Raw genomic sequence first — 72089 nt, 5'->3', positions numbered from 1 at the left:
GTGCGCCATCGCAATACCCACTTTAAGAACCATTATTAATAATAGAACACCAGTAACAACTGATCATAATAGAGCAGCAAATCAGCAGGATTAGGATGATTTCTGAAAGATCATGAGACACTGAAGACTAGAACAATAATTGATGAGAGTTCTGCTTTTAGTCACTGAAATAAATGACATTTTAAAATCTATTTGCAATAAAAACTTTAAATTTAACTTGAAATATTTCTATTTTCTATTGTGTCTTTAACCAAACAAATGCAGCATTAGTGAGCAGAAGAGACTTATTCCAAAAACATGAACAAATCTTAAAGGGGTGGTCCGCGATGATATCATATCTTAAACTTTAGTTTATGTGCAATGTAGCTGTATGAACATAGACAACATCTCTGAATGTAATACACTCAAAGTTCAACGCAAGGGGAGACATTGGCTTTTACAGAGTTAGCTTAGCAAAGCCTACAGCGAACGAAATTTGGGGACTACAAAAAATACATCCGGGTTAGTGAGATCACTAACCCTTTAGGTTACACTTATACACCCCGTGCAGTGAAGGGACATGGCCAGATGTGCTGTAATGTTATAATAAAGATGCTTCTAGGTGATGTGGAGCCAATCCACGAATCACAGCATATTATGTTAGCTGACCAATCAGAGCCTCTCAAGGGTGAGCTTTTGGAGGAACTAGGAAATATGAGAGTCGTTTTCATGTTAGCAGAGTAGCTGTATATATATATATAAAGTAAAATATATGAAAAAATAACATGATTTTCTACAAATGAAGCATTAGCACACAGTGCTTTGCATCTTATAAACACTACCAAGCCTTAAAAATACACTCTGGACCACCCCTTTAATGTTATCAAACTTTTGACCTGTATGTATGGATCAAAGTTTACTTTTTACTTTCTGAATATACATAAAGTGATGATCTGTTTAACATTTTATAATCATGTCTGCTTAAAGGATCAAATTGTCCTTTAATTCAAAGGGTTGATGCAGAAAGTAAACAAAGGCATAATTATGAATAAAAAAAAGGCATAAAACAAAGTGGTTAAAACATATGGATGGTCTGCATGGCATTCAGAAGAACTTGAAATGCAGATTTTTCAAGATCTCTGATCATTTCGGTCTGACCTTAACTTTAAGTGTGCAGAACTTTAAAAAAAAAACAAAAAACAAAACAAAGAAACCCCACTGTAACACTGTAAAACAGGCTTTGCAGAGAGATTTTTTTTTTTCTGAAGGATGAAGATGTGGCAAATGCACACATCAAGTAAGCGTGGCACTCTTTTCACAAAAAAGAACAAATATACATAATATATACACAGCAACAAATCGGCTCGATTACTTTAAAAAGCTCAGCGTTTTGGTCATAAAACCTAAAAAACAACTGTCGTTGGTGCAGAAACCAAAATGGCATCAAAATGACTTTAAAAATGTCATGTGCAGATTAATGTAGTTAATGGAAGGGTTGCCAAGAATTCTCATGATCAGAGTCTTACAGGACATCTCAAGTCAGTGAAAGCAGCAGTCCAGGCCTCCTGTGCTGGATGGAAATCAAAGCGCATCTTTCTTTCTGAATAACTGATGAACTATAGCAGCTGGACTGGTGTAGAGGTATGTTTTAACACGCACACACTCACGCACACGGGCCATGTTTACGTACGGACGCGAATAATAAGTCTGAGTGAAATTTAGCAGCCATGCAGAATGGATTTGGGAGGAATGCCGGTGTGTGTGTGTGTGTTTGTGAATGCTTTCACACACAGCTGTTGTCCTCCCCTCTGTGTTCTCTTCTCTGGGGTAATTACTCTGATTATAGAGAGATAGAGCTGATGAGAGCAAACCCTCTTGTGACTGCGCACACACACACACACACCAAAGCGCCACGAAACCTGAACCTTTTTTTGTCTGTGTATGTGTGTGTTTGTGGATGTGATCACTCATTACTTTCTCTTCTTATTGTTTTGTGTTCAAAATTAAAGGACAGGTCAACCAAAAATTACAATTCTGTCACTTTACTGTCATGATATTTTATGAAAAATTCTCACACATTTTTATATACACTATAAAAAATTAAGTCAGTACAACAACAAAAACACATAATCCTTATTTCCTTTGGCTTTTTCTTGTTCACTCAACTTTTGAAAACATCAGCTGCTCTGATTTAAAATTATTTGTCAGTAATACAAAAAACATTTAGTTGGGTTAACATAAGATTATTAGCTTTCTGGAGAGGTGAACTACTCTGTAACCAAACTTTTTAATTTGTGCCAACTGAACATTTTGTCTGCAGATCTGAAATTCCTGAAATTGAGGAAACAAATAACATAATTTGGTAAAACTTTATAATAACTACACACTATGAACCATTTATTAAGCATTGGCAAATATTCATTATCTGTTCAGCATTAACTCTTCATTAATAAACGTTAGTAAAGTTTATAAATACAGCTGCAAAAGCCATTTATAATGTGCTTAATAATTGTACTTTCATACTTTGTGAATGTTTTTTTTTTCATTACTAAATTAGGTATGGCATTATTTACAAACCAGTTATTTAAGCATAGTTTAGATCATTCCAAAAAAGTTAGTTAATGATTAATAAACTATTCAAATGAACATTTATATATCTTATTATTCAGGCATATATTTGTATGTTAATAAATGCTTTATTAACTCAACTTCATCCAGTTTTGTGACCTAATCTAAAGTAAAGACTATTTATGCTTTATAAATCCTTTATAATTGATAATTAAAGGCTCAGTTAAATTCTAAACAGGAAAAAGAACATTAACAACATTATTGATTTCTATTCGTTTGAAGATACACAAATGAAACTGTATTAAATAAAAATAAATCTTTGTAATCTTATCTAAAATAAGATTACTGTACAGTTTAAACATTGCATCCTATTATATTGTTAAATTATTATATTTTAGTTGTTTTCTCTAATTTTATGTCGTATTTTGACACTCCTGTTATTCAGCAATGTTTAAACTTTACAGTAATTTTACTTTTTAGATAAGATTGAAAAGATTGTTTTTCATGTGATACTGAGCCTTTAATTGTCATTTATAAGGGATTTATAAAGCATAAATAGTCTTCACTTTAGATTAGGGCACAAAACTGCATGAAGTTAAGTTAATAAAGCATTTATTAACATGCATAGTAACCTTTACTATATGCCTGAATAATAATATAAATAAACGTTGATTTCAATAGTTTATTAATCATTTACGAACTCATCCTGAATTATCTTAAAAAGCGAAAGGAAATAAGGTCAATAATGGTCAATAAAAATGATAACATATTTATTATAGCTCATAGCATTCATTATCTTGTTCATTTTCCCAAACAAATGATGTCATGTGTTTTGTTTTATTTGCTTTATACAGAAGGCCAATACTATGATATTGTTTTTAAAACACCGTGACATTGCTGTTAACATGTCGGACAATTAAGCTAAAAGAAGGTAAACTTGACAAAACTGAACCCCTTTCAGTGGTGTTTCTTTCGTTTTCCAATTCACTATTATGTTTTACTGGAGTGAAAAGTGAGATCCCATGACATCTATAGACGAAGTGGGTTCCCCCAAAGACCACAGTAAAGTTCGAACACTGGGGTTGGGGAACACTGGTTTAACCCTTGTGTGCTGTTGGGGGTGTTTCCATCCATTCTGGTGTGATTTTGAGCCCTAATTTGGCCACAACTTTCTCCGTGTTTCAGCAAATGAAATGATTTTTGGTGACAAACCTTATTTTAGGAAAATGCTTTGATATTTTTCAAAACACTCTGGGCAAATGTGCTAATTTTTCCTTATGTTGGTGGTTGTTTTTGCCCCATTGACTTCCATTATAATGAGATTTTTTGATGGCAAAGCCTTGACACCATATAACTAGAAGAGTAAAGTTCATAGACAAACTTTATAGTGTCTTGAGGAAGTCTAGTCTGAAAGTTTGAAGAAGCTTTAAACTTTAAATCATTGAAGCAGTTTTAAAGAAGTTTGAAACCATGATAACTACATATATGTTAACATGTTTCTAGTATGCTAGAAAGGTTCTAGTAGCTAGGTGGTTGCCAGGCGGTTGCTAGGGTTTTCTGGGTGGTTGCTAAGGCATTGCTATGTGGTTGTTAGGCGGTTGCTAAGGTGTTCTAGGTCATTGCTAAGATGTTGCTAGGTGGTTGCTATATGGCTGCTTAGATGTTTCTAGGTCATTGCTAAGGTGTTGCTAGGTGGTTGCTAAAGTGTGGCTAGGTGATTGTTAAGGTGTTGCTAGGCCGTTGCTAAGTTGTTGCTAGGTGTTTGCTAGGGTGTTCTTAGTGGTTGCTAAGGTGTTGCTAGGTGTTTGCTAAGGTGTTCTAGGTTGTTGCAAAGGTGTTGCTAGGTTGTTGCTAGGGTGTTCTGAGTGGTTGCTAAGGCGTTACTAGGCGGTTGCTAAGGTGTTTTGAGTAGTTGCTAGACTGTTGCTAACACAAATTAGCATGATGCTAGCATGTTTATAGTATAAACTAGCATGTTATTAGCATGGTTCTAGTATGAATTAGCATGTTGATAGCATGTTTATAGTATAAACTAGCATGTTGTTAGCATGAATTTTGTATGAATTAGCTTGTTGCTAGTATGATTAGTATGTTAGTATGTTTGTTAGTGTGTTTAGTGTGGAGTGGTATTTTGTTAGTATGTCCAATGTAAAGTAAATGGCAGTTTTTTATAGTGGGAGTCTATGGGACAGTTGCTAGGGTGCTGTAAGTGGTTGCTAAGGTGTGGCTAGTAAGTTGAAAGGTCATCAGTGATTGGCAGATTGGTAGTCTTCAAATGAGCCCAACATTAAGTCTGTATGACAGGCTGGCGCAAAGTATGGTCCAATGTTAAGTCAAAGACACTTTTCCTAATTTTCCGGGTCAGTTTTCAGAGAACCGTAAGTCGGGTCAGTTGGAAAAAATATAGCATCTTAATTCATTATAGTTTGGAGGTTTGGAGTTAGTTTGGTGGTTGCAATAAAAAGTCTTAAAATAGTCTAAGAAGAAGAAGAAAAAGACGGAAGAATAATAATTTTATATAGTATAACCGTATGTTGGCTTTGCCAAACCACCATAATTATGTGTTCAAGTAAATGAGGCAAAACCATCAATTTAAACAATACACAAGGATTCAATCTACTATATATATATATATATCTATATATATATATATATATATATATATATATATATATATATATATATATATATATATATATATATATATATATATATATATATATATATATATATATATATATATATATATGTGTGTGTGTGTGTGTGTATATATATATATATATATATATATATATATATATATATATATATATATATATATATATATATATTTATTTATTTATTTTTATTTTTAAAAAAATTTTATTTTTAAAAAATTTATTTTTATTTTTTTATATGGACCACACTCTGCAGCACCTTTGGCAGTGCACAATCACAGCTGCCTTCATGTTATTTATATATATATTTAATATATAGAATGATTGTGCACTGCCAAAGGTGCTGCTTTCTAAAAAAAAGTTGAGAAGCAGAGTGTGGTTCATTTACTCTTTGAATGAGCTGTCAAACAGTCCGGCACATTCAGATCACAGTCATTTGCGGTCTGAAATATTCTGAACATGTTGCATCATCATAACAAGCCCTCCGCTGCTGTGCGAAAGCTCAGATCCACAAACACGCTCTGGACAGCCGCTCTGTCCAATCGCACTGAGGAACAGAATGTACCTCCATTTTGGAAAGCGGACACCACTGTCACAATCCTGGTCAAGAACAGCAGCAGGTGTTCACTTCAATCCCCCTATCCTACATCCTTCCTGTAACTTTTAGAACCCCCCTCCCTCCCCCCTCACCCTCTTTGTCCCTCAATAGCTTGTACCTCGGAATCATATTGCTGTGATGGTAACCAGAGAGCTATTTGAAGAGCTAATTTTACTCTACCATTGTCCAGTATGAGTGCGAGTGTATCAACAAGAGAATAACTACAGGTTAAGTGCTTCATTACAGTCGTCAACATTCAAAGTGAATTAGAAATTGTCCTAGAACAAGATTGGGTGTTGTTCAATAGTTTTAGGCCAACTTTGATGAAAGTTGATGATCCATTTCAGATGTTGACTACTAAGTAAGTCCTGCCTTGTAAATAAACTACTGACCAGTAAAACCTCAGCAATAAATTACATTAAATTCTTACATTCATAATTACACAGTTGACCCATTCCTTAAACATTAATCCACCATTAAACCTACCCATGCCACCAAACTTGTCCCTTACATTACCTGTATTCCACCTCAATAGCAACATAAGTGCTGCACAATATACATGAACACAATAAAAAAAGTGCTGGGTTATTTAAGCCAGAATTTCAATTATGGGTAACATATTGACAAAACCAATGCTTGCGTTCACTTTATTTACATTTATAGGACCAAAATAAACCCAAAGTTGGGATTTCCATAATACAATTCATTTTTTGTTGAAATAACTCAGCATTTTTGAGTGTACATTGTACTTATTTTACTGATGTAAACACCTAATAGTTAGGCCCACACGAAATATGCGTGCGCAGAATTCCGCTGATTTTTAGCCCATCATTGATTCTGTTTATTTACTTGAGTAAATGTGTGTAAATGTATATTTATTCAGTTTTTAAATTAAATACAGTAATATTATTGACTAATATGAAAATATTCATCTGATTTATGTACAATGCAGTTTGTACAGTGATATTTTCTGTCTTTTAGTAGATTATTATTATATGAAAGCCTTGCTTTGTTTACCAAATAAAGTGGATCTAATTGGATTTGCATTTTAAACATTAAATAAAAGTTAAAAAGATATTATTTTTTATTTCATATATGAAGGTTATGATACTCCCAAAATAATTCTGCAGATTTTTACCAAAATTCTCAGCAGAAATAGCAAAAAACGTCCGCAGATTCCATCTGGCCCTGCTAATAGTTAAACATTAAAGTGTTAAATCTTTTTCAGTCCTAGTTTGGTAAAATGTTCCGAACTCCTGACCTCACCGAGATATGCTGCATTCATTACTGTAATTTGGAGATGACAAGAAGTGACATTTTAGTCTTTGGGTTGTTCACATGCTTGAAACTATGTCCAAGTAATGCCTGAGTCTGAAATAATCTTTTTTTGGTACTTTCTTAGAATAAATAGTTACACTGTAAAAAACAATCAGGTTCAGTATTTTGTGGTTTACAGGTGATTTCTGTTTATTTAGGTTGGGAATTGCATTATGGGAGTTTTATTTCTGTCCTGTGCATTTTTGATGTTGAAAATTCAACTGTGCAGTTTTAACAGAGTGACTTTTTTACATTTTTGTAGTTTGAGCCAAGATAATCTTTAAGAAATAATATATGGAGAATTAAGTCTGTAAAATAGCAGAAAATGTACTGGCAGCTTTTTGAACTGTCAATTACAACACCAACCCAGACAATTTATCAGTTTTTAAAAAAGTAATTAAAAGTCACTTTTATGGGGAAAGATCAAGGTTCCATAATTCAATTCAAAAGCATAATTAGGTGGAAAAAACATGAATCCAAAATACGGAAAACTGTCAATTTAGAGATATTTTTTGCATCGTACTTTGCACCACTAAAAACTACCTTCTGTATATTATGAATGTAAACAGGATGTACTACATTTATAGTATTCTATTTTTTTGTAAATTAAAAAGACAAAAACAATTGTAATATCCTTTCATTTAAGATCAAACAACTGCGGATTCTTTTTTACTTTTGGGAATCACAGCCCTGATTGGCGATGTTTCTATCTAAAGATGCAAATTAGACCTATATAACTTAAAACATTTACAAATTAAGCACTGTTTACAAAAACAACAACATCTTTACTCACTCATAAGTTTTTAAAACATTAAAAAAGTAGAGTTTGTTGTGGTGGGAAATGCTACTGTGGGCCTTTTTTCTCATATAATAAATTAATTGCACCTCTGAAGACGAAACACCACTGTTTGGAAGCGCAAGACAGTTCTGGGAGGTAATAATTCTGAACCACTTTGATGACAGACTTTGGTTGAGGGATTTTAGAAAGACCAAAACAACATTTCCTATGTTGTGCAATGTGGTCGATGGTTTGTCCATTAATGCCGTCCCATATGTGCTCATTGTTGCTATCACATGATCTGTTAAAACAAAATCAAGTGACTTTTTTTTGATGCACACCCTAGGATCATGTTTCCATTATAGACAGAAAAAAATTATTCCATTGGATTTACAAAATATTTTTTTAAGGTAAGTGTTTGCAAACTATTTATATGGGCTGAGTTTAAACAAATAAATTGTAATTAGCAATGTTCAACTTAATTTATTTGTTTAAATTCAGCCCATATAAATAATTTGCAACCACTTGCCTTAAAATTATTTGGTAAATCCAGTGCATCATTTCTTTCAGTGTAGTTTATACCCTTTTTTATCAGATAAAAAGTTTATCCTTCTCAGCTGTAAGCATGCATTTTGAAAGTTTTTCAAAATTGTCTACATGTATGCACATCTTGGCTTGTCCATTAAGTAATTTTTCTATGTGAAATTCCAAAATGAGCATAAAAATAGGTGGATGGAAACAGCTAATGATTCAAACACTTAAAATACTGAAATGCACTCAATAGGCCACTCATCATTTATGTAACCAGCAAAAAGACTCGCCAAAAGAATTTGAGTCAGCAGGATGAAAAACTACCTAGCATAAAGCCAGTAGTTAAAAAACATTCCACCTTCAATTCCCAAGGCTTTGCAATCAAAGAACTGATTTATTTTGAAGTCGACTCTCTCTCCAACTTGTGTCACTAATAAGATAGATGGAGCGTCACAACAATAACTGTGGGATTATGCAACACTAACTATATTTGCTACCGAATGGGGAGCAAGGTGGTTGTATGAAACGCAGAATATCTTTAGATCAAGTGAGATGCTTAAAAACAGGTGCAGTCACGCTAGATTATAATTATGAGATTACACATTGTAAAAAATATTCACATTCTCATAAAAATTCTTAAACAACTAATAAACAGATTTTTTTTAAAAGCCATGACTTGTACCGCTTGACATTTGAATACCACCTGACTAATTTTAGCACTATGGATGCATCAAAATATATTATTTAGATTATATTATTATTATTATTATTATTATTATTATTATTATTATTATTATTATTATTATATTGTTTATATACAGTTGAAGTCAGCATTATTATCCCCCCTGTTTTTTCTCTCTCCCAATTTCTGTTTAACGGAGAGAAGATTTTTTCTCACAGCAAGAAGGTTGCTGATTCGAGCCTCGGCTGGGTCAGTTGGCATTTCAGCTGCAACCCATCACTGGGAAACACCCATACACTCCCATTCACATACACTATGGACAATTTAGCTTATTCAATTGCCCTATAGCGCATGTCTTTGGACTTATGGGGGAAACCGGAGCACCCGGAGGAAACCCATGCAAACTCCACACAGAAATGCCAACTGACCCAGCCGAAGCTCGAACCAGCAACCTTCTGGCTGTGAGGAGACAGCGCTACTCACTGCACCACTGCATCACCATTTCCAAACATAATAGTTTTAATAACTCATTTCTAATAACTAATTTATTTTATCTTTGTCATGATGACAGTAAATAATGTTTACTTCTTTACAACTTAGAGTGACATTGAAAGGCTTAACTAGGTTAATTAGGTTAACTAGGCAGGTTAGGGTAATTAGGCAAGTCATTGTATAACGATGGTTTGTTCAGTAGACAACTGAAAAAAAAGCTTAAAGGGGCTAATCATTTTGACCCAAATTTTTTTTTTAACAAATTAAAAAGCTGCTTTTATTCTAGCCAAAATTTTAAAAAAAAAAGACTTTCTCCAGAAGAAAAAAATATTATCAGACATACTGTGAAAATGTCCTTGTTCTGTTAAACATCATTTGGGAAATATTTAAACAAGAAAAAAATTTAAAGGGGGGCAAATAATTCTGACTTCAACTGTATATCGCTATTATATATTAGGTGAAAAAAAAAGTCTGTGATAAAAGAAAATGTTTGAATTCAAGAAAAGACAAAAAGTACACTATAAGAAAAATGGTTCTTTTCAATGGTTTTTTCCTGTCCATTGAAAAGTTCTTTGTGGAACCAAAACTGGATCTTCTTTGGAAAAAAAACACCCTTTAAAAACATTAAGAGTGTACAACAGTGAATTTTGTAGATTCTTAAGGGCAAAAGTAGATGAAATAAGTACCAATAAAGTCCTTTTTTTTTAAAAAATTAAAAATCTTTTTCCACTGTAATGAAACTTTTGTGAAATGGAAAGTTTTTTGGATGTTAAAGGTTCTTCATGAAGCCATCGATGCTAAAGAACCTTTATTTTTAAAGTCCTCATGAACCAGTAGCTGCGACCGTTTTTTGTTTTTTTCATATGATGCAGTTAGATAATAGAGAAACACAATATTAAATGACTTATTTTTTCCATTGCAAGCTGATTGGTACAGTACAGTATGCATTTCATTCAGAAAGATGGGGAAAAGAGTTTTAGAAGAGCTATTACAACCTAACAGTCACCTCCTTCTCATCATTTCTGTTTGTTGTCAAAACTGACAGTTGGAGGTGCATGGTTAAATATGTTAGCTATGCCCAATAACTAAGATATAGACAATTTAACTAAAATAAAAAAACAAGAAGTGCATTTTCAGATTTCAATAGGCTATATGCACACAGACTTTTAATTTTCAGCCAGGCAGCCCAAGGGCTTCCGGTGAACTGTCTTTCCATTACAAAATTGTCACGTGTAAGATCTGATTTCTTTAAAAATCATTGATCCTCACCACCTGTTAGATATACGATATGAAGTGGGTGTCAGATCGGACAAGAAGCACTGCATTAAATTCCATTTTCCCCCTCCATGTTTTAAAATATGACAGTTTATTTTACCCCAGTATTTACAATGGAACTTCTGCAATAGCCTGTTGCTACTGACGACGCTAGTGGTTACAATGGTCTTTCATCTCATTTTACGATTGATCAACTAAATGAATGCTTAAGTCTATTTATCGGAATGTATTGTAATTACATTACAACATAGATGCTGTAAAAATAACCTTGTGAAATTGAAAATAGTCCCATTAAGCTTAAACTGGAAGGTTATCGTTGGCTATAAAACTTATAGCTAGAAGGAGAAACTATATTTTTTCTTAATGACATGCACGGATGAATTGTTCACCACAAAACTAGCAATCTGAGCTAACAAAATCACATGGTTAGTTTTGATTTCTAGTTTTGATTTCTTGGGGACTTTAAGTGTACTCTAGAATTGACTCTGAAATCCTAAAACGGAACTAGCTTGTGCTTGTTAGTTTTTAGACGGTGGAGTTTCTCACAAAATCACTGTGTAATTAAAAAAAATAATAAAATACACACACAAAAAAAACCGTATCAGTTCATGACCTCAATTTACAGTGCTCATTTTCAGTTCATTCCTACAAGATATTCTGTAAAGCCTGTATACAGCAGCAACAGTAATTAAGGGGCAGAGCTTAGTAAAGCGTCAGGTATGAAAAGAACAAATAAATGAAGAAATCTAAAAAAGAAATAAAGGCAAGCAGGCGGAGGGAGAGAAAAAAAGAAGAAAAAGACCAAAGAAGAAAAAGAAGTTCAAATATTCTCTGCACAACACATTTCTTCCACATTCTTCAGGGTAGCAAAAGATCATGGCATTCAGAGCTTTCACCGCCATCCATTTGTATTTCCAGGCACTCCTTTTAAAGTCATTTAATACTGTCCTTTATATTAGCCTGTCGAGCTACTAGGTATATTAGCAAATGATATAGATCATGTTCATATGCTGGAGCATTGCTCTAACTGACCACAAAGTATAAGCTTTGCCCACTGTGATTTCTTTTCTTTTTTTTCAGACAGTTTAGAGCGTATGAAGGCAGAAGGTGCTTGCAAAGGAAAATACTGTGTGAAGTCTGCAATATATTCTGCACCTGTGCAGAAGCAGGTGAAGAAACAACACGTGCCCAGATATCATTTTAGCCATTGTGTGGAGGCTTAGGTGATTAAGCAGGGAACGCAACTCTGTTATTTCCTAACCTATTTTTTTAAGTATGTGTAATCCTAATATAGCAAACTAAAGGACAAACTTAAGTGGTCATATTCAATATATATATACAATAAAATGAGTCATTGTTCCACTGAATGTAAACATTTAAAAATGTCTGCGGGATCAATAAAGCAAGCTCCTAATACTGTACACGTCAGCACAATGTGATATGTCATTTCCATCACTTTGGTAAGAAAGCATTTCCCAAACAAAATCAATCAAAATGTTCCTCTAATTATAATTATGAACCTAATGAATAGAATGCGAGAAGAATGAAAGATGATGGATCGCTCCAAATTAAAAACACTTAGCGTGTGTGTACTCAACCGGCTACAAAATGCATTTACACCACGGTTTAGAGGATACATCATTTAATTAAGTGTGGTTGGCATTCGTTTTCCATGACTGTGTTTCTCCGCTCTCATTCCTGTAGGTTATTACTGGAGTAGAAGCTGGAGGTTTCCGACACGGTTTTGGAGATGCTGCGAGAGGATGAGCCATTGGAGGTGAACTCTCTGGACGGGCTGCGAGCTGCTGGCTTTCCAGCAGCCCCTCTGACGCTCCCGAATGTGACCTTGTGGCCATCTTCACATGGCTGCATCACGCAGGACACACTGGTTTCCATGCGGCTGGCCCTGTACAGACTCGTCTGGGTTTGAAGGTAGCGAGTGGACTTGAGCTCTAGACCCTCGTAGGATCCTTCAGGGACGCAGGGACAGCAGCGGAAAGCTTGTTTAAATCCAGCTCGAAACCTGAGGAGACGGTCAGGAATGTTGGAGAAGAACAGATGTGATGATGATGATGGGTTTAAAGGTGGAAATTGACTAGTGTATTTAAGCTTTGTTCTCTATCAAAGGCTTTTGTGATGGATTTTCAACATCCGAATGAAACCGGGATAGATTAGAGAATAATACATCACAGCTTTGGACTGCATTCTGTGGTACAAAGATGGATCATTTTGAACAATAATGATATTATAGCAAATACCACAGCGAGTCAGGAAAGAGCTAGGTGTGTGTGCGCGTGTGTGTGCCAATTACTGTATTTTCAGGTGAAATTACCTGTCATTGAGGCAGCAGTAGATAATGGGGTTGTACATGGTGGAGCTCATTGCCAGCCACATAATAGTCAGATAGACCTGCTGAATGAAGGTGTGCTCGAACAGGTGTGGGTAGAACTGGTGGATCAGGAAATAGACATGGTAGGGAAGCCAGCAGACGGCGAATGTACACACCACCACAATCATCATCTTCACCACCTGAAGGTCGGGCAAGAAGAGAGAGATCTTCAATAACGGTTATGCTTTATGCCTATAAATACCGTCTTTTTGACATTCAAGCTGATTTCCTGGGCTTCGCATGCTGCCCACATTGTACCAAGGTTGGCAGAATGCTGACAGACATAATGTCCCTTAACAATTTTTTTTCGACAGCTTTCGGGTGGTGGTTTAAAGCCTCCACCAAAAAGCAGCTTGCAAATATTGCATTAAAAGTGACAATACAATGCAGTAATTGGAGAGCTAACAATGTGTGATGTGCATGAGCCATTTAGCAAAAAAGCCTAACTTAAACTGAAGTAAATTACATTTTCTGGGTCATTTGTTTCTCTGCTACAATGTTTTTCTTTTATTTCAGGTACCTGTAATGTGAAGAGACAGTTACTCAGGCTTATGCAGGTTGATTTCCCCCCGAAAGATATAATGATTTGTGGCAGCCTGACATATTTAGCCAGTTTCATGAGATTAGTAGGAACTTTTGAGGCTGAAAATGGATGGCAGGGTGAGTATTTGGGAACCTATATTATTCATTGATGCATAGAAATGCAAACTGTAGATTTAAAGGGACACTCAGTAATTTTGTCATTACTAAAAATGGGTTGTACATAAATAAACGAACAGAGCCATATTAGTTGCCTACTAAAAGCTGTTTTTAATTTATATAGAGCAAGATGCCTCAGTAATGTCAGCATGTTCAGTCACATGATGAGAACAATATTACTAGGTTCCAACTTTATATTAAAGGTCCCGTGAAGTGCTTTGAAATATGCATTTTTATTCGATGTTTGACGTAATCTCAACTGAAATATGACGAGAGGGTGGGATATAGTGTAGCTCCTCCCCTTTTTAAAAAAACAGCCAATAGTGTTTTGTTTTATCACAGCTCTGCTAGTGAGAGTAGTTGAGCTCAAGCGCATCAAATGAAAAACAAATGAGAAGCGTCTAGAATTGGCAGGGCATTTCAGATACTAGAGAACATTTGATTGGTTATGATTTGATGAGAAACTAGTGTGAGATGATGTGAATAAAACCGTTGGTCCATGTAGGTGGAAGTGACAAAATTCAAGTTTTACATATTTATATCAGTTTATATCTTCTAAATGCAAAAATTGTCACTGTTTTGGGGCACACTAGCTTATATATATATATATATATAATACTGATACTGACGTCTAAAAACTTCACATTTCATGGGATCTTTAAGTGGTTCTTGCATTTGAATAAACATTTGGTACAATGCACTTATTATTGAATTTAATTTAACTGAATTACAAGCATAAATGTTTTTACATTGGATATGCATTTCATTACATCTGTAACTAATTTTTGTAATTACATTTATAATTACCCAGTTGACTTATTCCTTAAACATTAACCCACCCTAAACCACCAAACTTGTCCCTAACCTTACCCATATTGCACCACAATAGCACATACAATGTGAACACAATAAAAGAAGTCCTGGGTTATTTCAGCCCAATTTTGGGTAACATACAGTATTGACAAAACCAATGCTTGGATTCACTTTATTTAAATTTATAGGACCAAAATTAACCCAAAGTTGGGTTTGTCCATATTACAATCCAATTTTTGTTTGAAATAATTTTCATATCTGGACTCTGGTATTTAAAGGCAAATTTACACTGCACTGACAAACTGCAACCAGCAGGCTATTGGGCATATTTGTTTGGACTTTGTAGGATCAGCTTGTTTCCTTTGTCAGCGTCTGTTGGCACTGAAGTTTGTTTTTGCCAATTGAAGTTTGGTCTGAGAAGTGATGTACTGTAATCTCGAGCTCATTGATCGGCGTCTGTCAGTGCAATGGGAATTGGTTTCAAAACAAAAACTGGGCTTGATTTAGTCCACAAAAACTTTTCTGGTTGGTTATGCTAATGTGCCTCTACATGCATAGGCAACAGAATCTCCGAACTGTACTGGTGGACAAGAGCATTGCAATTTCTCCCATTTATTGAGAGTGAGAACTGCGCATTTCTACAGTAACTGTAATCCATACTGTGTTTGAATATGTTAAACGTAACACCTATAAGCTCAAAGTATTTTTAAGGCACACTGCCATCCAAGGAAATGAGAATGTAAACAGACTGAAAAAGCAATGAAAAACTGTATTGATGTCAAAATTAAATGATCTCAATCAAAACGGAAGAGTCTAGTGTGGATAAAAATATTGCAAAATTAAAAATGAAATTAAAGATACACATCTATACACAAGCCTAAATAAAGTAGGGATAAAAAGAATATTGTCATAGGACAGAAGAATCTAAAGCAGAGAAAAGCCAAAGTTGGCCCATTGTAACCTTTGATTCGGCTCACCAAATGACCAGAGATTGTAATTTCTGGTTTAAAATCACATTTTTTTTGTTTGTTTGTATTATTGCTGAGCTACCAAAAAAGCCAACTGAAATTAAATGTTTCATTTAAATGTTAATTGCAAATGCGTAAATAAATACTTTGTAAAATGTAAATACTGTCACTCGACAGATAGAGGACAATGCAGAAGTCATCTGCTAGCAAATAAAGGCAACATCAGGTGCAGCTTGACTAGTGTAACTCCATTCTGTTATAAAGTAGATTGTTTTTACTGTAATAAGTTCATTATAAAACGTGAAAAAATGTTATACAGTATTAGTTAATACAAAGCAATGTTTTCAAGCTATTTTTAAATATTATTAAATTAATTAGGAAGTAGAATTGGGTAAGCTAAATAGTCCGTAGTGTATGTATGTGACTGAGTGTGTATAGATGTTTCCCAGTGATGGGTTGCAGCTGGAAGGGCATCCGCTGCGTAAAACATATGCTGGATAAGTTGGCAGTTCATTCCACTGTGGAGACTCCAGATTAATAAGGGCACTAAAGCCGAAAAGAAAACGAATGAATGAATAATTAGGAAGTACCCATGGCAGCTATATTTACCTTCGGCCCACTAGTCGCAATCTAGTTTGGTTTTTGGCCCTTAATAAGAAAAAGTTTGGGCACCCCTGATCTAAAGAATACTCTCCATGTCATGTAGGAAATCATTTTAAAGGACTTAGTGGTGGACGCTAGGATGAAGAGATACTTAGGCTCATCTTAATATCTTGAGATTTGTTTGAGTTGAAGAACAAATAGGTATAGTAAAGTAAAATGTAAAAAAAACATCATCAAATGTAAAAATAAAAATAACTTTTTAAAGCAAAATAAAAGGGGTCGCAAAATAAAAAAAAAAAATCGAAGACTGATGACTTTTTATTTGCATGTTGTTTTTTAATGTTAACATGTTAACAATGTTACTATTAACTACTATTTTGTTCTTCTGTAGGTTACGGATAACATATGGTCATTCTAATAGTTTAATAAAATGAATTTGATATTTGGAAATAGCCAAGCAACCCCTCCTATTTGTCCAGCGACCCCTACTTTGGGAATCACTGTTCTAACGTATGTCTAAAAAGAAGTATACAGTGCATCCGGAAAGTATTCATAGCTCTTCAATTTTTCCTAAATATTTTATGTTACAGCCTTATTCCAAAATGGATTAAATTCATTTATTTCCTCAAAATTCTACACACAATACCCCATAATGACAATGTGAAAAAAGATTTTGTTGTGAAAAAGAAATTGTTGCAAATTTATTAAAAAATAAAAAATCTGAAAAATCACACGTACATAAGTATTCATAGTCTTTTCTGTGAAGCTTTAAATTGAGCACAGGTATATTCTGTTTCCACTGATCATTCTTGAGATGTTTCAGCAGCTTTATTGGAGTTCACATGTGGTCAATTCAGTTGATTGGACATGATTTGAAAAGGCATACGCCTGTCTATATAAGGTCCCAGGGTTGATTTCAAAGCACAAACCAAGCAAGAAGACAAAGGAACTGTCTGAGGACCACCAAGACAAGATTGTTTTGAGGCAGAAGGCTGGGGAAGGTTACAGAAAAAATTCTGCTGCTCTAAAAATTCCAATGAGCACAGTGGCCTCCATCATCCGTAAGTGGAAGATGTTTGGAACCACCAGGACTCTTCCTAGAGATGGCCGGCCATCTAAGCTGAGTGATCGGGGGAGAAGGGCCTTAGTCAGTGGGGTGATCAATAACCCGATAGTCACTCTGTCTGAGCTCCAGCCTTCTTCTGTGGAGAGAGGAGAACCTTACAGAAGGACAACCATCTGTGCAGCAATCCACCAATCAGGCCTGTATGGAATTTGCCAAAAGATATCTGAAGGACTCTCAGAGCATAAGAAACAAAATTCTCTGGTCTGAGGAGACTAAAATTGAACACTTTGGAGTGAATGCCAGGCGTTACGTTAGGAGAAAACCAGGCACCGCTCTTCACCAGGCTAAACCATCCCTACAGTGAAGCATGGTGGTGGCAGAATCATGCTGTGGGGATGTTTTTCAGCAGACTAGTCAGGATAGAGGGAAAGATGAATGCAGCAATGTACAGAGACATCCTGGATAAAAACCAGAGAGCTCTTGACCTCAGACTTGGGCAACAGTTCATCTTCCAGTAGGACAATGACCCAAAGCACACCACCAAAATATTAATGGAGGGGCTTCAAAACAACTCGGTGAATGTCCTTGAGTGGCCCAGCCAGAGCCCAGACCTAAATCTTATTGAACATCTTTGGAGAGATCTGAAAATAGCTGTACGCTGTCGCTTCTCATCCAACCTGATAGAGCTTGAGAGATACTGCAAAGAGGAATGTGCAAAAATTCCCCAAAACAGGTGTGCCAAGCTTGTGGCATCAAATTCAAAAAGACTTGAGGCTGTAATTGCTGCCAAAGGTGCATCAACAAAGTATTGAGCAAAGGTTGTGAATACTTATGGACATGTGAGTTTTCAGGTTTTTTTATTTTTAAGAAATTTGCACCAATTTCAAAAACTATTTTTACACAATGTCATTATGGGGTATTGTGTGTAGAATTTTAAGGAAATAAATTAATTTAATCCATTTTGGAAAAAGGCTGTAACAAAAAAACGCAGAAAAAAAGTCAAGCGCTATGGATACTTTCTATATGTACTGTAATTTGGGCAACAAAAAACTAAATTACCAAGTTCTCCTTTAAATTGTAATATTATAATGTAATAAATGTAATAGATTTAAGCTTTTGCCTTGTGCCTGTTGTTCTTCCACAGATAAAGCTGCTGTCTATAAGCTGCACAACTCTATATCTGTAAAAGGTAGGTCAGCTCCATTCAACTACCTTTTGCTCTACAACACTGGAGATTCCTGATCAGCATACAGCTTGAAGTGGGCCTGAAATTAGCATGAAAAGCACCATATGACACACTCCACCAGAAGCAAGAGCATGTAGTAGCGAATCACTCAGTCACCAGCAGACTGTCAGAGCTTTCTTTGATGTTTATGAATCTCAAAAAGAAAACGAGGCCACATACAGACGCTCAGAGGTAGTACTGATGTCACATTGTGTCATCATAAGTACCAGCGGAGTGTGCTGAGAAAACATTTTGGGTGAAGATTGTGATGCCTCACTTTTGTCACTAATTGTTTTGTTTTGGTGCATCAGTCTTTTATAGTACTTAATATATGAAACCACCATCTGCAATCAACCACATAACCTTCTTTCAAGGTTTTATTTTACATTAATAACCAGTAAAACAAAACAGAAAAATTTCATGGCCTTATTCAGTGTGTTTGATTGATTTCAAAACACCTTTTTTCATTGATTAATTATATTGACATCATCCTTCATTAGCCAGTGTAGAATCTCAGAAAATGCCCATATTCCAATTATAACTCATTTTTACATGGCTCACTTTAATACTTCTGATTGATCAGACGTGACATTTAAAGCTGTTATTCACCGATAACAACCTGAAAATGTATTAAAATCTATAAAAACTAATAACACATCCTGCTACTGAGAATCATCTTAATCATTAGTGAGTATATATGTGTGTCACTTAACTTTTGATTGGTTGGTGACCTTTTGCGACTGAAAAATAATAATAATTAGGCTGGTTTAAGCTGGATGTGCATTTCCTCTTATGTAAAGTCATTAAGAAATGTCTAATTTTTCATTTATTCCATTTGGAATTTGATAAAGAGTAAACATTATACTTGTCCAATAATATATTTTTTTAATGACATCATGTATTACTTGTTCAACTTGTAACCTGTTGAATATATTAAATTGTTTAAAAAATATTCTCAGTGGACAGAATGAATCAATGATCACCAATCAAGTATTAGATGACAAGACATAATCTCCCAGGAAACTATACTTTTTAATGAGCCTGGATAGGACATCAAGCAAATAGGTATAAGCCAAACGGTATAGAGGAGATAATATAAATAAATGATTATTCAAACAAGAAGCATTTTGGATTTGTAAACATAATTCCCTCTCTCAAGCTGGCCAGATGAATGAGAAACTACACTGTAAAACAATTAAGATGTGCCCCTCAAAAAACTCAAGAATTATGTTTCAGCAGTTGTTTCAATTTGAACAAGTAGCTAGTGTACATTTTTCTGCTTTCCTTAGATGAGCTAGAATTGGTCAAATCTAGTCTTTGTAATCACATCAAGTCTTAATATTGTGTAGAGTGTTAACCTTATTCTCCATGTTGGCTCGAGACTTCTGGTCTCGTTCACTTCCGTAGATTTTTAGAGGATAAAACAGCTTGTTTTGCTGCTTGATATATATTTGATATTTTCTTATTATATTATTCTACTTTTCATATATAGTTATGAACACATGTGTTTGTAGAGCAAGCCGTTTGACTGTTTTCTGTCGTTTATTATGCCTAGTCATTTCTCCCATTGATGACTGAATCGGAAGTTCTAAAACAATCGCAAAAACAAGCGCACTTCCGCATTGCAGAATAAGGTCAATATCCTGATGATTTAGAATATAAAGATCAATGATTATTTATATCAATGGTGTTTTTAATAAATGCACTTTCCATTATTTCTACATTTTAATTAGGAAAGCAAATCTGAACTATTTTTTTCTAAACTGTTAATTTTTAAATTTGAGATAAATATAAGATCATCTGCAAAACATGTTATAACAATGGTTCTATATTGTGCAATGCATTGAGTTGTGCTCCTGATAAATGTAAATTGCCTAGCATTTCAATAAAATGCATGTTTTCTGGGACATTGGCTAATTAATTAAAGATATCATTCCCCCAAAAATGAAAACGTTATCATCCTCTACTCACCTTTTATTTATTAACATTTTTGATTTTCTTTCTTTTACTGAACAAAAATAAATATATATAAATATATATATATAGAAAAATGCTAGTTGCTGGGCCCCATTGAAATCCATAATATGTTTTTTTTTCCTTCTATGGAAGTTGATGGGTCCCAGAAACCAGCAATCTTCAAAATATTTTGTGTTCAACAGAAGAAAGAAAATCCTAAAGGTTTAAAACCACATGAGAAAGAATAAACGATGAGGTAATTTTCATTTTTTTGACTATCCCTTTAAAATCTGTGTATAATTAATGACCTGGTAAAGATAGTGAAATACAGTATAATAATGGCCATGATATTTAAAGCAGATGGAGAGGAAACCGTATGTTTGGACTTCACATTCTTCAAGTGTGGTGAATGAGACACGCACATACTGTCCACACACTGAATACAGATGAAAGCCAGCAGCGGGAGAGCTTGATAGTGATTTTTTTTCATGCGGCCCTGTCTGACCCACTGCGTAAACTCTGCCTGCTCTGTTAACCTGCTCTGTGTGTGTAAGCAAGTGTCAGTGGCTTGAAGAATGATGAAAAGAGGAGGATGATTTGATGAGACCTTGCGTTTGGCTGTCAGCTGCTCTTGGTAACGGTCCGATGAGTCTCCTGGGATCTCGCTGGCCCACAGAGTCAATCCCACCACCAGGTAAGCACAGCCCATCACCAGGAGAGGGAGGAAGTAAATCAGCACCGCTACACATACAAAGTACCTTCAAAAAGGACAGACAGATAGATAGGAAGAGACATGTCATTTAAATGTATCCATGAAGGCCTGGTTTCACAGACAGGGTTCAGATTAAGCCAGCAAAGTAAATTTTATAAATGTGCCTGAGAAAAAATCCGGTAACATTTTAGTTAGTCACACTTTGCGGTATTAACAAACCATTTACAAACAATAAGCTACTAATTAACCGTTTATTAATAGTAAGATTGAAGTTGGGTTTAGGTTTAGGTTAGGAGAATAAGATCATACTTTATAAGTACTAATGAACAGTTAATATTTTAATAATAGAAAGGTAATAATCCAGTAGTTAATAGCATGAATTGTGACCTGAAGTAAAGTGCTACCAAAAATCCTTACTGATGTACAACCTGAGACAAAGGAACACTCGCATGAAAAATAAGGAATATCAAATTTTTAGTACTGGGCTTTTGAACAATGTACTGGAATTATCAGTTGTGGGGATTCTGTATTTGCTGTGGCGACACAACAACTACAGTATTATAAACATATTAACAAATACAGCCGATTTCTACAACTATAGGGCATATAACTATAGGTATATTTACTGAAGTAGAAACTATTTATTTACTTATTTATCAACTGTATTTATTACAGTAAATATTAAAGTATGCTGTAGCATTCATTAACAAAGTCTTGTAACTAATATATACAGCATATAGCTCTTTACTTTGTTATGGTTCATAAACACTATTACATTTACTACTGTATAAAGGGTTATAGCGTTTTTTTCATGTGGGCAGACAGTGCAAGTTTGTTTCAGTTGAAACAGCTCACACTTAAGCAGGTCGCACACCAAAAGCACCGCGACACAGCGCGCACATATGACAGTTAAAAGTATCACACACCAGACGCGCACATTCACATGATATTTAACATGAAACTAATCAGATGGCGCTCTGTGGCGTGGCAGGAATATGAACAGTGTCCTGAGTCATGGCTGGGTGCCGCGGACAGCCGCCGACTTGCGGCGCCGGTGTGTGTACCCTGATAGAAAACCTATGCTTAGAATTCTGAAATGCATGGTGCTGTGTGGCGCTACGCAGCGCGTCGACGAGCGGCGCTTCTGGTGTGTGACCCCCTTTACACTCACTGGCTACTTTATTAGGTACACCTGTCCAACAGCTCATTAACACAAATTTCTAATCAGCCAATCACCTGACAGCAACTCAATGCATTAAGGCATATAGACATAGTCAAGACGATCTGCTGCAGTTCAAACTGAGTATCAGAATGGGTAAGAAAGGTGATTTAAGTGACTTTGAATGTGGCATGGTTGTTGGTGCCAGACGGTCTGAGAATTTCAGAAACTGCTGATCTACTGGGATTTTCACGCACAACCATCTCTTTGGTTTACAGAGAATGGTCCGAAAAAGGGAAAATATCCAGTGAGTGGCAATTCTATGGGTGCAAATGCCTTGTTGATGCCAGAGGTCAGAGGAGAATGGCCAGACTGGTTCGAGCTGATAGAAAGTCAACAATAACTCACATAACCACTCGTTACAACAGAGGTCAGCAGAAGAGCATCTCTGAACGCACAACACGTCAAACCTTGAGGCGGATGGGCTACAGCAGCAGAAGACCACACTAGGTGCCACTCCTGTCAGCTAAGAACAGGGAACTGAGGCTACGATTCGCACAGGTTCAGAAAAATTGGACAATAGAAGTTTGAAAAAATGTTGCCTGGTCTGATGAGTCTCGATTTCTGCTGTGACATTCAGGTAGTAGAGTCAGAATTTGGCATCAACAACATAAAAGCATGGATCCATCCTGCCTTGTATCAACAGTTCAGGCTGGTGGCGGTGGTGTGATGGTTTGGGGGATATATTCTTGACACACTTTGGGCTCATTAAAGCATCATGTCTGCACCACAGCCTATCTGAGTATTGTTGCCGACCATGTCCATCTCTTTATGACCACAGTGTACCCATCTTCTGATGGCTACTTCCAGCAGGATAATGCACCATGTCATAAAGCGCGAATCATCTCAGACTGATTTATTGAACATGACAATAAGTTCACTGTTCTCTAATGGCCTCCACAGTCACCAGATCTCAATCCAACAGAGCACCTTTAAAGTGTGGTGGAATGGGAGATTCGCATAATGGATGTGCAGCCGACAAATCTGCAGCAACTATGTGATGCTATCATGCCAAAATTTCTGAGGAATATTTGCAGTACCTTGTTGAATCTATACCATGAAGGATTAAGGCAGTTCTGAAGGCAAAACCCGGTATTAGTAAGGTGTACCTAACAAAAGGGGTTTGTCAACAAACTTTTCTAGACAGCATAATCATACAAGATAAAAATACCTGCAATCCAACTTACATGGATAGTTCAGCCAGAAATGAAAACTTGCTCACTATTTACTCGCACTCAAGTTGTTTCAAACCTTTAGAGGTTCTTTCTTTTTTTGATCACTAAATAATATATTTTGAAACAAGCTGACAATCTGTAACCATTGACTTCCGTATAGGAAAAGCAAATATTATGGAAGTCAATGGCTACAGGTATTCAGCGTTTTAAAAAAAAGAATCTTATTTTTTGTTCAACTAAGGAAATAAACTCAAAATCAAGTAAAGATAAATGATGACAAGTGAGTAAATGATGACAGAATTTTCATTTTTAGGGCAACTATCTTTTTAATCGGCTACTGTATATGTTGCATTAGCACATTTTGAGTTTGTTCATTCATTCATTATAATTTATTCATTTTCATAATAAGCAGATTTATAGTTCTACTTACATTATTGAAGATTTTATTCTAATGATTTTATTGCAACAGGCAAACTCAACAGGAATGTCACACTCAACCAGGGTTATTAACTTAAATTAAAACTAATTCTTTTTGTTGCTTGAAATGAAATAAACCTTAACTGAAAACAAATGTGAATTGAGGGACAAAAAACAACTTTATATAACAATGTAAACCTCACTAACAAAACAGATAAAACCTACCAGACATTTGTTTAAAGAAAAACAACAGAAATTTGACAAAAAAAGTAATAGAAAAATCAAAACTAATAAAAATTATTTATAAAAACAACAATACTTCATGCTAAAATAACTAACGTTATGTGAAATAATCCCACACTCAACAAAGATATGTACATTTCAGCGGTTTAATTGTTTTTATTGAATATTTTAACATACAAAAATGTTGGTTTTAAATATTATATTAGAAAATGAAGGGCTCTGACACAGTATACAGTGAAAAAAAATATTTGTGGCCTTGAATTAAAAACGTGTTTCACAATTTAATTAAATAAAATAAGCACAATTGGCCATGACTGAAATGAAACAAAGGAACACATTAATATGTTGATTGAATATCTTCTGGGCTTCATTTATTTATTTATTTGAAATCATAAAATCATCTGACAAATGCTTAGATTTAAACATAATCATTCTTTTTTGAATTTGGTGCTAAATGCAGGAAGCACATGCATACAAATGACAATATCGGCCAGCAAAATTAATTCTTAATCAATTCCACTTAACTCTAATGTACCATTGCGCTGGTCTGCATTGCATTGTCACACTTGAGTCACGTTACCTGTCTAAATAATCAAGCACAGTTTATTCCATGCCCCTAATGCACCATAGGTCTGCCAAAGAAATGAGCTCATTAATCAAACACAGGGACCCTGACATGTGAAGTCATATATCAAAGATTAATATATTACTCCATATTAATCTCTCAACAGCAATTACAAAGTGAACCAGACTGCTTAATTCATGAATTATTAAATAAGCCTGTAACAGGGAAACACAGCAATCAAACTGCATCAAGCTTTCCTTACTCTATTAAAATGCACCTTAGGTGTTTGAATCACATGCTGACGTGCAAAATGACGAACTCAAAAATGTTAATGTTTTCACATCAACAGCTGACAAATTACTTTATGTCTGCAATAGTACAATGCTAAACTGAATGCACTGGGATGAATGAAAACAACATTATAGTAAGGCTGGTTGTGATGTCACTATTTGGATCAGCTCACTTTGATTTTAAAGGGAGACTTATGATGAAACTCAACTTTTGTAAGCCTCAATGGCCTCAGTGTTTTAATGTTGTTTTGACATCAAGGTGCCTGCTGGGAAGAAATCTGTTCATCTACATTTAAACATTACATGCATTTTAGGGATGCAAAATCAAGTGTGAATTTGGAATCAAAGGTGGGCATCCACTGCGTACAACATATGGTGAAATAGTTGGCAGTTCATTCCACTTTAGCAATGAATGAAGGAATCAAAGCTTTTGGATGAATAAAACTTTTCTTAATTAGTGTTGCCAGATATAGCTGACTTTTTCCAGCCCAAAAGTTGTCCAAAACCCGCCCAAACGCACAAAAAACACTCAAAATATTAGATTAATACTTTATTTAATTTATTTATACCAAAATTAACCTAATTACTTTAACTGTTATATATTTTTTAAACCATACATCAACACCAGTAGTCACAGAACCTGAAACATAACCGGATTACATCTAAACACTGCCCCCCTCTCACCCATACACTGCACTTAATGTTGTGTAGATTACACTACCTATTAGAGTATGTTTTGCTTTCAAAATGGGGTATAAATTTGTCCGATTTGGTGTTTTAAATTCTTTTGACCATAACTAGGTGCTGCTTGTCAATCAGACAACGCTTCTATGTTTGTTCTTGCTGTTAATTGCGGAAAAAATAATCAATAAAAGTGTCATGAAAATCTGCTGTGAGTTTTACTGCAGCGCTGAGTGATGCTCGTGCACGCGAAAAGGAGTGCGATTTGTCCAGGGAGTCAGATTTTGATACAACTTTCCTTCACCTCCTCTTGTGGGTAGGGCCACGCGGTTTGCAATATGCACTGGTCACTACTAACTGAATGGAGTAGGAGCACACAGTTATGATTTGTTGATTAAGTTGCATATAAAATGTACATTTAAAGATCACCCAAATTTGGTCAACCCGCCTATGTTATTTTTTTTACCCACACAATCAAATTGGTCAAAACCGCCCAATTGGGCAGAAAACCACTCAATCTGACAACACTGGTTGTAATTTTGTTAGTCAAAAGAGCATCAATGTGTTGATGACAAATGGACATCAAGTTTTTGACATAAAATCAGTTAGCATTTTGATGCTACTCTTTTCTTGATAACGATTTTACCATCAAGGTGCTCACTGGGATATGAAACCAGTTTTACATTTGCCTGGTCAAGTTTTAATTAGGGCTGTCAATCAATTCAAACTATTTACCGCGTTAATTGTGAACATTCTTTTGATTAATCTAGATTAATCGCAAATTTAAAATCCTAAACATCCAGTTATTTAACAGCAGCAAGAAGTTCAGAAAAATAGACATTAACTGACAGTATTGCCTTAAAATGACAACTTCAAACACAGCCTGAATGTGGATAAACTGCTAAAAAAAATCCCTTCTAAAGTAAACAAACTGCTGGTGTTCTCCAAGAGCAGAGAGTAAACTGCATGAAATGCCCTGCGGCCCAGAATGAGAGATCCTCGTATCAGGAATGCCACCTGCCAATCCGAAGACAACGCACAAGTCTTATATTGTTGCTTTCAGGGATTCTCTCCATGCTGGAGCTTAAAAAAATGAGGCCATGATTAATTATGCTTCCATTGTTTCATACTCCTTAGTGACACCGGTGGAATGCTGTCATGAGGAGACGTGTACTTGGCTCCATTCACCCACTTTTTTCCTCCACTAATGGCCGATGTGGAGAATGTGAGCAGGAGAGATGATTGAACCAGGTACGGCACAAAGAAACACTGATGAGTAAAGCGAGATGGTCCAGTCGCCTCATGCTGACCACAGATTATACCTCGCTCAACATTTCACTAGTAGCTGAGTGCAATCAGGAAAACAGGAAAAAAAGAGAACAAGAGAGAGAGAGAGAGTTTAGAAAGAAAATGAGAGACTGAGATAAAGCTGTGTAGATGCATTGAAGCTAAATCTGATCATTTAATCCTATTCTATACACAAATTTATGAATGACAACTGAATTAAAAGTATAGTTCAGCCAAAAAGGGAAATTCTGCCATCATTTACTCATCCTCCACTTGTTCCAAATGTGTACGTGTTTCTTTCTACTGTTGAACACATTAATTATCTCTTTAACTCTTATGATGACATAAATATTACATAGTGTGTACCCAGCAAACAATTTTGTTTTTAGTAGACGTCTAATAGACATCTAAACGTAGACAGCTTGGCTAAAACAAGGCTAAACTTGGGCTGTGAGTGAAAATCTAATAGACATCTAAGAATAGCCCAAAACTAGACAAGTCATCAAATGAACAGATTAGACTGACTTTATATGTGTAGTCATTCATTTCTGTTTATTTGATGACTAGTCTAGTTTTGGCCTGTTGTTAGACATCTATTATAGGCAAGGCAAGGCAAGTTTATTTATATAGCACATTTCATTCACAGTGGCAATTCAAAGTGCTTTACATAAACAGGAATAAAAGAAACAATTATAAGAGAAATAAAAACAAACATAAAAATGGTAAGAATAAAAATAAAATAAAATAAAAGCTGATAAAATGTGTTATAAAAGAATTAAAAAGAAGAGAAAAACATAGTAGTTCGATCTGTCGGACGTAGCACAGTGCTCATTCAGTAAAGGCACAGCTAAACAGATGTGTTTTCAGTCTTGATTTGAATGTGCCTAATGTTGGAGCACATCTGATCATTTCTGGAAGCTGATTCCAGCAACGAGGGGCGTAGTAGCTGAAAGCCGATTCACCCTGCTTTGACTGAACTCTTGGGATTTCTAATCTATTTGATCCTAAAGATCTGAGTGATCTGTTAGGTTTGTATTCGTTTCTATTATATTTTAAATATAAACCTATATTGTATTAGGTTTCTATTATATTTTCACTGACAGCCCAATCAAAGCCTTGTTTTAGCCAAGACGACTTTGTTTAGATGTCTATTAGACATCTGTTAGACATCTTTTAAAAACAAAATATTCTTGCTTGGTGTGGAACCAAATGACTACTGTAGCTATTAAAAGGGTCATGACATGAGATATCGAACTTGAAAAATCATAAAAACATAAAAAAATTCCCTGCAATTTTCATATCTTAAAATACCTTCTTTATAAACAAAGTACTGTATTTGTTTGCTAAAGATGGATTAACAGGTAGTTTGGATGCAAAGGGGCATGTGATGTCAAAATCCACATGCACACAAACACTCAGAATGAAATGATGTTATCAGATTGCTGTCAGATAGGGAAACTAAAGCACTTTTAATCCAGGTGGAGGAAGAAATGGTCACAGCTTTGATTTTTTTTTCCTCTAATTGACTTTTATTTTATTTATTTTTAACTGAGGATTCACATCAGAGTTAAGTAGTATGTTGGTACTGATTTGTTTCTTTACCAGTGAAGTATTTTTTTATATTTAATTAAATTACTTAAGTAACTTTATAGTCAATTACTATGATTACAAGTTGCTATTAAAGAAATAGTTCACCCCAAAATTCAAATAACCACATAATTTATTCACCCTCATGACATCCTCTGTGAATATGACCCTTATTTCTGTCGAACAAACAAAGTTTGATTAGTTATAAGTTTTATCCAGGCTGTATAATGGTGTTTAATAATGGCTTTTATTTTGAACCTTCCAAAAGCACATAAATCCTTGAAATTACTTAAAAGCCCATGTGAGACCAAGAGAATTCTTGCAAATTTTGTGCCAACTGGTGTAAAACAGGGTAATACTTTATTTTGATGGTCCAATTGAGTATTAGTAGACTGTTTGCTTAATATCTGCTGATACTGCTCCTTCAACAGACATTTAATTGACTGTAAGAAACTTTGCAAGTACATGTCAACTTACACTAACCCTAACCCAACAGTCTACTTATAATCTAATGAGAATTAGTTGGCATGTAGATATAATGTAGCTTAAATTCAACAAATGGACCATCAGAATAAAGAATGACCTAAAACAGTAGTTCAGTACTGCAGAAATGTAGTTCCCAGCATGCATTGCAACTTAAATTACGAGTACATCACTAATACTGACAGAAAAGCCAAACTATGTTTGCCCTATACTTGTACTCAATGTTTTGGTCAAGCTATACAAGCATACTAGAATGTGCTGTTTACTGTCTTCTAAACAAATCTGCCTTGAGGTGGAATAGCTTAAAAACAAGCATGCAACTGGATCTGAGCTTCTAATGTAGTAGACTTCACATTTATGTTTTAAAGTGCACTTAATTGTATATTTCAGCTATAAATGCCTATGCTCATATAAAAAATATACGAACAATTAGTCATGACAGCATGTTTTTAGTTCATTGTAATTTATTAAACTAAGCTACTCATGTTACTTAATTTGTATAAGTTATGCAAGGAGTTGTAAGTCAGTTTAACATAATATAAGTTCAATTGTCTCATAAGGTTAATTTGATTCAGCTCAAGGCAACCAGGATTTTTTGTGCATGTGTAATAATATATACATATCATAAACTACACAGTATGATGTTAAGTTTAGAGCAAACTATGCTGCTGCATACTTAAAAGTATACTTTCCGAAATTAAAAAAGTGCTACACATATTGAACTAGTAAACATACACAATCTTATTTATGTATTATTCTGTATAACTGGTGTTATAATGAAAAAATTATTGTAAACTAGTTGTGTAAGTTTGGTACTATTACATCTAAAGTATAAATAAATGTATACTTGCAAAAACAAAAATGTATTTACGCAAACTTTGTCCCAGTCATTTTTTAATAATAAAGTTAGTTTTTTGTTTATTATACTTCCTGCATTAGGTAGATTTAAAATGTTCTTAAACTTTACTTAATTATGCTTTGAATCCACTTATTTTAGGGGAAATAGGACAACTTTATGAGAATAATTGAGAGAAACTAAAAATCTGAAAGCATCAAGTTGCATTAAAGTTTGCTCAGTAATTCTTTTATTTGCTGTGAATGTAAAACTTCCGCAAGATGGACGAAAGACCACCTTTAAATTTGGTGAGGAAATTAAAAAGCACTCAGTGTTGATTGGAAAGAGTAAGAGTTGATTGAAATCAAATCACTCATTTCACTTATGGACAAATAATATTCTGTTAGCGTGCCATTGTAATAACAGCTTTTCTTATTACAACATGATGTTAAAGTGTTTGCATTTTAGTTCTGGATGTTTTAGAATTAAAAACCGTCAGCATTTATTTACTGTCATCTTGTTCCAACCTAGTATGATTTACTTGCTTTTTGAAAAATGACTACAGTGTAAGTCAGTGGAGTTTGAAATTGTTACAGACCCCAATCACTTACTTAGTTTGGACAGTTTACAAAAGATTTATGTGTGTGCTACAGGAGATAAATAGCTGTAGAGGTAAATGATGAAAGGATTCTCATTTTTAAATGACCTATCACTTTAACTATACAGGCACACAGTAATTTTAATCAATTCATTCGTATTAAATCTAGCAAAGAATATACAAGCAAACGTAAAACTTGCTTTATAACAGACCGTCTCCGATGTCATACAACACCAGCATCTGCAGAGAACATCAGTGATCCGTACAAAGGTTTGGCACATGTTTATTATCATTTACGTAATGCGGATGGTTTAAGATTACCTAAGAAAAGTAAACTATAATATTTCTAAGCTCTGATTGTGCCAAAAAGTAACACCACAATCTGTCTATTTTGTCCCATCCTGCTATTAAACTCATTCTGATGCCACGTACACATGCGCTCCAAACCATTCAGACCAGCAAGGTAAAAATTCCAAAGACAAACTGCTTTTTCATCTGCGGATGTGGAAAGTTCATCAACATCGCTGAGCAGTTCCTACAAGAAATATTATAGTGGTTAAGTGGCAACTTGCGCTATTAGGTTTTTGAGTAAATTAGAACGCCATATGTTGAAACAACCGGTCAATTCACAGTCGCGGGTAATGAAGAGATGCAGCAATATGCCAAACAGACTGATTCCTTTCCGTGCCAAAGCCGAGAAATTCTGCTTGCGCCATGACAAAGTGTCTGACAACTGTGCTGAAGACAAAAAAAAAAAACACTTCCAGTCAGTATCACACTTCCTGCACTTCACTTTTCAGATTCGGAGTGTCTGTTTTTTCATGCATCACTAGCTCACTAATGACATTTAAAATATGAGCTACTGTATTCTTCCAGCAGCACATCGCAATACTTCTGTGCTAATCAACCTCAGAAGGAGAAAATGAGAGAAATTAATGAAACTTGGCAAACAGAACATTTGCTTTTTGAACATCTTAGGACTAATGAAGTAATGTTCAAGGTAGCACACTTTTAGGTATAAATAATGTACTATTTATGTATGTTTTGCCATCTAAGAAACAGCCTCTGTTATTAGTTGAGGAGGGGAGAATAACTGACACTTTCATTTAGCTTGAATGGAGTCCAAGAATAGGTAAAAGTATGCAATGAGACTAGAGAGAGATATAATTATAAAACAAATAGAGGCTGTGTTTTCTCATTCTCACCTCTGCGTGTCCTCTAGCTTCTCCTCTAAATCTCCCCTGGATCCCTGAGGAACATTTGCGAAAACAATCTTTGAATTCATGCTTTCAGGATTTGGGCACGTCAGTCACTTCGGAAAAACAGGAAGCGAAAGAGACTGGAACATCTGATATGGTTTACATGTGTTGGACGGGGTGATTATACCTTATTTAGCGTTATACTTTACATCATTTCGCTACCAGCAAAAAGGTTTACCTATTATGGAATTGCCCTAATTACATTGGGAATTAAAAAAAGATGTGGCCGCTGATGTAGTTAGATGTGGAATGCTTTTTTTATTGTTTGGCGGTTGTCTTTAAATGTATTTTATGAAGAAGTTAATAAATGTAATAAATAATAATAGTATTTAAAGTTATGAAATGGAAATGAATACATTAATTGTTCTTCTGCTTCATAAACACTGCCACTGCACTAAAAAGTATGTGTACAGTATAAATTGTCTAGGAAAAGTATATCAAATTGTTACAATTATTTTGTGTGTTAATTTGTTTTTAACTGACACGCTGCTCAAAAACAAGAAATATACAGGTATTAACTATTTTCATTCATTCATTTACTTTTTGGCTTAGTCCCTTTATTAATCAGAGGTCGTCACAGCGGAATGAACCGCCAACTAATCCAGCATATGTTTTACGCAGTGGATGCCCTTCCAGCCGCAACCCAACACTGGAAAACTACGGCCAATTTAGCTTATTCAATTCACCTATGTCTTTGTACTGTGGGGCAAACCGGAGCACCCGGGGAAACCCATGCAAACATGGGGAGAACATGCAAACTCAACACAGAAATGCCAACTGACACAGCCGGGGGGCTCGATCCAGTGACCTTCTTGCTGTGAGGCGCTTTTGCTTTCCTCAGACACATTATCTGCTATTTAAGTCATGATGTATCGGTGACGTATGGAATACTTTTTCAAGTATGTTATGGGTCCAAGCCACTACTCATTTGAATTGAAAAAATATTTGTTTATGGCCACTTTTTAGTCATATCAACAATTAAAGTAAATTTGATATAAAAATCATGGTGTAAGTATCTGGGCTTGCTGCATCACAAATAGCTACATTTTAACAATTTTTAAAAATGTATTACTTTCTGGACATCCGATATTGGGCATGGATATTGCGATTGTGATTTTCGAAAGTATTACATCGCTTTGTAAACATTTATTATCACCATTTGATGAGTCTCCCCATACAGTTTGATAGAGCGCTTGGACCCGGAAGCCGCTTTCGTGATGTCACACTTAACAAGCGGATTAAAACAATTAACAATTAATTCTAGTTTAAAACCATTAATTGTAGTTTATATCACTGAAGCATTTTGCATCCGTAATGCCTGAAAAAAATAAAAAATAAAAATATATATATAGTTGAAGTCAGAATTATTAGCCCCCCTTTTTTTAAATATTTCCCAAATGATGTTTAACAGAGCAAGGAAATTTTCACAGTATGTCTGATAATAATTTTTCTTCTGGAGAAAGTCTTATTTGTTTTATTTCGACTAGAATACAATTTTATGCTAATTTTTTATTCAATAGTCTACAGAACAAACCATCGTTATACAATAACTTGCCTAATTACCCTAACCTGCCTAATTAACCTAATTAACCCAGTTAAGCCTTTAAATGTCACTTTAAGCTGTATAGAAGTGTCTTGAAAAATATCTAGTAAAATATTATGGACTGTCATCATGGTAAAGATAAAATAAATCAGTTATTAGAAATGAGTTATTAAAACTATTATGTTGAGAAATGTGTTGAAGAAAATCTTCTCTCCGTTAAACAGAAATTGGGAAAAAAATGAACGGGGGGTGAATAATTCAGGGGGGCTAATAATTCTGACTTCAACTGTATACACACACACACACACACACACACACACAGGCATATATATGCTGTTTATATACTATATATATATATATATATATATATATATATATATATATATATATATATATATATATATATATATATATATATATATATATATATATATATATATATAGTGTGCTGCACTGTGAGTTCTCTGGTTGAGTTTCATGGCAATTTGCAGAAATCAGCACTCTGCGGAGCGCACCCTGTCAGAATCCAGATTGAAGAGAGCTCAATTTCCCCCTTTTTTCGCAAGAGCTGAGAAGGAAAGAGCGAAACGGAGGGAGGGGGAAATGGAGCCTGTGGCAAGCCTGTGGGTTGTCCTAAAAGACGTCTAAGTTCGAGACCTGATAAACTGAAAGCCACTGGCCACATGCTGTTCAGGAGCTGTCAGTCTTGAGGTGGCGATGAGGAAAATGTGTTATCTGTGAAGCGCATATCTAACAGAGCCAGAGGACACCATGAAAGGGCTAGAACAGTGGCGGGTGCTGAGATAAAAATCATACATCTCTATATTTCTTGTAGTCACACTGAATATAATTATTCAAAGCTTTTTTTTGGTGGGCTAGATAACATGACATCTGTAGCTTTCTTAATCTGGACTGCCTGATGCAGCATGTGAATATGTAGATTTGTAAGTCAGTGTGTGTACGAATGCCCCTACTTTTGCAGTATTAAAGTCTGCGTGAACTGGCAGTTGCTGAGGTTTTTATTTCAGAATGTTGATGTACTTCCAACTGAAACTGAATATTGAGTAGGGGGTGCGGCTTTCTTTTTCTCTAACAGTAAAAGGGGCGTGGTTAAGAATAAGTTTCAAACTGAGAAGGACCATCACTCCAAATATAGAAACAAATAGTCCAATTTTGATTGAAGATTATCAAAACATGTTTTTTCACCTACAAATTCACACAGATTTCAAGCATGGCTGCTTATCTAGTGGATGAGTTGGGGGTTAAATGTAAGATGTTGATGTTTAATGTTGAAATGCATGAATTTTCGACAATCATTATTACTGTATAGCCAACATTTTGGGCTTAGTGACCTAAACTTATATTTCTAACACGTATGGATTTCTAACTTATGCACTAGCTTAAGTTTTGATTTTTGGGTTAACTGTTAATTTAAGATCTCAACCATATTTGCAAAGTTAACACATCTAATGTCAAGATTTATAACAGCTTATTCAACACATCCACCATCAAGTAAAAGCTGCAAATTGCACTATATTTTATATTATGTTGTATACTGTTTTGTCAATATTGTAAATATTGGTTACGATGAACAGATTGAGGAATATTAAAAAGATTGATGTGTAACTGTAAAAAATGAATGGGGGAGGGTAATGAAAAATGTCCTGGGTCACAAAATACCCCAGGTATATTTTTAATGGTTAATACAATTTGATCACTTTAAAATATTAGTAAATCTTAGTAAAACCTTTAAATCGCAGCCTTTTTCATTTGATAATTAAACCAATCCATATGAAAAAGAGATGTTGAAGTATATTTTTAAGGATAATTTGTTAAAAGTATACTAACATATGTACTAGTACTGTAGTATATTTTAAGTATACTTTATGTTGAAAGTATACTAACATATGTACTAGTACTGTAGTATATTTTAAGTATACTTTATGTTGAAAGTATACTAACATATGTACTAGTACTGTAGTATATTTTAAGTATACTTTATGTTGAAAGTATACTAACATATGTACTAGTACTGTAGTATATTTTAAGTATACTTTATGTTGAAAGTATACTAACATATGTACTAGTACTGTAGTATATTTTAAGTATACTTTATGTTGAAAGTATACTAACATATGTACTAGTACTGTAGTATATTTTAAGTATACTTTATGTTGAAAGTATACTAACATATGTACTAGTACTGTAGTATATTTTAAGTATACTTTATGTTGAAAGTATACTAACATATGTACTAGTACTGTAGTATATTTTAAGTATACTTTATGTTGAAAGTATACTAACATGTGTACTAGTACTGTAGTATATTTTAAGTAAACTTTATGTAGAAAGTATACTAACATGTGTACTAGTACTGTAGTATATTTTAAGTATACTTTATGTTGAAAGTATACTAACATATGTACTAGTACTGTATTATATTTTAAGTATACTTTATGTTGAAAGTATACTAACATATGTACTAGTACTGTAGTATATTTTAAGTATACTTTATGTTGAAAGTATACTAACATGTTTACTAGTACTGCTGTATAATTTTAAGTGTACTTCTTGAAAACCACTTGGGATTAAATTGACCCACGTTTAGTCTATAAAAGTATACTTTTAAGTGAACTATAAGTGTAATAGTTCACAATTACTTTTTGTCTTTTGTACAAGTTAACTTATGAGTAGTAGTTTACTTTTGTCATAATTGTAGTAAATAGTTAATTTGTAAAAGTACATTCCCTAGTCTAGTGCTACAAATTTTAGGAGTCTTACACCATTAATGTGACAGGACAGTAGAGAACTGACAGGAAGGCATGGGGAAAAGGATTGGCAAAGGACCTCAAGTCTGTAGAGTTAAATGTCAGTGCACTAATTGCAAGACTATTGGCACTGATACTGCAAGCATTATTAATTAGCTAACTAGTAGTTAATAGTTTTGTACTGCAAGTTTACTTGAAAATGTTCAGTTAGTCTACTTTTACTTATCTTTGTTTTATGCTGCAAGTTTATTTCACGTTTTTTTTTTCACTAGGGATTTTTTGTTATTGAAGACAAAGTATGTAATATTGTGAAAAAACGTTATTATTTTATACTTAAAATATGCATTAATACTTTGAATTATACATCATTGAACAAGCATAGGGCATTTTTCCATCAGTATAAGTCAAGCATACGAAATGCTGAGTTTCATACAATTCATTCATGTTGTCCAGACACAAATTGATTAAGTTAACATCACAAAGTTGATTGAACCAAAAAAAAAGAGTTTTCCCATAAGATCTCCGAAATTGTGTTGATTAAGCTCATTTTAAATAAATAGTTTGAACTAGCAGCAAATGTATTTAAGTGTACTTAAGTGCAAAATTTTTCTGAGAAGTACAATAAAAGTCAATTGAATGCATACTTATGTTTAAGTTTAAAAGAAGTATACTAATAATCACATACTAAAATAAACTTTTGCATAAGGGAAGCCATCTGTTCTGTCATACAGGTTTGGAGTGAATATGAGCAGAATATGAGTGTTTAATTAGCTTATTTGGCAAAGTATAACTTTAAACAAAGCACTATAAACAAAACCCTTTAAGGGTTAGTTCACCCAAAAATGAACATTTACTAACTATCAACACTGTAAAAAATATATGCTAATTAACAGTTTCTGTATTTTGTGTTTTATTTATAGTTGTGAGTTGCATTATGGGATGTTGATCTCTACTCTATCGACTTTTAATGTTGAAAATTCAACTCTACAAGTTAACAAAGTGACTTTTATTGACATTTTGGTAGTTTAAGACAAGATATCGTTTAAGAAATAATACATAGAGAAGTTTGTAAAATAACAGAAAATGTACTGGCAGCTTATTATCAGGTTTTTGCAGCATAATAAACAACACCAATCCACACAATATATCACTTAAAACTATTAAAAAATTCTTAAAAGTCACTTTTCCAAACTTTTCAAGGTTAAAAGTTGTTGGAGGAAAGACCAAAGGCCCATAATGCAATTTAAAAGCCTAAATAGGTGGGAAAAAACATCACAAAGTACAGACAAACTAATAATTTACAGTTATTTTTACTGTATACTCACCCTCAAGTCCAAACCTTTATGAGTTTATTTCTTCTATTGAACACAAAATTTAACAGATATTTTGAAGAAGGCTGAAACCTGTAACCTTTGACTTCCATAGTTTGAAAAACAAATTCTATGGAAGTCAATGGTTATAGCTTTCCAGCTTTCTGCAAAAAATCTTCTTTAGTGCTTACCCAAAGAATTAACTCAAAGGTTTGAAACAAGTAAAGGGTGGTTAAAGGATGACAGAATTTTTATATTTGGGTTAACTATCTCTTTAAGTCTTCCTCTGTGGGAAAAAAAAAATTCTCTGGGTGGTCTGGAGTGTAAGCGAGCGCAAAAGCATATGTAAACGTATGTGAATGTTATCTGAGTAACATACAGATCATTTGTCAGCTCTTGAACATAAGTATGTGAGCTCATGTCAGGTATGTCGCATGTGAGCTTTCATAACACACCAGACTATTTATACTCTGGCATGTGTCTGCAGTCTATTATAACACCCAGCACAGCAAAGCCACAAATAAGAGCAGACAGTGTGCTGTGCAACACTTCAAACCCAGTTCACAGGCTGTGAAACAGACCTGGTGTCATCTCTAATCAGACTCATCTATTATGCTAACGCTAGACAGGTCTCATCTCAGGTTGGCACACTTAACCTCATCTGTACAAGTCTTTATAGCTTCATTATAAAAATAATAAGTGCAACATCCATTCAGACATAGCTGGAGTGATTATTAAGCATGCCATCTGGGACAGTAGCACTCAATAAGTGGATTTTTTTAGTATATCAGCACTCAAAACAGTACATTTCTTGAGTTATTTTTGAACACAACTTAATTGTTTTATGTTCAATCCACTTAAATTTGTAAAAACTAATAGGCTAACTTAATTCCTTCATGTTGTCCCAGCACAAATCGATTATGTGGAACCTAGCATTGTTTACAGTGAGGGGATTATTTTTCATTACGTGAGTTTGCTATGTTTAATCTGTGCATATGACTAAGTCTAAGAGTATTAGACTGTTCATAGGATGGTTTTAGTTCTATGTATCTGAGGAAGATTTATATGTGAGCTAAATTAAAGCACTTTATTTTAGACAAACTACATGACTGCAGCACTGTGTGTAATGCTATTGTTGTTGAACAGCCCACTGCTTTCAGCGCTGAAGACAGTTTGGTCTCCTGCTGAGTGACTGCATCCAACACCATGTGGCTCTGAAGATGCTTGCGCTCAGTACTTTCTGTTTGGTTGTCAGAATTTTGAAGCTATTAGAAGTTAGTGGAGGAACTGGATTTTCATTTTAAAAATATCTAAACAAAATGGCATAAAAGTACTTGAGAGGCAAATGTTTCACTTTGAAACTTTTCTCCATTATTTCTTTGTTTCTAATTCCTTTAAGGATGCCTTGTCACACAGAGTTGATGCCAGAGATCTTGCGGCAACAAAAGCTGACTGTGACACTGTCTTTCTTTGCCCTAAAGCTGTTTTTGAACACACTGCAAAGGCTACAGTAGTTGGCCAACTAATATTTTTCCCTGCATGTTGGGAATTAAATGTTTACATTTATTTATTAATTGTCTATATCTATATTAAGTGTTGGGGAAAGTTACTTTTGAAAGTAGTGCTTTACAATATTAAGGTACTCCCCCCATAAAGTAACTACTTAGTTACTTTTTATGGAAAGTAATGTTACTTTTGAGTTACTTTTCCTGACCTGGCTGAGGTTTGATCTCTTTCAGAATTTGCAGGTGTTTTTTTTCACCTTTTTTTATCAAAACGCTCTGCATTTAACAACCACCTATAAACTACACCTCAGTTTTTCTTTAAAAAAGTAAGATAAAATTATATTTTGAGACCTTTCTGAGCCCAAAGCTATACAAGCTGTATACACAGATTAACGACAGCATGTAAAGTCATGCGTTTGCTACTTTTGTATGTTTTGTGACATTAGGCTAAGAGGTTAAGTAAATTCACTGTTCATTGAGATAAAGATTGCAAGGAAGCCTAAAAGTCCTTAGATGAAAAGGATTTATTTTAAGGCAAAAACAGATTTTAAACCTTTAAAATGTTTACTAACAAAATGAACAGTAAGACGATAAAAAAACATCTCCAATTCAGAATAAATCTTTGAGCTTTATACATTGAACAGATCGCTTCATGTGACCTTAACAAATGTGTAAATCGTTTTCCAAAAGAGAAAACATCTTTCTATATTACAGAACATAGTCACTTCTACAGTAGACAGAGGCTGAATCTCCTCAACAATAAAAGCAATAACCATTTTTTTTGTTTAGTCATTTTACCTGGAGAACCTAAAATGATGTCAATCATTTGTTGTATATAGCTGGAGGTGCGGTGCTGGTGTAGTGCTTCGCATCCAGTTTTATTTTTTATTTTTTGATGTCATGTTTATTGCAGTTTTACTTACACATAATCAACTCTTAATGAAAATCCACTTCTTTTCTTGTGTTAAATGTTTTTTTTTTTTTAAGTAATTCACATAATGTTACTTATTTTTGAAATTAATGCATTATATTACTTGTTACTTTGGAAATGTAATATTATTACGTAACGCGTGGTACTTACAACACGTTACCCTCAACACTGTCTATATTAAATAAAATCTCTTCTCTCCTCCACCTCACCACACGACAACCCTCAAAACATGATTAATTGTGAGTGGGCTTGACAAACCTCCTGTAGAAAACTCACTCTTTCATCTGTCTGACACTTTAATCGACACTAAAGGACTTTGCACACTGAAGTCCGAAATTTTTGTATGCGTTTTTTTCGTAGTTATATGCCAACAATTTGTCCTGTAAACAAACCCTGCACACTGAGTTCGATGTGTATAAATGAATCTATTACAAAAAAACACAAAACAACTCAGAGTCAGTTCAAGCAATGATACTTTGTTCTCCTCTCTTCTCTAAAGTAGAATAAGAAAGAGGAATAGGCTCATATTGTGTTCATCCAATACTAGCCTACATAGAGAGGAAGGAGAGTTCAGCTCTTATCAAAGATCTGCTCTGGATTATCCCGAAATGCAAAGTTTATTTCAGGAAATCAGTGGAATTTTGATACATTGCTTGTGATAATTCACACATTCACGTACAGAAACAAATAATTGAAGCAACTAACTGAAAGCGAAGCAACGGACTGAAACCCTGCTATCTATTATAATGTCAATGGGCAGTATGTCACATGTATGGACACACACACCAAACAGCAGCAGCAGGGAAGATGTGCGCCTGTCATTGAATCCAGTCAGGGGTTCTCTATTGTCCACCACATTCTGTCTCTATTTTATGCACTGTGTTTATCATAAAGTTATCTGTGGCTCAAATGACGGCATTCTGTATTTAGGTATTCGCTTGTACGGTGGCTCTGAACTGTCAAAACTCCTCTCAAATCACTTTTTCGGATGCGAAAAGTGGAAAAAAATCGAACCCAGTACGAATTTTTTTTATGACGGACAAAAGTTTCCGAGGCAGTTACTTATACAGAGTGTATAAGTAAAGTGTGAAAATTATTGACGGAAATTTCGGATGCAGTGTGCAATAACCTGCATTAGCCCAATAAATTCTTTCATATTTGCACCAGACACAACTTTACAATCCCTTATACAATAGTTCATTTACTAGCAGCAAATCAGAATTATCAAACACGCTCAATTTGATAAAAAGCCCCTGAAAGGGTCTGACTAGTGCCGAAAGTGCAGAACACATTGCACAAAACAACATTCAACTGTTTTGACTAGCTGTTGGCTTGATGTGTCGGAGCCTTTAAGGCCAGTTCACACTGTAGCAGCTTTTGGAATGTCTGAAAAGATTTCTTCTAGTAGCTTTGTTTGATTTTTTTTCTTCATTGACAAAGTTAAACCTCATGCAGTCTTGTTGGATTTGTGTGTTAAAAAAGCCTTTTGCAAATGGGGTACAGATAAAGAAAACCAAAGGTTGACACTAGAGATGAGTTTTGTCAATGGCTGAGAAGTGATGCACTGTATGTTGTCAATGTCTATTCAGTCGGCGTCTTTTCAACAAGGTCGGTTGTTGAGAGAAATCACACACCAATGCTGACACAGTAACACCGTTCTGATAAAAAACAGCTGCTACAACAAACCACATCTTGGTGGAGTGTGAAATGGCAATTGCATACCAATTAACCTTTAATGCGTTTTGGGGTTATTTGCCAAAAAGTATATCAAAAGATCTGTTAAATATTGTGACATTTCCATTCAGTTAAGGCAGCCTCTGGTGCTGGTCTTATTTCTTCACACAAAGGCTTTATTCCCTTTCTATTTTCAATTCTCAGAGATGTTTACACTGTTTCCTTCAGCTTCACCAGGGAAAACATGGTTTTCTTTTTCTTTAGTCAGTTTGCAAAATGCCTTTTTATTTTGTAATGCATAAATGTGTTGGCGGTAGCTCAGTGGTTAGCACTGTTGCGACACACCAAGAAGGTTGCTGGTTTGAGTGCCGGCTGGGTCAGTTGGAATTTCTGTGTGGAGTTTACATGTTCTGCCTGTGTTCGCGTGGGTTTTCTCATGGTGCTCTGGTTACCCCCACAGTACAAAGACATGCGCTATAGGGGAATTGACTAAACATTGGTGTGTAAATGTGAGATGGGTGTGTATGGATGTTTCCCAGTAGTGGGTTGCAGCTGGAAGGGCATCCGCTGTGTAAAACATATGCTGGATAAGTTGGCGGTTCATTCCGCTGTGGCAACCTCTCATGAATAAAGGGACCAAGCCGAAGGAAAATGAATGAATAAGTGTGTTTGTTTTCGTTGTTGTTGTTTTCCAGTGACATTTAACTACTAAAATAACTTTAAATATAGAGAAATGGTTGGAAAAAGGAATAGTTGCGGTTTGTGTTTAATTGCATGCAATTAATTTAACCTTTTGCAAAATAAACTAAATTCTAAAACCATGAAGTTTATCCTATCAAAAAAATAATAAGACTAATACCTAAAAAATAATACTATACCCTGAGGTATAGTAAAAAATAAGCTTGTCACAACAAAAACAGTCTTAGACCTTGTTTACATCTCTTTTAAAGATGTTTTTTCAGTGATCCATTCATAAGTGGTCAGTTAAGACACATTATAGCATTTCTACATGGTATTAACATGCCTTTCAAATCTATTTACTCTGACCACTTGTGTTTATATTTTGTCATGTCAGTGTCCTCTTTGTTTTTGCACCTTCTACAATACATCACACTTGCAAAAGACAAGTGTGGAGAATAAATTCTGCTGAATAAACAAACCTACGTTACATTGCTTATAAGTGGACAGGAAATGAATGGACTGAAAAAGATACTGCAACTTTTCAGCAGCACTGGTTAAGGAAAGTTATTTATTTATTGGAATTTGTTTTAGAGAGTCTTTATTAAAGCTTTAAAAGCCAAGAATGATACCATCTACACTGTAAAAATATATGGTTATACGCATGTCCTTCATGCTGTCCTAACACAAATCGATTAAGGTAACTGAATCTTTTCTTTTACAAATTTAAGTAGATTGAACATAAAACAATTAAGCTGTACCAAAATCAACTTAGGAATTGTGTTGTTTTACACTTATTTTAACTCATTTTAAACGTTCGAACAAGCAGTAAAAGTCTTTTTTTGTGTAGCTATGAGTTGAATCACAATATTGCAAACTCTAGTTTGAAGTGAAGAGTACTGTATATAAAAATCTGACAAAAAAACAAAGGTACAAACTGTTTGTGCTACAATCCCAACAAACCTTGCAAAACATATCAAAAGACAAATCAAAAGATAATATAAAATCTGTCATATTCCTGACCTGACAGTCTTGTCCACAAACAAACTGTCAGGGTTTGTTACCGTTTGTTCTGTGCTTGTTTACATTGCTGTGCCTTAATTTGTGTTGGCCATGTGCTCCTCTTGTCTTTCCTCCATGTTTTCAGTTACCCCGTCTCGAAACATTTCTGAAATAACCGATGCTTTGAATCACTTTAGTTACATGACCAGGTGTTTCGAAACACTTTAGTCACGTGACCTGGGAGTTTCGGATCATGCTTCGGTACAGTGTTTCGAAACATAGGAGATTCGGGATCTCAACACTGTGTCGAAACGTCAGTTTCAAGGCAGCCATCCCTAATTAGTAGTTGTCTTTTTGATTTGTTTAATTTATTTCTTTAAGATTCTAGAAGTCTTTATTTCTGTTTTGTTCAGTTGCCCAAGTCAGTCTAGTTCTCTTTCTACTAGGATTTGCATTTAATTTAATTTTTTATTTAAGATTTATTTAGTTTTATTATTAATTTGTATATTATTGCTGCCTGTTTTCTGTCCTGTCTTGTACTGTTCCAGTCATATCCCATGTTCTGACTTCCCTGGCCTGCCAGTCCGCAGTTTACGTTGCTTGCTCCAGAATCTAGCTCTGGTTTTGACCACTGTTGCTACTCCTGTCTGGCTGTTCATTTTGGTGCCATCTTGTCCCTACCACTGACTTCCCTGTGTTATTGCCCCTTCTGTTTGGACCTTATCATCCCCTTGTCTGTCTACTTGTGCCTAATTCTGTCAATAAACCCCTTTGTATTATTCATTGCTGCAACTGGGTCTGCTTTCTTGCAACTAACCGTGACAAAATCATTCATTTAAAGTTACATTTGAATTTGTGTATTTGGCAGATGCAGTGCAGAATGATTATAATTAAAGCTTTGATTGTACCTTATTGTATGGATTTATAAAGCAAATAATTAAAAAGAGCAGAAAACAAACAACAACAACAAAAAGAAATGCAGTACACGTCTTGAATGATTGAACAAAAATATAATCATAGTAGCATATAAAATGTACTTCAAAGACTGGGAAAAATAGAGATAATCTTCAAAAAGCCTGTCAATGATTTGGTGATGTGATGTGCATGAAAACCAGTATTGTTAATTTCTAATCTTTAGTTTAGTTGGGTTTTTTTCAGCCATTTTGCCAGTACTTCAGTCTGCAGCTAAGTGCTTTATATAGACTTGTCTTGATTACAAATCCACATGAGATGATTATGATTGGGTTAAACGTTTAGGATACGACAACATAAGATTATATTTCGCAAATGGACACTGAGCACTAAGTATAGCACACAGAACATGTTCTCACACATTCATGTTAAATGCATTTTTGGGAAGCAGACATGAAATTACAACAATAAGCATGTTGAAAAGGCTTTTAAGAGCCAAGATACATTGTTATTAGAATGCCCGGCTATGATTATTAAACAATTCAACCCCTGTATGAGTTGCCTACTTATGATACAAGCCATGATTTTAATGCCAACTGTAAACAGGGTCTAATTACAGTATTATACATAATATTTGTTCCTAAGTAAATGTATTTTCAAGTGTATTACATAAAATGTCACACAAATAGCAAGTAAGATGAATTAATGTTCCCGCTGTTAAATAAAAATAGCTAAATAGAGAAAATGCAGCTTAATTGAAGACAAATTGATGTTTTAGTTTTTATGCCTCTTGGTAGAAACACCAGCGAAAAGGTCTTCTATCACAGCTCAACTGTGGTGTGAAAGATACGGTAATGGAAGAAGGGAGTTTGGGGAAATTCAGAAATGAGTTTTAGAGAGAGGAAGACGGTGGGGTGCTTGAGGGAACATCTCTGGTGCTTTTAGAAAGCAGACTCCTTCACTAACTAACACACCAGGACTAGCACTTTTCACTCGCAACAGTGAAGGCAGAGAGGAAGGAGGAACATAACAAGTACACCAGAAACATGAATGTTGTACAAAACAGAATGTGAGGGACAGGGAGAAACGGACAACTGAAAAGCACAGGGATGATGATCCAACAAAGAAAGGGAAGGGGGATGAAGAAACCAGGCTTCTAAGGCGGATAAATGATAGTTACTCTATTCTGTTTCTGCAAAGAGACAGCAGTGATGCATCTAATAACCCTCCAACAGCCATCGTAACTGCCTTGACCTTTTGTGTATTAAAACAAAAACTCGAAATTTGCTCAAAGTGATGTCAAGAACACAATTTAAACAAATAAATTGGTCAAAAATTGTTCTTGGAGTGCAATTAAATGGATATAACTGGAGAACTGTTTAGCAGAAGTTTTCAATGTGTTCAAGTGTGCTGCAGTGAGTAATAATCCAGCACTGGAAGGTGTTATTGTTTTGCTAAGTATCTGTTTATTAGCAAGTGATGGCGGCAATGTTCTTTCCAGAGCACAGTTCTCAGACACAAGCTCTATCACATTTCTATTGCACTAATTCATCAAAAGGCTTTTTTAAATGAGTGTTGAATATTGCTCATGGGGCGACGCGGTGGGTAGCGCTCTCGCCTCACAGCAAGAAGGCCGCTGGTTCAAGACTCGGCTGGGTCTGTTGGCATTTCTGTGTGAAGTTTGCATGTTCTCCCTGTGTTCAAGTGGGTTTCCTCCGGTGCTCCGGTTTCCCCTACAGTCCAAAGACATGTGCTATGGGTGAATTGGGTAAGCTACATTGTCCATAGAGTATGTGTGAATGTATGGGTGTTTCCCCATGATGGGTTGCCGCTGGAAGGGCATTCGATGTGTAAAACATGCTGGATAAGTTGGCGGTTCATTCCGCTGTGGCGACCCCTGATTAACAAAGGGACTAAGCTGAAAAGAAAATGAATGAATGAATATTGCTCATGATAACTTTATGATTTGCATTTAAGATATTTGTGCTGCTTAATATTTAGGGAAAAACACACTTTCTGCTTTTCCTCAAAAGCCAAAAGCGGGGGAAATGTGTTTATTTGCTTTACAGGCTAAACCAGATAATGTGATAACATAATAAAATTTGTACATTAAAAAAGTCACAATCTTAAAGCCTTGCTAATAAACATTTTGCATAAATGCCATTGAATATAAATATTGCCCTTTTCAATTTGACCTTTTTTTTGTCCTGAAGGTCCTCAATGCAACTGTTTTTAGTTAGTGGTCCTATGTATGTGCCTGTGTTGTTTTGCTTGTGCGCTCACTCTCTTTCTCTTTTGATCTCTGTCAATTTTCTTAGGATTGCCCAGTCCAGTATCCTATTCGTCTGTGAAGACATCAATCATCATTACTCTCTGTGACATCATCGCCTTTACTTGGGTAAGTTAATTTAAAAGAGTAATAGATTACAAATCACTGACTACTACTGGAAAATTGTAATCTGATTACATTACTAATTACTTCATGTAAAATGTAATCAGATTACCAATTACTTTATCTTGAACTTACTTTTAAAACATATAAAAATACAAAATAATCTGCAGCTCTTTCAGTAATTTAATATTTACTGAGAAACATTACAATGGGTTGATCACAGCAGCTATTTAAAATAATAGCCATTGACATATTTGACACATAAAAATGACATATTTAAAAGACTTAAAAAGTTCGCCCAAAACTTAAAATTCTCTCATCATTTACTTGTTTCAAACCTATTTGTTAGTTTTGCTGTTTGAATTCTTTTCACTTTTGTTAATAAATTCACTTATTTTTGCATTATTTGGTTGTCGTTTTGCTATTTTGCCACCAAATCTCTACAAACTTGTCAAAATGTTACCTCTTTTACCTTTAGAGCTAAACTTTAAAGTAGTGACATAGTGTTAAATAGAAACTATTTTGGACAAAACTATGTATACATCTCTCAGAAAAGACAAAGTTTGATATTTGTTTAAATACTTTTGAGATCATTTTCTTTTGTTACAGGTTTTAATCTTGCATTCATTCAGTACATTGTTAATCTTTTTGTTACGTTTTTTACTCACAAGTGTACATTTTTGGAAAGAAATCCAATTCTGGCTATCTTTTTTAATTGACAATAAGTTTTTTAGATTTATGTTTAATTTTTTTTATCTTTCTCCCTTCTTTAAAATGTATTTTGCTGATTTTAACAACATCTCCGTCTATTTCTAATGTTCTAAGTTTCTTTCATCTATTGTTAACTGTCTTTGAAAGCAATAAAAAAGTGTTAAATAGGTACTAATACTAGTGAAAAATGCACCTTTGCCCAAATTTGTTGTTTGCTTTTCAAAATTATCACAAAAAAATTATTAAAAAGACAAAAAATATCTCCATAAGGATTCAAAAGTTTTAATAATATTACAAAAGATTTCAATTTGAAAAACATTGTGTCATTTCTTTCACTTAGCTTTCACAAAAATCAGTAAAACTAAGTCAGCATATTGGAATGAGTTAGAAAGGAACAAGAGACAGTGAATAATTGATTATTTGATTGATTAAAAGGCTTGATTAATGACTGCTTACATTTTTAATTTGTAAAAATATATAATAGTGTAAGTTTTTAACCATATTGTTGATGATATAAATTCAGCCTTGGTGAACAAAAGAGGGAAAAACATAAACAAAAAAAACACTTAATACTGTTAGTGTACAGTCAAGTTTTAACTTGGAAATGAGCAAATTCTTCACAATAGATACCTGATATTCAGACCACTCCATTGCATATAGTCTATGTGATTGCTTGGCAGAGTTATTTGTATAATCAGATTTCATGAGTTAAGCGGTTTTGTGACATCACAACCAGCACATCTGTACACCCTCCCCAACATCTGTCCTCACTGCATTTAAAAGCAATGTGACCCCAACCAAATCTTTTTTGTACAATAATCTTGGCTAATATCAGACTAGACTGTCTGACAGATTGATGCACCATTTTCAAAGCAACTCAGATAAAAATCAGCCTGCAAACACGGGCAAACTTTTAGAGAATATACTCTACATTTCTTTAGAAGCAACAGTCATTAGCGTTTGCTCTTGTAAAGTCATTGCATTCACCCTTAGGCAAGATTTCCAATTATGTTAGTTTTAATAGGCTTGCACTTTTTCCTATTCTCTCTTTCTCTCTCAGGATCACGACTTTCCTGTGTTTAATGTTTTCTTTGTAATGAAGAAGCTCCTCGCTGTCGTTATATAAGTAAACACTTACGGGGGGAGGAAAAAAAGCAGAGCTGATTTTTGATTACTCCAAATTAGAGAGTCATAAAGGTAATATTTTCAGCAATATCCGAAACTGTGGGTGAAATCTGATCTGGAAGGAAATTATCTACACCCTACAGATATAAATCTGAAAAGCAAATATTAAACCTAAATATTTTCCAATATCTGCGAATGGTGGCATGGGTTATTATAATATGACCATATCATACACAGTAAAAAATGCTGGGTTCCACACAATTACTTCACGTTGTCTCAACACAAATCAATTAAGTTTCAAATTTAAGAGGATTTGACATAACACAATGAAAAAAAAAACCTTGAGAATTGTGTTGTTTCAACTCATTTATATAAGTAGTTTGAACCAGCAGCAAAAGTAATTTTTTGAGTGTAATAGAGATATTTACATTGTTTTGAAGTCCAGGAGAGTGTACTCGGGCCAGTCGATGTAGCAGACCACCCTGCCGGGCAGCTGATCCGTGTCGGAGTAGTAGTATTGGGGGAAGGCCAGCAGAAGAGCCAGGATCCAGATGACCCCGATCACCACCTTCGTCTGGGTCGCAGACATCCTCTGCTGCAGGGGGTGAATGATGGCCATATATCTGTGGGAGAACACACATCACATCTGTTGGATACTCAGGTACTTTGTGCTTCAATTTAAGCTTAATTTACAAATGAAATCAAAACTAACCATATTGATTTTGTTAGCTCACATTGACTTTTTTGTGGTGAACAATTCATCATGTCATTAAGAAAAACAAAATGCTCTTGTAATCTAAAATTAAAATCTGAAAAAAGTTAAATTTACAGATTATTTGATTTTGAAGTATTAGCATACTTAACCACACCCCTCCAACTGTTTTGACAAAAAACAGAATTGATGAGGGAGATTTATCTGTTAGGTTGTAATAACTCTTCTGAAACCATTCTCCCCATCTTTCTGAATGAAATACCTACTTTACTACATCCAATCAGCACGCAGTAGAAAAACAAGCCACGCCCACTCTTATGCAGAGTTCAGACTTCACGATTTTCAAAGTAGTTGCGTCACAGATGTTTTCATACTGCATGACTATCTGGGCTAGCGTTTCGTCGCTGCTTTGTTTACAATGTATGATGAATCAGCGACAGGGGGTTTCACACTGCATGACTTTACAATAGGAATCGTCGACAACTAAACGCACGCGAGAAGTGACATGGAAACAATGCGAGGTCAGTTTATCTTTTGTTATTAACTACACAATGAGAAAGAAGCCTTTAGTGGAGTAGAAAATGAACTTATTTTGCTCACCTAGCTTCACAATTTCTCCTCAACTATTTTTCTTTTTCTACCCGTAGTGAAATTTGCTCAGAAGACACGTCAAACAGACACGGGTGCTCCTGCCAAATTTACACTAGTTTTTACTCCATTTCTTAGGTCCAAATAGACTGAAAAGGAGCCCTATTAACTTCTCCCCCAACCTCCCGCTGGCCTGCAGATACCCATACTAGTGTGGATGCAGCTTGGCTCTAGGTAATCGCTGATGTTATTTTCAAACAGAACACATTTCACACGGCATGATTTTGAATCGCCGACAGGTCCAGATATTTAGCATGCCAAATATCTGATGGGTGTGATTCTCTCAGATCACGTCTTTGATAGTTCATACTATGTGATTGTCACTCACGTAAACGAGCATCGATTTACTAGTGATTGCAGGCATTTGACGACGATTTCTCAACCTGAATACCACAATACAAAAAAAAAAAAGTTGCAGCTTCTGGTTTATGTGGACACTATTAACATGAACAAATATTAATAATTCTGAAAAAAAAAATGAATACACGTACTTTTGAAATGTGTTTATTTAATAGACTGTTTTCCATTAACTGCCAGGAAAGTAATGTGTTTTGGCATAGTGTCAAGATGTAAGTGAGAATATAATAGAAGATGAATGGCAGAGCATCTGCCTTAAGTCCCATACCAGGACAATTAATTTAAAGTAAACTTCTGCAATACAATTGCATTATGAGAGAATACATTATCCTGGAGTTATTACATAGTTCTGAGTGATGTATAATATTCAGAACTCTAAGCCATTGTTTATGATAATGTCCCCATTTTTATTTCTGGTGTTGAAACAGAATGTACCCAAATGTCATCAATTCTGCATTCTAAATCTCTTCCCTCTATCTTGCACTTTACCAGATGAGGAGAAAATGCTGATATTAGTACAAGCTAACATTACAGTAGCTCAAGACGTGGAAAAACACAAAACAGAAAACATTTTGAACATTCATTCGTTCATTTTCCTTCCGCTTAGTTCCTTTATTCATCAGGGATCAGGGGTTGCCATAGCGGAATGAACAACCTGAAAACAGAAATATATATATATATGTGTGTGTGTGTGTGTGTGTGTGTGTGTGTGTACTGTATGTGTGTGTTTTTATTCTTCAATTACTATTTATTACTATTACTATTTACTATTTATATTTTTCCTATTATTTTGCTAATGTTTCTAAAAACAGCAAAAATGAAGCAAAATTGAAGGGTATTTAAATAAATCATGAATTTGATTGTCAGTTCAGAATTAGAAATTCAGTGAATGGTAGTGAAAAGTTTGTTAAAAATTGAGTGTATTAGAGAGAAATATAAATTTATTTGGAATGCCAGAAAAATATGTTATCTGAACATAAAAATTATCAAGCACTCTTCTAGGGGGTGACACGGTGGCTCAGTGGTTATCACAGCCATCTCACAGCAAGAAGGTCGCTGGTTTAAGCCCCGACTCGGTCAGTTTGCATTTCTGTGTGGAGTTTGCATGTTCTCCCGGTGTTGGCATGGGTGTCCTCCGGGTGCTCTGGTTTCACCCACAGTCCAAAGACTTGGTATAGGTGAATTGAATAAACTAAATTGACCGTAGTGTATATGTGTGAATGCGAGAGTGCTTGGGTGTTTCCCAGTGCCGTTGTATTCGCTACGTAAAACATATGCTGGATAAGATGCCGGTTCATTCCCCTGTGGTGACCCCTGATGAATAAAGGGATTAAGCCAAAGGAAAATGAATGAATATTCTCTGTAGATTGCATGCATACAGTATCTGTCCTTTTAACTGCATGTTTTTAGTAGAATCGCACAGAATATCTATCCAGAGCTTTTATGACTTTAATACTGATTTGCGCTGTTTAGTAATTCTGGCTCTCTGTCTTCTAAATGTTTTTGTTTTAGTTTAGGAAAATGTATTTTATGCAGTCAAAACAATCAAAGCAAGAAATGCATTTGTTAATTAAATGTTAATTGAGATCTTTTAAGTCTAAATTGTAAATAAATTATAAGTTTTTCAATTTCTTTTTGAAAAGAAAAGCATGCATTTACTTTCCTTAGAAAGCCTCAGTGGTGTAAATGCAGACAAACTGTCTGTTAATGGATTTTGCTTTCAGCACATATTTCTCTCCATTTACAAACACACTTGTTTTCCTACTGTGTTATTCATTCATAGTTTGCAGATATCATCAAGCTCTGAACTCTAAACAGTTTAAGCTTTCAACACATCAGTGACTTCATCACATACACACACACACACACACACACACACACACACACACACACACAACTCTGTCCAGCACACAGAAAAAAAAAACGCAGTGATAAATCCTCTTAAATCATTTGCTCCAGAATCCGAGACAGTAAATCCTGGCCACACACACACAAAATCTACAAATCTACTGAGCAACCATAATAGTGGAATTGTGCAGCTATTCATTGTGATAATATGAGCTCTGCAGTAATAAAAAGGATATGTTCCGGTTATCAGTTATATGGACACTGAGGGTACACTTGAGGCAGGAATTATTTAACTTAATCATTTGGAGCTGGGAGAAAATACGCCACACTCTGTGTTCCACTTTCAGACTGTGAGATGATATTGAAGGAAAGCTTATGTCAGGCATTGCTTTGTTTCCCCTTAGACGTTGTCTGCTGTGCACTTTTTCTTCTTGTTTGAGCTACACACATTGAATGCCTTAAAAAACTCTAATATGAGCTGAATTGAATTCCAACAGTAAATATTGCATGGACTCTTTGTGGTTTGAGAATTGAGAAGTTATTCTCATTTGAAAGATTTGCTTGCGAAACAACAAACAAGACATATACAGCATGACTGGTGATTGACTTTAAGGCCAGTATATTTACAAAAAGTTATTTTTCATTCAGTGTTTATGGATAAAATTAAGTTTGAAATACCTGGGCAGCAATATACTATAAGCAAGCATTCTGATGCACAGGCTCATTCGAAATATGTGCTTCAGCCTACATTTTTGTGAAGCCACAAAAACAAGTTTGACTGGAGCCAATGATGCCAACAGTGTTAATTCCTTTTCACATGTATGATAGTTACAGGGACAAGTTATCGACTATTTTAATGTACTTTGTACATTATGTTAAATTCCACAAAACAACTATGATCTATGATTTGTAATCAAATAGGTTTGTCTTGCCTATTTATCTCCATATTGACAACTCTTCTTGGTGTGCTGTTTACCACGTAGCTCACTTTGCATGATGCTGTGCAAAGCACTTTGTTTTGACTCTAGTAAAACATAGTTCCACAAAAGAGATAAAAGCAATGTAAATCAAGGTAAAACTATGTGGCCGCAGTGCATTTTTCTCCTACATTTGTCTTTGAAACGTGTTGGTTATTGGTTTCTTGTTTGTTACTGGTTGTTACCAGATCAGTGGTTTGCTACGTGGTCTGTACAACAAACCCTGCCTTATCATGGATGTGTACAAGAGGAACACATATTTAAAACAACAAATTGTGTCATAAATAATTTATTTCAGGCTCTGTCCATACAGCAACAGGTTTAGGTCAGTCTGCAAAAGTTTAATATTGTTACAGACTTTCGTTCACACGATATCGGCTGTCACAATTACCAGCAATTTATTCCTTACAGATCGCTGGAGGACTACAGTCCTGTCACAATATGGACTACAAATCCTGTCATGCACCACACACACACCTGTTTTGGTTCTCATTTGATTACTCACATACACAGTTGGGAGATGCTCAAAGACCAATTACAAGGACCATATATACAGCACACACACTCACAGACTTTGCTGAGTCTTGTTGGTACTACCCTGTAAAAGATATGAAGTGTGTCTTGGTTTTGTCTCTCCGTGTTTTGACTCTTGCCTTGTTCTTTTGTTTACGTTGTTTGCCGCCTGTATCAACCATTTACCTGCTATCTGACTATGCTTCTGGATTTACCTGTATGTTGCTGTTTGCTTCTGATTGTGACCATTGCCTGCCTGACTATGATTGTGGTTACACCGGCATTGACAGAGCCCTGAAACAACTTTTTTTGATAATGGGTTACATTATGGAAAATTTTCATAAATTGCGGCCTGCATGTAGTTATGCTGATTGGAAAAAATTCAACTTTTTGGAAACAATGATGTCACCATACCATATAACCAGATGAAGGAAAAATCCTGCACACATAATAACCAGTAACGACAACAATGTCAAATTACAGAGCTGTGTTTGTACTGCAGGTGCTTCTAAGCTTATTAGCACTATTATAACCAAACTGGTAATGCTGCATAAAGTAGACCCCCAGTGGAGACTCATTAACAGTTGCACACTTCAGATATTTTTAGATATACAGTATGTGTGTTCGCCAACATCTCCTTGTGCTTTAAGAATTCATGCACATGCTCACTGCATTCCTCTGGCTCTTTCTGTGATCTGTCAGTTTTCCCTTTTTGGACAGTTCTTGAAAAAACATCTATGGATACAAAACTTTAAGAATCTGAAAAAGAAAAAAATCATGATGATTGCTTCTAGTTTGAAGAGACATCATATTATTTCAGTGCATCAGCTAATAGTAAATCAGTCACTCAGGTGGCCTCTATTGTTGTCAATTGAACACACACAGAATGATCCACAGTACATGCTGTCAAACGCCAGTGAATTACCATTTAAAATGTCCACCATGTTTTCATTGCTAATGAAAACACATTTGGCAGCTGAATTGCATTTGCTCAATTCTTTTTCAAAGACAAAAGAATCGGTAATAATTCAATAAAAAATTACTCTAATTCTATTGATCATTCCCCAGGCATGGCAGTAATTGTGTCTTTTGTGACACTCTCCCACACAATCCAATGCAAAGCAGAGCTCCAGACACGGTCGGCTGGTTCACTTTCATTCCTTTATTCATAAATTGACCCTGTATTAACTTTAAAGTGACTGCTGGTCTCTCTGTGGCTTTATTAATAAGTCTCCATCTGGTATGTGCAGTGACTTTTGAGGAACAAACTTTTCAGACATTGAAAAATTGGACCCATTGGGCATCTAAATGTGGCTTTTATTTAATCTCCTTCTTTTTATTTAACTATTTTGCTTTAATTTAAATTTTAACCTAATAGAATGTTATAGTCTTTTTTACATTCACAGACGTCCTTTAGATTCACAATCTGAAGAGTGATAAATTGAATTTAATACTTCATAAGTAAAACTAAGCTGTTAGGTCATGTCTTGACAAAGGCTTTTCTTCTGAGTAATTTAAAAGCTCTTCAATGGATTCAATATTTATGCAAACAAAATCTTTCTTTCGTTCGTTCTAAAAATAATAATGTCAAATTGAAATAATTTATATTTTTTCATTTTTTTAACCTGTGTAACTTCAATTGTTTCTCCTTTCACTTTTAAATAAAGAAATGGAGTGTTCAGGAAATTAAAAACAATACATAAAATACATGAACATCCAACAATACTTCTGTAGCAATATGACAGATCTGTGTGAAGAATAGACTGAATTTGATGTTATACGCAGAAAATCTTCCTGTGATAATAATACTTTACTGCAATCCTATGTTTTCACCATAATTTACAGAAGGCACTTATCATCCAGACAATATCATCCAGTGCTGTTTATACACTAAACAATCTTGCCAGGCAAATTAAAAAAAACTACACTATTTAAGTATCCCAGCAAAACAGCAAAATAAAATCATTTAAACAACCACGCTTTACCCACTTGTCAGAAATGTATTTTTAACCATGTAAAATTGTTTCATGTAAATAATTTTTTATTACTTCAGTGAGTTTCAGAAAAATGTAAAAGTATGTTTTCCAGTTCTTGAGGCTCCTTTAAATGAGGCCAAATTCTATTATAAAAATTATAATAATTATAATAATAAAAATTCAACACCCTTTATGTATAAATATTTTTGTCCATTTGTTGTACTTCCCAAACATTATACCAACATACGAAAAACATACATGATTGATGGTGTAATCTTAACATTTATTTTTTAAATCACAAACATTAAGATTTTAACATTTTTAATTCAATTTTGAGATTTTTGTTGTAAAGATTGCACCTTTTTTATAACAAACTTTATCTTCATCTTCTTCATCACTCCACATAATGTCCATATCTGAGATATTTCCATCTACAATATGTTCAAGAACTTAATGATCTATATATTATGCATATGAAAGTGTTTCAGCAATGAATTAGTACATCAATATAGCTTTTTTATATAAAAAAAAAAGTTCAATCAGCATTACTGGAGATTTAATTTTAGTACCAGATCTTTAACCCATTGTACATTCTAATGGACAAACATATTTTAAAAAATCCTGATCTAAAGCTTGCAATGTTACAAAAGATTTTAAACTTTAATTAGTTAGTACCATCCCTTTTTTTAACATAAAATCTATGAAGTATTGGCAAACATATCAATAAATCTTAATAAAAATATATTGTAAATGTGGCTTATGGCTGTGTCTGGCGTGAAGTGATGCCATGCTGCCTTTCAGTGTGGTAGATTTTTTCAAACTACAACATGCCGAGCCTTTCCGTCATTTGATTGGATGACAATCGTCCACTCTTATGGACTGCAGGCTTTATATTAGATGAAATGCTAAAGAACCACAAAATACATGGGCTGACATATGATGTCCATTGTAATAAACACAGGGTCCGAATGGGTTAATAAGTTCAGATCAGATATGGTTTTATTTTTACATAAGTATATCTGTTATTTTGTAAATATTTTTACATTTTGTTTTCACAAAAGTTAACTGAAACATTAAAGTAGACAATTATTTTCACAAAGGTTAACTAAAACATTAAAGTAGACAATCTACTTTCCTCTAATACTGTATTCTAATATAAAATCACTTTTCTGTAATTTGATGTAGACATCAGCAAATTCAAGAGTGAGTGATTATATATGGTATTAACCATTTCTTTGAGATGTATTGCCTTGCCTTGCAGTGTAATATCAAAATAAAACCCCAAAGACAAAACGTAAATGTACAATTCATAATACAGCCAAATGAGAACTTACACTTCCCTGAAATGGAGAACCTTACAGCTAAACCACATGTGCACACATAAATAAAATAAATGATGGGCAATCAGATATTTGCTTGCCTTCGGCCTCTCCAGTCATGCTCAATTAAAGTGATGTCCTGAAGGACAGCATGATTGCATCCAGTGCCAGAAATTATGAGTGAGTAATAAAGAACTGACAATGGGCTCATGGGAGATTCTCCAGCAGGTGAAGAGGCCAGAACCAACACCGACATACACTTAAGCACATCTGTTTGACATAAATGGAGCTCAGGGCAACAGATCATCTGTCTAAACAGTGGCAGGGCTAAATCAATAACCACAACATGCTAGAAGGACCAGAGACAGACAGTTGGTTATACAATTTCATGCTTGCAGTGCTTTTCTTTCAAATCTAGATTTCGTCTGGTAATCTGATTAGAGATTCTGTTCCTGCCACAGTCTAATCTTATGTGCTTTCAGCAGCACACAAATACTCTTCGAATTGAAAAATGACAAAAAGCATATAAACATTCAAATATACTCCAGTCCAGCTACTGAGTCAGTATGGCAGCTCTTTGTGAAGAGCAGATTAGATGTTCATTATTGTGGTTGTTGTTTTTACAGAAAATATACCTGTGAATCATGTTGTAGAACCATTGCAATCTCACGGCAATTGGTAACATTTTGATTTAGTGGTTAATTCGTATTAATTCGTACAATCTAATTCGTAAAATTTAGTACGATTTGCTCACCACCCAATGACGGTTGGGTTAAGGGGTGGGGTTGGGTGCCACGCCTCTTTTTAAAATCGTACATTTTCATACGACTGAACATGTACAGATTTGAATGAATTAGCCACTAAACTGACAAAAAGTATACTTAGTTTTCTTGTGAGATCAGGCTGTGTAGAACTTATAGCACTTTTTGTCATTTTATGTTGTTGTCATTTTGGAGTTGGATCAAATTTTCACTCACAAAAGAGTAAGTAAAGTTTTCTGTTCAGGGGTAAAGAAAAACAATACATGTTGAATAAATTTTTCCATATATGTTACCCTGGATCTTATTGTCTTCAGTTCACTGGCTATATTTTTTGGGAAGAGCCAAAAATACACTGTATAGATTTTTTTGTATAGCAAAAATCATTAAGATATTAGTCATTAAGAAAATTGACTGTTATGAATGATTTTGTGGTCCAGGGTCACATATAACCCAATGGGCACCTTGATGTCAAAGCAACATCAATAAAACATGTCAAAAACATGTCAAAAATGCAAATCAATGGAAATGATTCCATTGACTACCTTGATGTCAAAACCACATCAAATTGACATCCAGCATTGGCATCAGAAAACACGTAAAAAAATCTATTTCAGGACTGTTTTGGAACCAATATTTGACATGTTTTTGACGCAAATGTTAGAAGTTAAATTAATGTCGTTTTGACCTCAAGGTAAAACGTGCATTGTAGGGATACAAAATCCAGTGTAAATTTGTAATAGATACCGCAATAGATGCACAGCTAGTGCTTCTTCCCCTACCGCTAAACTTCTGGTAAACAGTTAATGTGACTTTTTCAATTCTTTACGGTTCCTTTTACAGCATTGATGTTGTAATTTGATTAAAATACAATCAGTTAAATAGACCTCAGCATTCATTTAGTTGTTCAAGCATAAAACGAGATGACAACCCATTTACACGCACACACCCGCAGGATCAGCAGAAACTTCATTAAATATATTAGGGTAAAATGTTCATATTTTAAAGACATGGCAGGGAAAATGTAATTTAATGCTGTGCTTCTTGTACAATCTGAGACCCACTTTATTCAATTCAATTCAATTCAATTTGTGTTTATTTATATAGCGCTTTTCATAATGTAGATTGTGTAAAAGCAGCTTAACATAGTTCTAGTAAAGTCCAGATTTCAGAGTTGAGGTTCAGTTTAGTTCAGTTCAGTGTGGTTAAAATTTCACTGCTGAAAGTTCAAACACTGTAGAGCAAATCCATTTAAGCGCAGCTCCACAAGTCCCGCAAGCAAGCCAGTGGTGACAGTGGCTTTATATCATTATATATACATGATCATTAAATCATTATATATTTTTATATGACAGATATACTTTATATTGTATATCAATCAGGCAGTGGAGATCATTGATTTTAAAAGAAACAGACCTTAAATGTGCCAATTTTGTAACTGCATACAATTCACCGGAAGCGCGAACTGAATTGACCCAGGTTACAGCTAAATTAAAAGTCTTTCTGCATATAACATATTGAAGCTATCAGATGCTAACACTTTTTGTGTCATTATCTTGGTGGTCAAAAGGGCATCAATGTGTGGTTGTCAAATAAACGTCAAGGTTTTGATCTCAAATTGATTAGCATTTTTGATGTGTTTTTTTTTTTTCGGAGGGTTTTTTATATTGTTTTTAACATCAAGGTGCCCACTGGGAAGAATATCTTATGTTCATTTTTGTAGTTTTTAACATCCTTTTTTCCCTCCTGGTGTCTGTGAGGTCTGTGCCCTTGTCAGCAATTCCAGGTCTATGTGTTTAATTGTGAGAAATACGCACAAACAGCTGATAAGTGAGACAAGTGAGAATGTGCGATGTTATACTTGGACAAAGAGGCAATCGCTGGTTGCTGCTAAAGCGCATAACACAGTTGTGTCACACAGTGCAGTTGGAGCAGAGTGATCTGTCTGCTGAGGTGACAGCCCTGCTGCTGTTTGTGAATGTACACACGTCCGCATGTGTTAACAGAGCTAAACTGACTCAACCAGAGCAACACAGCAAATCGGGGCTAGCAAAACACATCAGACAAAGAGCCTCAGAGAGAATTCATCACAACAATGGTTTACACTTAGGAAAACCAGGCAATCTTTCCCTAAATTTATTGTCCAATTTTGATGAGTTTGCGTGAATTGTAGCCTCAGTTTGCAGTTTTCAGCTGTTTTACTTATAGTGATTTCTTTGCTGCTGTAGCTCATCTGCTTCAAGGTTTGTGTGATTAGAGATGCTCTTCTGCAGATCTTAGTTGTAAGGGATGCTATTTGAGTTATTGGTGTCTTTCTGTCTAGTCTAAACCAATCTGGTCATTCTCCTCTTTGCTCTAGGATCGACATGGCATTTTCACCAAACAAAACTGTCACACTCTCAACAATTTTCTCTCTCTCCTGTTTTAGACCATTCATTCATAAAAATCCCAGTCTGGCACCAACAACCCTGCCACATTCAAAATCATTTAAATCAGTTTTATCCCAGGTATAACTTAAACAGCACATCCTCTAAACGCATCTGCAATGCTAAATGTACTATGTTGCTGCCATGTGATTGGCTAATATTTATTTACATATTTATTTGAATTTTATATTTATCTTTTTTTCTTCAGGAGAGTGTTGTTTATTTTAGTTTGACTTGAATAAAAGCAGTTTTTAAAAAATTATTTCAAAGTCAATATTATTAGCTCCTTTAGGAAATTTAGTTTTTGATTGGCTACAGAACAAATAGTTGTCCAATGACTGGCACAATTAACCTAAATTGCCTTGTTAACCTAATTAACCTAGTTAAGCCTTTAAATCACATTTTAAGCAGTATCTTTCAAAAAAAATGTAAACTACTATGTCTAAAAATGTGTTGAAAATAAATTTGTTTGTTAAAAAGCACTTGGGAAATATTTTTAAAAGATTTTATGTTTATTAGGAATTCCAATAATTTTACCTTCAACTGCTTATGAAGAGATCAGATGCAAAAACCTCTAAGTGCCGTCTGAAATTTTAGTGGTAAATTAGTGGTAAATTGTTTGTTGCATTATTTTACCTTAAAGATCATATAGGTAATAAAAGTGAAATTACTGAACCTACAGACAGGAGCCTGTTAAAATGATTTTAGAAGAAAATTTCAGATGGCATTTAGAGGTTTTTACATCTAAATTCTTCATATGTTTTATATATTACTTAAATCCAAATAAAACATATAAATCCAAATAATAATATAAATAGTAGATAAAAGGCTTTATGAATAGCTTTGTTAGGCAGTGTGTTCACCACAGAAATTTTTGCTATTCTGTAGCTGAAAATACCCCATTGTGATAGCCTGAAAACATTTTCATGCAAAAGCATTTAAAGCCCCATGGTGATGGAAATGTTCCTACTTTTAATATTTTTTATATTAATATTGTTGTTTTCACTTGGTGAGGATGAAAGAGTGTTTTTACTCAAAGTTGAACAGTTTTAGCTTAAATAATTTCAAATAGCTGTGGTGACTTTTTACTTTATTCATTCATTCATTTTCATTCATTCATTCATTTTCCTTCGGCTTAGTTTCTTTATTCATCAGGGGTCACCACAGAAGAATGAACCACCAACTTATCTAGCATATGTTTTACACAGCGGATACCCTTCCAGAGGCAACTCAGTACTGAGAAACATCCATACACATTCATTCATTTATTCATTTTCTTTTCGGCTTAGTCCCTTTTTTAATCCGCCGTCGCCACAGCGGACTGAACCGCCAACTTATCCAGCACATGTTTTACACAGCGGATGCCCTTCCAGCCACAACCCATCTCTGGGAAACATCCATACACACTCACTCACACTCATACACTATGGACAATTTAGCCTATTCAATTCACCTGTACCACATGTCTTTGGACTATGGGGGAGCCGCAGCACCCGGAGGAAACCCACGCGAACGCAGAGAGAACATGCAAACTCCACACAGAAACGCCAACTGACCCAACCGAGGCTCGAACCAGCGACCTTCTTGCTGTGAGGCGACAGCACTACCTACTGTGCCACTGCGTTGCCCCAACACTTACACACTATGGCCAATTTAGTTTATTCAATTAACCGCAGCTCTTTGGTATATGGGGGAAACAGGAGCACCTAGAGGAAACCCATGCGAACACGGGGAGAACATGCAAACTCACACAGAAATGCCAGCTGGGACTCGAACCAGTGACCTTCTTGCTGTGAGGCGACAGTGCTAACCACTGAGCCACCATGTCGCCCCTTTTTACTTTATACTGATTTTAATTATTTCTTCCAATGCAAAACAGTCTGGTTCTCAGAAACCAAGCATTCTGAGAAATGTAATTAAATGTTACATCTAAACTATTTCTTTAAACATAATTAAATTTTCTAACCTCGTATTGCCCTTAAGTTGATACTAATCAAATCACTCTGCCAGAAATCACTTAAAATTAGCAGAAGATAAAACATGCTTTCTACTAAAATATTAGAATGTGGGACTGCTAAATGAAAAGCTCAAAGCTCAGATAATGTCATCTTTATAAGAAAAATCAAGGCCTTTGCTCTCTATTATTTGTTAGTAAACCAATCATTAATTATCTGTGTGTGCTTCAAAATATGTTTGGACAGAAAGTAATCTTGGCTTTTTTTCCCTGGAAGAATCTTTCTAATATAAATAAGCCATTAGTGCTCAGACATGTCTTTCCTCTATAAGGAACTGAACACACACAGCAAAGTCTTTCCCCAGAAACCTGCCCTCTATCTCCCCCACAGGTCTCTCAGGTAATAGAATTTTGAAGAAGTTCATGTTTCTGCATGTAGATAAATGAAAGCTGGCCAGGTTTTTGGAATATAAGTGGTGCTGTGTCAAAAGGTTGCAAGCATGACGTCTATGAATTAGCATGGGGTGATGAAAAGTCAGTCTTTAACTCAAATCTGGGCCCTCTTGTGAATAATTTCTTATGCTACACATGCTTATGCTAGATGTGATAACTGATGAATGAAGAAACAAAGGCAGACACAGAATGCTTACAAGCTTATCAGTACTCACCCATACAACTCTCTCTCTCTCTCTCTCTCTCTCTCTCTCTCTCTCTCTCTCTCTCTCTCAAGAAATTAAGGTTTCTAAAGGATGACTGTGAGTGGGATAATAAATATCTATCTATCATGTGACGTCACAGACTAATGACCTGTCTCATGCTCTGATAATACCTAATATGGACCTGAAAAAGAGTCACAATGTAATACCTACATTTGCACTGTAAAGGCAGCACTAAACAATGTGATACCTCACAAAATGATCAACAGCAATACTGTTACTACACTACTGATAGTTTTTGCACCCATCTCCACATCTTAAGTTTGTCATTTCAACACATTTAATGAATGGCCATGCTCTTTATTTTGTGATTTCACATGGATATCCAAATTTTAGTCAACTTATTTTGGGGATTATTCTGTGAAAAATTGTGACATTTTGGTTAAATTATAAGATTTATGTGTAAAATATGTGTCTAGTTGTTAATTTGTGGTTTTAGATGTATTTTAAAGAACTTTGGAACATTTTTTGAAGTCACATGTTAAAAGTAGACCCTTGGATGTAGATGCCCATAAGATTGCTCACTGAATACTTGTAATATAGCCAATTTTATGCTGTACCAACTACATTTATTTCTTTTTATCTCCTTCATAACACACTAGTTGATGTATCATAATTTTTCCACTGTGAAACCTTTATCTAAATATTTTGCAATTTTAAAAAATAAATGCACTAAGCTTGTTCAGTTTTCTTAGCTTACCATACAACATTCAACATGTATTACTATAAACTACATATAAACCAATATAGACTCAACTAGATAATGTAAGAAGTGGCACTGATTTATTTTTATATAAAGTAATGTGATGACATGTCTACAATACCCATTATTGAAATTAACCTGGTTTTATTATAGCACAGGTACGTTCTACCATGGTTAATATGTGGTTATCGTGGTTTAACTACAAAGACCATGTAGTAAAACCATGGTTTATTTTCGTTAGGGTCAAGAGGAAACTACTTTGGTATCATTTGTAAATAGATGTCTAAAGCAATATGAACTAATCATTTAAAAAATCACACATTTTTAAAGCCTATTTAAGCACTGTATATCCTATTTTATTCATTTTTAAACAACAAGGCGGGAAACCAAACGTTACCTCAGGCGCACTGAGGCGAGGTTACCACAGTGTGAATGGCAATGAAGCAACTTACCTGTCGAGCGCAATAGCGGTCATTGAATATATAGAGGCGAAGACAGCGGCTATAGGGAAGAAGTTGTGGAATCTGCAGTAATAAAGTCCGAAATACCACTCATTGTGCACGGAATAGACAAAGTTTATTACGGTGTTGAACGCTGACATTGACGCTTCAGCGAACGCCAAGTTCACAAGGAAATAATTGGTCACAGTTCGCATGCGTTTGTGCGCCAAAATGATCCATATCACCGTAATATTGCCCACCACGGAGACGACGACAATTGTGCTGTAAGCCACTGCCCAGAGCACTATCCTCCAAACCGGCTGAACGAACTGGTTCCAGTATATCTCGGTTTCATTCTGCGCGGTGGAGTTGATTGTCCAGTTACTTGGGAAGTCAGTGGAAGTGATGAACGAATCCATTCCTACTGGGGGGAAATGGTAAATGCGATTGTTTCTTGACTGGATGTTTTATGAATGTTCAATCGACCATGTTCTCTTTAGAGTAAGAAGTCAAATTATTGAGTTTCATGGCGCAAATAAGTGTTCCAAACGGTATGCCTCTGTTGTCCTACAGGATTACTCCAGTGATCCTTTACAGAACACAAGAGAACATATCGCAACGCGGTGCTCCTTCACTTTTTCTCATCACGAAACCAATTTTAGCTCTTGGTTACACAGTCCTCCTCACTCCTCTGAGCGTCGCTGCCAAGTGCGCAGCGCGTGCCAAAAGACAAGTCGCGCGCGCACATGAGCAGATGCTGCGAACACGCGGCTCTGAGAGGAAACGATGAGACGCATCCTTTCAAATGCAGTTCTTCCTTTTTTAAACGAGATTTGAGTAATCTGCTTGTGTGATTCACAGCGCGCCAGGTGTGCCACGCAGGTTGGAAGATGATGTTTGGTCGCGCGCAGATGCTGTGCGCACGAGGTAATGAAACCAAAAATAATCAAAACGTCCTTGGAAACCCGTTTCTTTCTTGTTTTGTGTGAAATCTGATTAATTCAGATCTCACCTTGAACAGAAACGGAAGATGCTGTATACTTTAGTTTTTTTAAGGTTGGAAAAAAGTGCAATTATAGACACGAGTCTTTAAGCTTTTGACGTTTATAACATGCACCCAGGAGCGTCTTTCAGCAGTTGCTTTGATGTTTAACTAATGGACCATTTTATTTGAATTTTAACACAAGTAATTCAGCAATAGTTCACGGTCTCCCCCTGGTGGTTCCATCTAAATGCCCGTTACTCTTTAGAGCAATCAGCCAGTGTGATAGACAGATTGTTAAGTTTGCAGTTAACTTATTCACCTTCAGGACATCCAAAGTAGGACACTTTCTTAAACAGAACTTTAAACTTTAAAATATTTTAGCTGAAACTGTGGTCTTTACTGATTTCTATAAAAAATGTCAATAACTTCCACTACTTTGATAGTTCAAAAAATATATATATACAGGCAAAATAAAGTTAATACACTGATGATGAATAATGCAGTTTGTTTGCAATGTTGCAGCTTCCAAGATCATTTCAACACACATCTTCTAGCATCCGTTTAGGTAAATGATTTGTGATTCATTAAGTAATGTACATTTATTTTTTGCACAGACTGATAATTTTGCTTAATAAAATCTCAATTCATACACTGTAAATTATATGATCAATTAGTCATGACAACATATGTTTTAGGTCTTTGTAACTTATTAAACTAAGTTAATTATGTTATAACTTAATCATTAAAGTTATGCAAACTGTTTTAAGTCATTCATTAATTTTCTTTTCGGCTTAGTCCCTTTATTAATCTGGGCTCGCCACAGCAGAATGAACCGCCAATTTATCCAGCACATGTTTTACGCAGCGGATGTTCTTCCAGCTGCAACCCATCACTAGGAAACATCCATACACACTCATTCACACACATACACTATGGGCAATTTAGCTTACCACATGTTTTTGGACTTGTGGGGGAAACCAGAGCACCCAGAGGAAACCCAACTTGGCAGGAAATGCCAACGTACCCAGCCAGTGCTCGAACCAGTGACCTTCTTACTGTGAGGCAATTGTGCTACCCACTGTGCCACCGCGCTGCCCCTGTTTTAAGTCGGTTTAACATACAGTAATATAAGTTCAATGGACTCATACATTTTATTTGATTCAGCTTAAAAAATTAAGGCAACCAGAATTTTTTTAAAGTGTAATTTTATGAATAACCAGTGATCACATTTCAGCTATAAAAAAACTGGCATGGCCTGAAGGCCAGTAAATTCATAGCATATTTTTATTTATTTATTTTTTATTTTTTGCTGAACTATCTCGTTTAAACCAATGTGCATGATAGACAAATGCTGTAGAGTAAACGCACCTTTTATTAGTTTTCAGATCATTTGGATCAGCTCTAACACTGTTTGCAAGCCAACATTTGTCCAGCTTCAATGGACCTCATACCTCACTGATGCTCTAAATGGGCACAAATCCCTGTTCTAACATTTAGTAGCAAGCTTTATATAAGCTGTTATGGCTCCAAAGGAAGGGATTAATGCTTTTGTTGCTATGTTTTAAATGCTCAGCAAGATGCAGGAGCATCAGTAAGGTCAGACTCTGACGTTGTGTGACGCAGCCTAACACAAACCATCCTGAAGGTGTTCAGGTCTGGGCTTTGGATGGCTTTTAATTTTTCCCCCCATATCAGAGACTGTAAATCATTTCTATATGGATACCATTTTAGTGTTCTAATTTTTATGGCCACAGTTTCTCTGGCATTATTTATCATAGAGAATACATGCATTATTCAATTATGTTTCCACATTAGCAAGGATGTTTTGATACTTGATGATTCAGATTCAGCTTAGGGAACTGCCCTTTACAGAGCACATTTTAAGCACTTTAGTGAATCACTCTTTCAGCCAACACTACATTGCTATGGGCATTTCTTTTATCCATTTATTTTTTGGATTCTATTAAAACTTTGAGTTGTTTGAGATTTGTGGTCAGCCTTTTTGCTTTTGGCCAAAAAGGTCTCTTGCTTCTTTCTGCTTTAGGGTGCATTTACATTTCAACAGTGAATAAATGAAAGGGGATTTTTCTTTGCATTTTTAAAATGCTTTGCAAACAGATTGTCAGAATGATCCATGATTACTCTAAACACTGTATTGCATGCCAGGACAGAAGCTGGGTGGCTTTATGACTTTGTAAAGATACTATTTGTAAATACTCTGTAGTTTGCAATTCACTTAAAAATAAAGGTTCATATTAGCCTTGGTGGTTCAAAGAAGAGCCTTAAAGGTGCTGTATGTAAGTTTTTGATTCTTCTAAAGCATAAAAATACCATAATATGTTTGCAGATATTTAAGAAACATGGCAAGTGAACATTCTTGTTTATCTGAAAAAGTCACATAATCTGCTTTGAAAATGTCTGTTACATGCCAGAACGTATGAACTTTGTTTTGGTTCCTTTAACTTGCCCAATGACAGTTTAGCCAATTTTATTTCAGTGCCCAGGGTTGCCTTGTTGGAAAACAGCATATTTCATTCAGTCAGTCAGTCAGTCAGGAAGGTTAATCTCAAAGCATGCGTCCATGTCCAAAATGCGACCTCAGTGGACAATAGCAAACTCCGAAGTAAGACGTAGATTCAGTTCCACATGAGGTTATTAATTAGCAAATAATATAAATATTACAAATGTAAGCATTATGTGAGCAGGTTGCATTGTAACCCCGCGTCCTAACAACTCGCTACGTGACGAGGTTTGCAGTGATAAGCAGTTTGGCTGTTTGTACTAGAGGAAACACGACAGAAATTTAAATACAACCATTTAGAAGCACAGAATATGCACTCACTCATGAAAAGGTAAGGTTTATAATTTAATTAATAAATATTAAACCTCTTTAAGATTATTAAATGTACATGCTAAATCACTCATATGTGTTGGTTTACACTGAGTCACAGCTCTAAAATTAAATTTTAAATGGTTTATTTTATTTTCAAGATCTGAGGTGAACTATCTGCTGCTGCATTGGTATGGTAATAAATGTCATGTAAAGTGGCATTCAAACTCACATTATTAGCATATAACACTGAATAAAGCACATGAGGTGTACCTAAGGTGATCAAGTTTTCTGTTCAGCTGCAAAAAATAGAAGCCGTTTCTAAAAAATAAATTTCATAAATTTCGCGCCATTGCTTTAATTTAGAACACGTTTCAAATCAGCCTTAAATCAGCGTTTATTCTCGATAGTCAGGCGCACTCCTGTTGGTCCTCAATCTGGTAACCTGCACTTGCGTGCGTTTTGATACAGCAATGCAATACCTAATTCAACCACTGGGTGTCAAACTTACATACAGCACCTTTAAGCATCCACTTCTTTTTTCTCACTGAGAAAAAAAATGGTTCTTTTAAGAAAAATCACAAAAAGTGTTTTTTTTTTTTAACCCAAAATGGTTAAGGCATCATTCATTCATTCATTCATTCATCTATTCATTCATTCATTCAATTATTCATTCATTCATTCATTTTCCTTGGCAGACTCGATATTTCAGAGGTCGCCACAGAACTGTCAACTATTCAAGCATATGTTTTGCGCAGCAGATGTCTTTCCAGCCGCAACCCAGTATTGGGAAAAACCAATTCACACTCATTCATACACACACTCATACACTACGGACAATTTAGTTTATTTAATTCACCTGTCTTTGGACTGTGGGGGAAAGCCAGAACTCGAACCAGTGAACTTCTTGCTGTGAGGTGACAGTACTAACCACTGAGCCACTGTGCCACCCGTTTTTGAGGCATCACTGGGAAAAATTCTATTTAGTTGTCGTTTTTATGGTTGTCAAGTATTCGCATGTATACGCTGAATGTGTACAGTATGTGCATGACAAAATTGTGTTTAGGAAGTTTACAGTATACTGTAATGAAACAATAATCTGTTTTTGAAAATGTTTCATTTTAAAACCCATTTTCAAATGTTTTTTTTTTTTGTTGAAATATTTTTTTTGTGTTGCATGTTATCATTTTTGAATCTTTATGATATTTTGAAATTTACACCATTTTATATAATCACACACACACCAAAAAAAAAAAAAAACATTTGTGGTAGCATTTTGTTGCTTAGAGTTAGTTTGTTTTCTTTTGTAAATAATAAAAAGAGCCTATATCTCAGGCAAAGACTCCACAGGCATACAGATGTTATTGTTGTAGCCCTATTTTATGATAATCAATTCAGTAGGTTTAGGAGGACTGGAAAGTCTGTCACATGCTTTGCCTAAATTGTGATTCCTCCAAGAACCACTGTAGAAAGCAACTAGTAATTGTGCTGTGGCTGGCAACTCGCCAATGTTAATTAACCATGTATCGTGACAGCATCTGGGTTGCATGCATATAATTTCACTCAATCATATGGTCAAATTTTAATTCGCTTAATTCATTATGCATTTTTTTTGTTTATTATTGTACAAAGTATTTCTTTATTAAATTGGTCAGTATTACTATAAGACAATTTAATCATTCAGCAGATTCAGTGCAATGCTGACAATACAGCTTGCCAATTCTTTTAGTGCCCTCATCTTTCTTTCGGTTGTGTGTGTACTCTACCTTCTTTTTGATCATAGTAACATAATATGCTCTGCCGAGGAGCTCTGCTCGGCAAATCAAGACCTGGTTGACCACTGCTTGTCGACAAGAAAGAAATCTGAAATTTAATTTCACACACCAACTGTCATCCTCATGGGTCGCATTTAATGTACCTTGAAGGGGAAAAATGTAAAAGATAATGATTTGTTTAAAAGACATATCCAATCCATGTGTCTCTCAATACGTTTGGGCATCTGTGATTTTTTTATTCTCCATCTGTACACTGTTGTATTGGTTATCTGACTCTAATGAACAATATGGAATAGCAGCATGGTTGCTTCGAAATTGGGTTTACAGATTTATCATTTGGAAGAGCAGAGGAAAAAACTCATTTATTTGTTGTGGAGTTGTAAATATGTTCTTCTTCTTTTTCACGAACTATAAAACTATTAATTGCCAACTGCCAATCCAAGATTAAATAATTCAGCTTTTACTCAGCTTTTTGTTTTCAGAAGAGATGCAATCTAATTCTTGTCAACATGTTTTAATAATTTATACCTTATTTTATTAAAATGATTCCAATCAAAAGTATCGATTTAATCCAGTGGTAGGGAATCTACATGAATGTAAGCCACATGTGGCTCTTTGACCAAAAATACGTGGCTCTCCAGCTATCTCCCTTCAATAATATTTTGCGGTTTGAAAAATAAAAAAAACACCACTAGAAATCTAACAGTTTCCTATTGAAAATACAAATACAATTCCTTTTTAGTGTCATTTTTTACACCAAAATGAATAAGAGCTGTAAACAATAAAAGGACATTTCGATCAATGGATGTGTACATCGCTGTGGATAAACTTGAATTGTGACAGTAATAAAAGGCAAACAACTTACATTTATATGAGAACCTTCTGCACGTAAATTCAAACATTCATGAGTGATGTTGACAAAATGAAAACAGTGTTGGGGAAAGTTAATCAAAATTGAGTTACTTCCCAACAAAGTAACTACTTGCCTTACTTAGTTACTTTTTTATGGTAAATGATGCGTTACTTTACTTTTGCGTTACTTTTTATTACCTGCCTGAGGCTTGATCTCTTTAAGAACTTGTTTGTTTTTTAACTTTTTTTAATAGAGGAGCTCTGCAATTAACAACACACTGCATAACCTACACCTTCCTTTACCTTTAAAAAACACTATATATATATCGGAGCCAAGTAGCCCAGTGGCCACATCATAAACAAGCACGGCAACAAGCTACAGAGCAATGGGAAATTCTATACTTTTTGGCAGCTTGTTCTGAGCCAAATTTGGTGGAAATTGGGCTAACAATCTATGGAGAGTTTAAAACAACAGATTTTTAAACTAATTCAAGATGGTGGATGGGAAGTCATGTCAATCAGAGAATAAATTATATCAATGTTCTCTGTGTGATACAAAAAATCTGCAAGACCAGTCTCGTGACAATAGACAAAACTATTCAAAAGTCATTTGAACATTTTTGTATAATTTCTATTGATAGAATTTGATTGTTTGTCAATTTTACCCAAAAGTTGGCTCAAACTGACAGTTTGGTCAATGTCAAGTCTAGCTCACACACATTAAGTTTGGTTTCATTACTTCAAACCATTGCAGTGATTCAGCCTGTAATGTCATCTGGCAGCATTACATCAAGTTTGCGCATATGCTAAATGACAACAGTTTTTTCTATCGACATGAATTCCTTAACTTTTGGTCAACATGGTCTGAAGATGATCCGAGTCAAATTTAGCAAGATTGGACCAATGGTCTAGGAGCAGTTAAAAAAAGAATGGTTTGAACAAAATCAAAATGGCGGACAGGAAGTTCGGCAGATTATGGCATGAGTGGTATCTGCGTTGTATTCTGATTGTAGCCCATTCATTTAAAAAATTATGCAAATAAACATAAGTGAAATTTTAGACAAGTGGTGGCACTAGAGAGTTCGGGTTAGAGAGTCTAAATTTGTTGTGGCTGAAGATCAGACTGTGCTCTATCAGTGTGCCAAAGTGTGCAAATTCCACAAATGGTTCATAGGGCTGCCGTAGACTCCCAGAGCGGAAGAACAAGAGGAAGAGAAAGCCGGAAAAAGAATAATAAGGAACCGGATACATCTTCAGTGCTTGGCTCCTAATTATTACTTATTTTCTAAAAGTAATGCATTACTTTACTCATTAATAGGCCCACATGGAATCTGCGCACGCAGAATTCTGCAGATTTTAGCCCATCATTGATTCTGTTTATTTACTTGTGTAAATGTGTGTAAATTTATATTTAATCAGTTTTTAAATTAATTTCAGTAATAATATTGACTAAAATGAAAATATTCATTTGATTTATTTACAATACACTTTGTAAAGTATTATTTTCTGTCTCTTAGTAGATATATTATATGAGAGACTTGCTTTGTTTAACCAAATAAAGTGGATCTAATTGGATTTGCATTGTTAACATTAAATAAAAGTTAAAAAGGCATTATTTTTTATTTTTTATTTTTATTTTAGTTTTAGTTATGATACTCCCAAAATCATTCAGCATAAATTCGCAGATTTTTAACACAATTCTGTGCAGAAATAGCAAAAATGTCCGCAGATTTCGTCTGGCCCGACTCATTACTTAGAAAAGTAAAATTATTACATAACTCGCATTACTTATAATGCATTAC

General features: G+C 34.9%; 1 protein-coding gene across 1 annotated transcript; it reads right to left on the bottom strand.

Annotated features, from left to right (window-relative positions):
• Window positions 1-12502: 12502 nt before the first annotated feature.
• Window positions 12503-64614, bottom strand: tacr1a (tachykinin receptor 1a). The gene is made up of 5 exons (XM_056457856.1): window positions 63858-64614; window positions 48927-49121; window positions 21204-21354; window positions 13210-13406; window positions 12503-12900 (listed from the first exon to the last, which is right to left on the bottom strand). Exons 1-5 carry the CDS (start codon window positions 64262-64264, stop codon window positions 12570-12572), a joined length of 1281 nt encoding a protein of 426 aa, XP_056313831.1. The 5' UTR covers window positions 64265-64614; the 3' UTR covers window positions 12503-12569.
• Between the last annotated feature and the right edge of the window lie 7475 nt (window positions 64615-72089).

This window comes from Danio aesculapii, chromosome 5, assembly GCF_903798145.1.
Source record: "Danio aesculapii chromosome 5, fDanAes4.1, whole genome shotgun sequence".
Taxonomy (NCBI): Eukaryota; Metazoa; Chordata; class Actinopteri; order Cypriniformes; family Danionidae; genus Danio; species Danio aesculapii.
The sequence above is the reverse complement of the archived record's forward strand: the minus strand, read 5'-3'. Positions and strand labels throughout refer to the sequence as shown.

What these genes read in the sequence shown, in the direction of transcription:
- tacr1a (XM_056457856.1), bottom strand. Translation starts at nt 64,264, where the DNA reads ATGGATTCGTTCATCACTTCCACTGACTTCCCAAGTAACTGGACAATC. An exon ending in ACCGCTATTGCGCTCGACAG is followed by an intron (nt 49,122 to 63,857) that starts GTAAGTTGCTTC and finishes GTTCTCCCACAG; the next exon opens with ATATATGGCCATCATTCACC. An exon ending in CTCCTGGACTTCAAAACAAT is followed by an intron (nt 21,355 to 48,926) that starts GTAAATATCTCT and finishes TCCTTTTTGAAG; the next exon opens with GTACTTTGTATGTGTAGCGG.